Raw genomic sequence first — 70,445 nt, 5'->3', positions numbered from 1 at the left:
AATCATTGTACTGTTGATATTTGTTTGGCTCTGTTGACTAATGAGTTTGCCGACCACTGGTCTAGACCATGTTGAGGTCCTCAGTTTCCTCTTTCGTAAACTGGGGAAAATAGGAAAGTTCGGTGTGGCCAAAACAAATTCCAGTTACAACTTACTCTTTTCTCAGCTACCAGCTAGATGGGTTACGGCTAATGTTACGGCCCGGTGGGCGCACGATGATAGGACTTGGCTTCCTCTTGAGTCCCGGAGACAAGGGTGTGGAACCCGTAGCTTCTGTGTGGTTACCCCTGGGCGCGATGGTTTACCTGCTTCAGGAGAGGACCTGCACATTCCACGAAGATGCTTTGCATTAATCTTGCACGCCCCCCCCCCCCCTTTTTTTTAGTATCCAGCGAGCAGCACTGGTGGTCCTGGAAAATTACTATAAAGATTTCACCATCTATAACCCCAACCTCCTAACAGCCTCCAAATTCCGAGCAGCCAAGCACATGGCGGGCCTGAAAGTCTACAACGTGGATGGTACGTGCCTGGAACAGTGACCAGAGGGTGTCGGGGGGGCAGTTGGGGCAACTTCATGGCCCATCTGGTTCTACCTCCTCTCTGTGTTTGCCTTTGTGGTCCATTCTCATTTCAGAACAACCTTCTCTCTCCTCTCTCTCTCTCCTCTCTCTCCCAAACATATTTTCAGAGGACTGTTGGTTTATGGTCTACATCTGTGGAAAGTTCATTCATTTTGGGATTTTTATGATTGAAAACAATGGTGATGTGTGTGTTTCCTGTGTCCTGCTGGGAACATCTTCCATTAAATAAAGCTATTAGGAAAGGGCTCCTTTCTAAATGTGGATAAAGTACCCAAAGCAAAGACTCAGCCACCCAAACCCGTGAAGACTGTGTAACTGTCAGTAGTTCAGGCATCTGGCGAGACACTTAGGGGCATTCCTCAGCCCCGGCCAGAAGCTTGGAGTTGAGTTGGTGGCGGGAGGCCAGAGGCCAGGCTGGGACGCCAGAGCTCCTTCGGGCTATCAGATGCTTCCATGCAAGAAACAGGACACGGTGTCATGTCTTGCTGGGCCGCTCGGGTCAGGGCGAGAGCTTTGCACACCCTCCAAGAGGATCATGTCGTTCGCAAGTCAAGTGATTTATAGATGGTGTCCGCTTCGGTGGTGATGTAACTTCCTCCGCCTTCTTAAATTGTGCTTCATTATTATGTTTGGCTAATGCGATGTGCACGCTCTCATGGATCGCCAAGGATTGGTCCAGTTCGCCTGGGACCTGAAAACAGCGAAACTGCCCACCAGCAAAACCAAGTCATTGGCCACGTAGGTGAAACCCGAGAAAGCGTGAGGTCTGCCTTGTCTTTCTGACAAGTCGAGGCGGGCGGTGGTCAGAGGAGCGAGGCCAGGACCTCTGAGTCCGGAGGAACACGTGGGCCGTGTCGCAAGTCCTCAGGCATCACGGCTTCTCTGTGAAAGCTGTGCTGCCGCGAGATTCCAGCGGGGCGTGTTCCTGTGTGTGGCCGGTGGCCCTTGTCCCTGGACTTCACTTTCTCTCTGTCCTGTCCTCCCATCCCTCTCACCCTCCCTCGTTGTCCTGTTGATGAACTGTGATGTCACGGCCGCCCTCGCGGCCAAGCCGGGCCGTTCCGTACCAGATGGTAAGTAACATCTTCACACTCGGTGTTATTGTTGGCCATCGCCTTAATTGCCGTGCATTTTCCATCTCCTTCCGAGTTCCTTTTCCCTTCTCCCCGAGCAGATTGGGCCTCAGGGAGGTTTCCTTCCCTTCGTGAGCATGGTGAAGAGAAGCGGGGGGACGGTCCCCCTTGTGGGGAGTCATTGTGGGGATCTGTGTCCGTGCTTCACAGGGGAGGGGTGGGCGGTCCCGACAGACTGTGGTACTCGCCAGATGCCTGAACTACTGACAGTTACACAGTCTTCACGGGTTCGGGTGGCTGAGTCTGCAGACGGTTCCATTTCGCAGTCCCGTGGCATTAAAACTGCGTTTCCTCCTCCTTCTTTTCCCCAAAGGCCCCAGTAACAACGCCACCGGCCAGTCCCGGGCCATGATCGCCGCCGCCGCTCGGCGCAGGGATTCGAGCCACAACGAGCTGTATTACGAGGAGGCAGAACACGAGCGGCGGGTGAAGAAGCGGAGAGCGAGGTATAGGGTCCCCCTGAATGAGTTTCACTCCGTGAACGTGACCTGCGTGAGCCTCGGGGGTGATCTTGCCGTGGTGTTTCTCAAAGTTCTCATGCAAAAGCATCACGGGGAACTCATAGCACAGGCCTCCGGGCCCCACCCACGTAGGTCACTTACTGCTCAGCAGCTCTGGGGGTGGGCCCAAGAACTGGCATTTCTTACCAGTTCCCAGCCGATGCTGAGCTGCTGGCCCACGGCCCACACTTCGGGTGGCCCCAGCCTGTACCCCAGGCCCCAGCTGGTTCTCTAGACCTGATCCTATGAACTGAGAGGGACAGAGGTGGTCCCACTGTGTGTGCTGGGCCTCTTCCTTCCTTCCCTGGAACTGCTACATGGCAGTGGTATCAACGGGGATCAGCCCGGCTCTTTGTAAGCGGCTCCGCTCCACCAGCCCCGCTCAGAGGCGGAGGGGCCTTAGCATGCGTTTCCCTCCGCTGTCCAGATAGAGCGAGTCTCCCAAGCAAGGCAGTGGTGGGACTGAGAACAGAGGTCACCTCCAGGTCCCAGGCTCCGTCCTCCTCACCCACCACAGCCCCAGTTCCTCCCTCCTTCCCTCCCTCCCACCTCCTATCCCTCCCTCCCTTCTTCCCCTACCTACTATCTAGAGTGACAGCTAAGGGCCTGGGGGGAGCTGGGCACGGCAGGTGGGCAGGAGTCCTTCCAGGTCCCGAGGACAGCTCTCCAGCCCCGCCCTGATGCCGGTTCCGTGGTCCCCAGGCTGGTGGTGGCGGTGGAGGAGGCCTTCATCCACATCCAGCGGCTCCAGGCCGAGGAGCAGCAGAAGGCCCCGGGGGAGGTGATGGACCCCAGGGAGGCGGCCCAGGCCATCTTCCCGTCCATGGCCCGGGCCCTGCAGAAGTACCTGCGCACCACGCGGCAGCAGCACTACCACAGCATGGAGAGCATCCTGCAGCACCTGGCCTTCTGCATCACCCACAGCATGACCCCAAAGGTGCGCCCCGCTCACACACTCCGGTGTGACCAGCCCCCGGGCCCCCACTCGGGTGTGACCAGCCCCCGGGCCCCCACTCGGGTGTGACCAGGAGGGACCAAGTCAAAGGCTCCTTCGAAGCGCCAGCTCATGAGGATGAGTGATGCCACCTGCTCTCTGGTCTTTGGGTGCAGCTGGTTTCTAGGTGTGCCTCTGAAGGCCTCTAGAGCAGACGTCCTCAAACTAGGGCCCGCGGGCCACATGCGGCCCGCCGAGGACATTTATCCGGCCCGCCGGGTGCCGCTGCCTGTCCTGCTTAGCAGCCGACTCGGCCCGGGCCCTCAGTGCACATAGGAATTTGTTCATAGTTTTTTTTTTAAACTATAGTCCGGCCCTGCAGCGGTCTGAGGGACAGTGAACTGGCCCCTGTTTAAAAAGTCTGAGGACCCCTGCCCTAGAGTCAAGCAGAGGAAAGACTTTCACGCAGAGACCGCACAGGTGGTAGTGAGGGGTCCTCGGTGGGTTCGGGAGCCAAGAACCCATTCTCACCCGGCTCCTCCACCATCGGCTGCAACACCTTGAGCCAACCGCTTACCGGCTCCGTGCCTCAGTTTCCTATTCTGCAAACTGAGGGTAACACCGATATCCCCTTCTTTGGCTTGTTGTGAGAAATAAAGGAGTCCATTCGTGTGGCGAGCTCAGAACAGTGCCTGTTGTATGGTGAGAGCTCAGTGAATGGCTGTTATTGTGAGAGGCAGAAATGATGCCAGCCCTTTGTTCGGCGTCTCGGATGTTGTGGAGTTCGTTTTACTGAATGGTCTTTGAGATCATGATGTGAGCACACTTTTCGGAAACGGTCGCGTAGCTCATAGAGGGAGGGGGCCAGGGAGAGAACATGGAGTAAGAGTTTGGCAAACGACCTCTCTCCCTTCAGAAGTGGCTCAAGTCCCGGTCCCACCACTCATTGGTTTGTGACTTCGCATACGTTACTCTACACTTGTTTCCTCTTTTATAAACTGGGGACGGTAACAGTATCCACCCGGTAGAACTGTTGTGTGAGAATTATATTAAACATGCCAGCATGACACGGAGTACGTGATCCTGGCATAGAGCACCCATGGGACGCCTGGGAGCTGTTGGTGTCGGCGTGAGGACCTGTGTTCCCACATTGTCCTGCACATACATGAACTACTGCTGGTTACATGCTCACTAACCAGTGACAGCCCTCAGGAGAGCAGAAATGTCCAGGGAAAGGACCATAAGGTTGCAGATTTTTTGAAACGCCTAGAAAAAGTAGCACAGTCACACGGACCCATGAATATACCTGCAGGTGATTTTTGCAAAGGAATCTGTACTAACTCCAAACAAAATAACTTAAACGTAGCACAGCACTTATAGATTGTGGCACCTCCGACCCCTGTTGGACGTGGGAGACTCTTTGTTTAGAATATTAGGTTCCAGACGGGGGAATGCAAAGCAGTGTGCACGGCGTGTCTGCGCGTGCACGGCGTGTCTGCGCGTGCACGGCGTGTCTGCGCGTGCACGGCGTGTCTGCGCGTGCACACTGAGGCTGGGCCCCAGCGGAAGCAGGCCTTTCCCTTCCTGCAGGATTTTGTAGTTTCCCACTGGCTTTCTCTTTCATTTCAAAAATGTCTACTTTTCTGAATTAATAATAATAGTCTTTGTATAAAAGTCCAAACATTAAAGAATAGAATAACGTACAAAGTGGGGTTTCATTCCCCTAGTGCCGTGGTCGGCAAACCGCGGCTCGCGAGCCACATGCGGCTTGCCAACCACTGGCTTAACTGATTGCCTTTGGTACACTCTCAGATGGAGCTCTTTTGTGAGTCTAAGCCGGGGCTTGGCCCTTTCTACTCCCCGGTATGATCGGAACGTGGCCACGCCCCCTTATTACATATCTTCCGTGGCTGCTTTCTCTCCACGAGGCTGAGCTGAGTGGCCGTGACAGAGTGGGGCTTGCAAAGCCGAACATATTTACATTCCGAGAAGTTTGCCAGCCCCTGATCGTACAGTGGTGACGTGACTGTCTGCTTTGCGTGTGTTTCTGTGCATGCGTGCTGGTGTTCCTGAAGGATGCATTTCTCACGGAGGAGCCGCTGGGTCACAGGCCATCCTTCCGAGGGGGGAGGCAGTGTTACCCTCACCTCTGGGACCCTCGGATCGGAGGGCACTGCTTTTTCTCCTGCACACTCGGCAGCGTCGGGGTCACCGTTCTTTTTACTCACTGCCACCTAAAAGAAGGGAAAATATTTCTTATTATTTGAATTGATATTTTTAAAAATTCTTAATGTGACAAGACATCTTTCATAGGTGAATGTTCTGTTTATTCTCTAAGTTATCTTACCAACTTTCTTTCTCTGATTGTTGAATTGCTTCTTTTTCATGTGGTTCATAAGAGCTCTTGTCGTATTAGAAGTGTGTCTGTACCACAGGCTCAGCTCTGCTTAGAACATGTGCTCGCAGAGGGGAGATCGGGACCTGAGGCAGCAGCGAGGGGTGGTGCTGGGGACCCCTTACAGCGTCCTTGCCGGTGTCCAGACCAGAGTGATACAGCCCAGCATTTTTCATCTGTCTCACCGGCTCATTTTTTCTCGCAGCCGAGCCAGGGTATTGATGGATGTGGTACACGTGCTGTTGAGCTTCGGGTGTGTGCTGGGTGCAATGGAAAGCCACATTTAGAAGCCAGTGCCTGCCCCCCAGGAGAGAGAAGGCCCGTGTGGGACCCAGACCCCAAGTCAGCAATTAATTGTCCTAAAGGGAAGCCACACGGGCGTCCAGCAGTGATCCCCGGCGTTCAGGGCGTGCTTAGAGGTCCAGGTGTGCTTGGAGAAGACTTCAAGGGCCCGGGGGGAGTTAAAGACGACATTCAGCAGAAGGAGTGATACCGTGAACGTGGGGGGACCCCAGAGAATCCAAGGAGCTGGCACCAAGAGGTGTAAGGGAGGTGAGGCCTGGCGAGCCCTCCGACTTGCTGTGCGCGCCCACCCCACCCAATTCAACATAAAATAACCATCGCTGGCGTTGATTGGCGATTGATGGTAGTCACCTCCTGCCATGAGGGGGTTAGTTGCCCACTTCATCCTCACAGTTAGGTGCTGTCATCCCCACTTTGAGGTTAGGTGGCCGCCCCAGTCCACAGCCAGCCGGTGGGAGAACACGCGTCTGCACGCGGGTCTATCCCTGCAGGTGTGCAGCTCGTGTTCTGGAGTGTTCTCTGTGCCCGGCCCTCCTGAGCTCTCAGTGTGGGAGGAGGCAGACCTGCAGGCGGGGGCCTGTGCGGTGGGCTTGTGCCCGGACGACGGTGCCCCGGCCAGGGCTGCCCTCGGACCGGGGTGGCTCTCCCTAACGGCCTTCCTCCTCTGTTCCAGGCCTTTCTAGAGCGTTACCTCAGCGCGGGCCCCACGCTGCAGTACGACAAGGAGCGCTGGCTGTCCACGCAGTGGAGACTGGTCAGTGACGAGGCCGTGACGAACGGGCTGCGGGATGGACTCGTCTTCGTCCTGAAATGCTTGGACTTCGGCCTCGTGGTCACTGTGAAGAAGATCCCCTTCATCGTGCTCTCGGAGGAGTTCGTAGACCCCAAATCGCACAAATTTGTCCTCCGCTTGCAGTCGGAGACGTCGGTGTAAAAGTTCCACGTTTGTGGCTTTATTCAAAGCAGAGAATACGGAGGGCGATCTGTGTGCACGGAGGGCCACCGTGTGTGTGTTGCGTTCATTGCCGAGACTGGCCAGCGCTGGACCAGCAGCCTGACCTGCACTTTATTGGGAAGGAAGACGAGGTGTCGCCCTGGAAATCAGAGCGGGGGACACCTGACTGGCGGATGGGACTTCTCAAAGGCCGTCCCCTGGCGTTCCTGTGGCAGCTGTAACCAAAGCGGAGCGGGCGGTTCTGGGAGCCTCGCCTTACAGCTTCGTCCCCGCCTTCTCCGGCACCACACCCTCCCACAGCTCCCAGGGGACGCATCTTTATCCTGGTTCTGGAAGCCAGACGTGCGTGCGTGTGTGTGTGTGTGTGTGTGTGTGTGTGTGTGTGTAAAGGTCCAGTTCCACTGCCCCGGAGCCAGGGCTGTTCCTTGTTGCCTTCGGTTCCGCAGAGAGAGATCACAGCAGAAAACGTGCACTAATGGTTTCATTGGATCTTTCTTTTCCCAAAGAGAAAACCTGGCCCCTCTGTTTCTGATCCTGTTTCCCTACCGGCCAGGGCAGGTAGCCTTTGCTCACTCCGTGATGGGCACCTGTCTTCACCCATCCCCCCTCCCCCTCGGCAGGTGTGCACACACACACACACACACCACACACCACCCCGCCTGGCTGGCAGGCTCCTCCCGGGAAGCCCAACCTTCAGAGTTGCCAGGGACCCGGCCCTGCCCGTGTGCCTCAGGTGCTCCCATGGCTTGTTTGCGTAGGGAAGCGTGGGTTGCCCCCCAGGTAGGTTGCAGGGAGGGCAAGCCAGCTGGAATGTCCCTTAGGGCTGCAGCGGGAACCCCTCACCTGCTGCCACTCCTCCCCTTCTCCCCACCCACCGGGGAGGACTGACACTGATGGACTGGCAGCTTCAGCTTGGAGCCTCTAATGTCCCGGGGAGTGCCTGCCCGGGAGACCAGGCTGTGCCACCGCGGTGACAGCTGCTGCCGCCACCCAGCCCCTGGTTTCTGACCACCGACACTGTGCATCCCACACCCACCCTCCGCCACTCAGTCCCGGGAAGGTCTGCTCGGCCCCTGGTGTTGATGTGGCTTGTAGAGTTTGGTCAAGAGAGAAGGAATGGTGCCCTGGCCAGTGTGGTTCAGTTGGTTGAGCGTCACCCCATGCACCAAGAGGTCTCTGGTTTCATTCCTCATCAGGGCACCAAAGAAAGAGAGAGAGAGAGCGAGAGAAAGGGCCGCAGAGTGTAGGAAAAGGGGAGTGGGGGGCCAGTCTTAGGGTCCGTGATCAGCTTCTTAAATGCAGCTGGTTCCAGGGGCTTTCCCAGGCCTGGGCTGGGGTGGAGAGCCTTCCCAGCAGAGGCCTCTGCAGGGAGTTCGGGGGGGAGCCACACCGGGTTCTCCGTGCCTCCCTCAGCCTTCCTGTATCCACAGCACACCTTCACCAAGTGCTCCCTCTTGCTTTTCCCGGGTACTAGGGTCCCGTCCCCTCGCTTCCGTGTGTTCCCACGCGCCCCCCCCCCACCCCCCCCCCCCCGGTTTATACGTCCACAGGTGGCACAGGATTCGTGTGTTGTTCTTTAAATCAGAATCAGCTTTGGATATCTGTACCTGAAAAAGGAAACAGTGTTCTTGAATGAACAGCCTTCAGGTCAAAAGGAAGACCTGTTGGGAAAGAAGGAAGGGAAGCCCGTTGGCCTGGCATGGGGCCAAGGTGCACTGTGTAACTACACGGTTCTGCTGATGGAACACACCCCCCGTAACCATGGTGCTTCCGTTCCTCTTAGTGTTTGCCTGTAGGTCCCTCCAAGCTGGACATTCCTTAGGATGATGTCTTTCTCAGGAATATGTTTCGGGAGATGGTGAATGTCTATGACTTTGGCTGCGTGAAGGTGATAACGTCCCAGACTCCATGCGTCCGAGGCTGCTCCGTCGGGAGCACAGCAGTGGACACGCCCTAGGTGTCCTGCACGTGGTTCTCAGTGACGCTGCTCGCCAGCATCCCCGGGGCCCAGGCTTCCAGCCCTGTCTGCGGTTGCCAGCCCAGAAGGGGTCACGTCGGATTGGCTGCTTCGGCGCCTGCACCCCCAGCAGGTGAAGAAAGGTTAATATATTTCCTCTCTACCCGTTTCTCTCTCCCTCAGCCTTGTCAGACCTTCTGAAATTACTGTTTCTGATTTAAGTTGAATACTGATTTTTTTTTTTACACTGACTTTGTACGAATCCTTTTTTGAAAGAATACTAAAATAAAATGCAGGGTCTCTGGACACAGACTTGCCACATTCAAACCCTTAATAGCGGGGACAGTGCCCGTGGTGTTAACACGCTGAAGGTTTCAGAGAGCCGCGTGCGTCCTCCCTGGAGCACAGTGCGTCTTTATGTCAGTTCCTGGAACAGTCGGCTGTTCTTATAAGGGGGGGTGTCCTGTGCCCTGGGGCTGGTCGCCTATCGAAACATCCACTTTAGAGGAGACAGATTTCATTTGCCTTAACTGTTTATAGACTTTTCTATAACTTTCAACCGAAGTTATTAAAATGTGGACGTTAAATGCTAAAGAGCAGGAGGTAATGAGCACATGCCCGAGATCGCTGTCTCCCTGGCCGTGTTTCAACCATAGACAACTTTTGTCCTTACGTGTGTCCTTTCAAAGGTAATGGCCATTTTTAATCGCCCGTGACCTGAATGTTGAAGTCTGCATGCTCGGAGGCGGGAGGGATGTTAAGGTGTGGTCGTTCATCCATCCTTTGCGTTAGCGGTTAAGTCGAAACACGGAATGCTTCCGCTCAGGTCCATCAAGCAAGCCCTAGAGCAAGTGCTTGGCCAGCTTTCTGCCCGGCGATTACCATCTCCCTTTCTCCCACTGTCCTCTTCAAAGCTGCGGACAGGACAGGTTCCATCCAGCAGGGAGTAAGAGGTAGATGGCCCCTGTGGGTGTGTGCGCACGTGTCTGTTGTGTGTATGTATGTGTGTGTGCATGCCTGTGTGTGTGTGCATGCCTGTGTATGTGTGTGTATGTGTGTATCGTGTGTGGCTTGTTGCCTGAGCTTGGGCCTCCTTTTGCATCGGGAGAACGTGGCTGTGCTGCCAAGTGTAGGAGAGGGATGAGGTGCTCGTCGAGGACTCTCAGCCTTGCATCGGCTTCCCCTCTGAGTTCCCGTGTTTACATGTGGAGATAGCTCAGCGGGGAGCCATGTGCCTGTCGGGTTGGCAGAATGTGATCACCCTGCCCCTCCCCATTCCTGCCCCTGGGGGAGAGTGTCCCAGCCGCTCAGGGAGACCAGCCCCTGGGGGAGAGTGTCCCAGCCGCTCAGGGAGACCAGCCCCTGGGGGAGAGTGTCCCAGCCACTCAGGGAGACCAGCCCCTGGGGGACAGTGTCCCAGCCACTCAGGGAGACCAGCCCCTGGGGGACAGTGTCCCAGCCGCTCAGGGAGACCAGCCCCTGGGGGAGAGTGTCCCAGCCGCTCAGGGAGACCAGCCCCTGGGGGACAGTGTCCCAGCCGCTCAGGGAGACCAGCCCCTGGGGGAGAGTGTCCCAGCCGCTCAGGGAGACCAGCCCCTGGGGGAGAGTGTCCCAGCCGCTCAGGGAGACCAGCCCCTGGGGGACAGTGTCCCAGCCGCTCAGGGAGACCAGCCCCTGGGGGACAGTGTCCCAGCCGCTCAGGGAGACCAGCCCCTGGGGGAGAGTGTCCCAGCCGCTCAGGGAGACCAGCCCCTGGGGGAGAGTGTCCCAGCCGCTCAGGGAGACCAGCTCCTGGGGGAGAGTGTCCCAGCCGCTCAGGGAGACCAGCCCCTGGGGGAGAGTGTCCCAGCCGCTCAGGGAGACCAGCAAATCAGGCCTTCGGTTGACTCTTCCCCCCGGGCCCTGCTGTGTCAGCCTCCCTCAGCAGCGACGTGTGTCCTGTGCGGCTGGGTGTTTCCATGCACATGAGCCTTTCTCAGCGTGTGTGTTAGCAGGTAGATGGCATGTTTGCATGTTAAGCACCTGCACATCTGTGTTGTCTGTGGCGGATGGGTGTGTCTCTTCTTAGGTAACTTGTTTGTGTGTTTACATGGATGAGCGTGTGAGGTGCATGTGCTTCTACACAGGCCGTATGTTCAAGAGATTTCCTAATTGCACCCATGGTTGGGAGATTGCTCCATAGCCAGGGACCCCGCCCTCCCTCCTGTACCCCTTTCCCTCGGTCACACCAGCTCCTCCCAGGTGAACGGCGTTGGCACCGAGCTGTCTCCTGCAGGGCCCGCCCACCTGCAGGCCAGTCCCTGGGACCTTGTTCAGGCCCGTCTGACCTGACAGCAGGAAGGAAGGTCCAGTTCTGTGGTAATTACCTTCCACCTCCACGACCCTGGAGGCCTCACTGTATGCTTCTCAATACAGCTGAAAAGCTGAGCGTCATCCAAAAAATGAGCTGGAACCCTGAGGGCAGCACAGAATGTTGGCACAATGTTTACATAGCCCTGCCGCAGAGACCCTGCAACCGTAATGTGATGGGGTATTTCTGGGTAGCGTTTCTGCTTCCTGCATCTTGTTACAAAAAATAAATCACTACTGTGACCGTACTGCCATGTAACCTTGCGGTCATGTTCCAGCCCATGTAAATGCGAGTTGCTCTTGAGCCCAGAGCACAGCCCTTGCCCGGGATTCTGTGCTAGTGAGTGGAGCTATTAGACCCACAGCGAGAACTGTACTCACTGAGCTTGAACCAAGAGGATGCTCAGAACCTCTAAACTTCAGACCACGTCTTGGACAAGACAATACGGTCAAAGAAGGAAAAGAAGGTCCTGACGTGTTTCCCAGGCACGTATGTCAGGGACTGGTCATCCTCACAGCCTCTGAAGGTGGGGTCCCCTCAGCTGTGCAGGTGAGAAAAGGGATGTCGAAGAGGGGGAGACCTGCCACGGTCTCGGGGAGTGAGTGGAAGTTCGCATCCAGTGTGTGGTTCAGTCCCTCGGTCACTGTACCTTGAGGTCTGATGTAACTGAGCTGGCGTTTCGGATGGAGAGGCGGGCCCTACAGACACTTCACCTTGAACCAGAACCTGGGTTTGTCGGAGGTGGAACTGCTTTTGCGCTTTCGCTTTGGGTTTGCCCAGAGATGTGGCCCCGCCGGAAGCAGATGCCATTGGATTTTCAATGGAAAGAACTTGAGAATCCTCCGGCCCCCAGAAAAACCAGGCCTGCCAGGGTTGCCTCTGGGGTAAGACCCCATGCTGGTCGCTGCAGCCACCTTGGGCTTTGGCTGCAGGGAGATGTGCAGAGCCTGGCCTGGCCTCCTGAGCTGAGGCAGCCTCTTCCCCATGCCGTGTCAACATCCTGTCGCCGGCTGGGGGGAGAGGGACCGCCCGCAGGCCTAGCGTTCCCGTGGCTTTAAGTCTGGGCTCCGTTGTGCCTAAACTACCCTCTTCTCCCCTGCTGTTTGCGTTCAGTAAAGGACAGGGAAGGAGGGACAGTGCTCACACCCTCGGCATTGTGCTCGTCAGGAACGGGGACAGGTTTCAAAGGGCAGATAAGACATCTAAAACTACTGAGTACAACTCGATTTCAGGACTGTGAGTCCCTTTGCCAGGCCTTGTCCACCTCTCCTTAGATAACCCCACTTGTTTTGTTTCACCTGTAAAATAAATCTCTATCAGGAGTGTCCCCAACACAACAGATTCCTGACACCCAAAGGGTCACTTCCCTTGGCGCTGAGTCTGCCATGTATACATCTCGGCTCGAAAACATCGGTGTTTTCTTCTTGTCTCAGTGGGATAAAAACACGCTTATCTTAAGCCTCGGGACAAATGTGACAAACCCCCTGGGCTTTTAACCTGAATGTCTTTGGTATTTCTTGTGGCACAGAAGTACTATTTGGATAAAAGAAATAAACAAGAAAATCCAAACTGTTAATAATTCCTTGTCTTTATAATGGACTCACTGTAGGCTTTCATTAACTACCAACCTCCTCTGGACCCCTAAATTATGACCAAATTTGATTTCCAAGCCATCACTTATGAGTACAAATGTGTGGCATGTCCAGCCGGGTGGGTGCGGCTCACTGCGGGGTGCACGTAGCCAGCCTGGCAGATGACCATTTCTCAACACGGATGCCAGGCCAGAGGGGCCGGGGCCGGGTCTCATTCAGAGAAGTTTCTTTGACGATCACTTTTGTGTTGAAAGAACTGTGCGTTTCTAGATTCAGAATCCAGCATCAACCCAAAAAGTTGAGTGACAGAACTGCCTCGCTCTATCTGACGGAGCCTTAACCGTTTGTGCAAGGTTGTGGCCGGGGTCTTTCGTGTTCTCCCGGATTAGCTGGCCCTGCACTTTGTAGCCAGGAGGGCCAGTTTTGCTGACCAGCCTGAACTCCTGAGCATCGCGTGTGTATGGCGAGTCTGGTGTGACTCCCTACACACTCAGGGCGGTGGGCTCTCGGAGGCATTCCGAACGTGTGAAGGAATGGATGGCCAGCAGCCATCTGCGGGAGCAGGCGTGCCTGCATTCACAGGTTACGCTGTGCGACCTCCTCTCCTTGTGGCATCAGTAATGGTGCTAGTGTCTCTGAGGGGCAGAGTGTACCTGGCATCCGGTCATTTTGAATCCCCCGTCCCAGTGAACTCGTGTTACATTTTTTATTCTGGAAAACTTGGAAAATAAGCAGAAATCCCAAGTTGAATTTTGTTTCTCTTCCTCATCTAAAGAGTTTTAGGGGACATTTTCACTCTTGCATGATTTCGATACCGTATTAGAGATAACCTGTCAAGTTTCTGTGAACACTAAGTCAATTAGGGTAGATTGAATGGGAAAGTAGAATCGCCATTGCATTAAAAACAAACAAACAAACACCTGGTTGCAATCATGTTATGGCCAAGAGAATATTCTAAATGAATAGACTGCTGGAAATTAAAATCTTAGGCTCTAAAACCTGGAGATGAAACAGGCCTTTCTGAGTAAATCCATAAATGGGAAAAAGATCTTTGAGTCAAGAGTGAGAAAAGTGTCATATGCTGGATTTGGGGTGGCGGTGGTGGTGGTGAATATTGGATTGTTTTTGTGAGTGGCTTGGTATTTCAGTTTAAATTGGTGATTTATTTTAGATAGGTCTATTTAAAGGGAGCTTGATTATTTGACAAATGGATTTTCACTCAGCTATCTCTTTACCTGTGCAGAGCGCTGACAGCTCACACATTCTTATCTGTTGCATGGACAGGAGTGAGAGAAAGCAATTGGTGTGAACATATTCATTGTATAGATCATTGATAAGCTGTTTTTCTGGGCCGTCAGCCAAGATGTGCACAATTTATATCCTCACGAACAAACTCTACTGGAGAAAAGATGAAAGCTGTGTGCAGACATAAACCAAAGATTCCTTTCTTCCCCATCCATTACCCATGGTGCAGCCGCAGAATGTTGCAGAGTTTTGAGAGTCTCCAGTGAGAAACTGCCAGGTGATGGGCGTGGAGTGCGGGGTATCAGGATGGCATCCGGGAAAGCCAGTGCCAGCGGCAAGGCCGTCAGCAGGGGCGTGGGAACAGCAGTATCTCTGCTTGAAGGGAAACTCAGTGACTCCCCGTTGGTGTGAAAGTGTCATGCAGGCATCTTCTAATTACCCGGGCTGATGTTGACATTGGACAAGCCAAGCTGTATTTGACGTTTGGGTATGTTGTCTGTATTTACATCTGATCTTATTACCGTGGTTCTGAGACTTCATATTTCCGACAAAATGGTGATGCATTTGTGGCAATGACACGGATGCTTTGAACATTTTTCCTGTTCCAGCTTCTTGCTCGTGAAAATGATTGTGCATTCTTGATAACACAGGGAACTATTTTTTCCTAATAGGGTGACCTTGCGGTTCTGATGATCTGACATTCCCCATACTGTTTAAATGGATCATCGCCTCCGAAATAAACGGAGAAGGGGTCTCTTGGTGTCATCAGTGAAAAGGATTATGGGACATGCACTGGAGTCCATCTTCGGACACTTTCTGAGAAAAAGAAATGGGATCCTTTGATTCCTTCATTTTAGGAACTTCGTTTAAATCCTTGATTTAAGTGTAAAAATGGGATTATATTGACACTCTTTTAAAGTGTCTGTGTGACCCAGGAAAATTACACGACACCCCCCGCCCCCTGTGTCCCCCTCAGATTCCTCGTCTGTAAAATGGGGAGAATAACCAGACCCGTCTCCTGAGAGCCTTGTGAAGATGAAGTGAGATAATTCACGTTAAAGCAATAGCATCGCGCTCCAGGCCAAACATCCCATACCAGCTTTGAACGTTTCAGACCCGTGACCAAGCAGCTGCTTCCAGACAGTGCCCGGGTGACCCCCAGAGCCTCTGACACGGGAGCTCAGGGCAGGATTTAAACCGCATGCGCGTTGCTCACGGCCTCCCACTGCGAACAAGGGGATCTCCCCGGGCTGGGGAACAGACCACTTTTATGACGGACCACATTCCTTGGCCGTTTGAAAGATTAGCTTCAAACATGGCTTTGAAAACTTACCTCCCCAAGAGGTTACTTGAGGTAAGCCGGGCCTGGCTGGTTGGCAGCGTAGCCCAGCATGGGGTGCACCTGCCTTGGGTTGTGAGGGGGAGAAATAAGAGTACGAAAGCCCTGCACACATTGTTTTACCCAGCAGTCCTGGGGATTATGCATTGTTACCCAGCAGTCCTAGGGTGTTACAGGTATTCTGATGAATCAGTTACTTGGTCATCAATTCAATAACGTACTATCTACTTGGTGCTGGAGATGCCAAGATAAATTCTTTGCCCACAATTTATGGAAAGGACAAACATGGAAATATGTGTTGCAATTTAAATAAGTGTGCTGAGCATGGCTGGCATGACTTCAGTGGTTGAACATCAACCTCTGAGCCAGGAGGTCACAGTTCGATTCCTGGGTTGTGGGCTCAATCCCCAGTAGGGGGTGTGCAGGAGGCAGCCTATCAATGATTCTCTCTCATCATTGATGTTTCTATCTCTCCCTCCCTTCCTCTCTTAAATCAATTAAAAAAAATACATATAAATAAATAAATAAGTGCCGCGAATCGGGGTACACACAAAATGCCGTGGACATAGAAGGGAAGGGGCCAGGTCACCTAGGCAATTGCATAGATGGTGACATGACTCATCCAAACTGGGGCTCCACTAAGAGGAAGAGGGGAGCCCTAGGGGAGAAGGTAATGGCCTTGGGTTTTGTTACATTATTTGAAGCATCTGTGCAGCATCCAAACCAAGATGTCCAAGAGCAGTTGAATAAATGGGTCAAGGTTAGCGACCCAGACATGGAAGTCATTAGCACATAGGTGGTGGCTGATGGGCATGGATGATCCTACCCTAGAAACATGTTAGAAAGCGTTGAGATACTGGGAAACATTAACATTTAAAGGATGGGCGGAGGAAGGAAGGCCAGGAAGCAAAACTGAAGAAACAGAGAGAGAATGGGAGCAGGATCAGAAAATCAGAGAGATTTCCAAGACAGTCTTAATATTGGGGAGCTTTTGGGTCTTGCTCCCCGGCATTGGCTATCAGTTTGGCTCAAATGAACTCATAAAAATTGTCCAAAAAAAAGGAGATAGTTTTAATATTTTCAAAATATGACTTTAATGACAGTTAGCTAGTATTCCATAAAAGGATTGCCCTATTTTGGAAGAATTTGCAGTGTCTTACACATGTTAAAAGATTGAGAAAATAAATTAGAACATTCTTATTCACACTTAACGCTAAAACTACCGAGCACGATGTAACTTTCAGAGAGTTCTGAAGGCACTTGGGCATGTTTATTTTAGTGCCTCAGGGCATCACCATGAACTCTGTTTACTGTCCTGGTCAACGGTGGGAGTGCTGGTGAAAGGAGAGCTACCTGACCTCTGGATAAACCAACCCTTTCTCCAAATGGGAAGGGGGGTCCAGCCCCGAGCTCAGGCTAGGAAGCCACCTGACCCATCAGAAAAGATAAAAACCTTTCATTCTTTCAGTGTCTCCCCCTCCCATATGTGAGACTTGTCCTTCAGGGAAGTTCAGAGAGCACGTTAACCTCCATCCACACGCACTTGTACAAGGCCTCTCGATAGCCATCCAAAGGCTCGGATCTGCGCTCATAATGGTCTGACCGCCACTTAAAGAATAAACTTAATAGAGCCAGGAGAAGCTGACTCACAAGCCTGTCTCCAAGGCTGAGCCTCCCCCACGAGAGTCTCACCGATGTGCCAGGCACGGGGCTATAGGATCAATTGCGTGTCTTCCCTGTGCTCTGATGATGATACGGCCACTGCGTGTTTGCGAGTTAGCAAGCTGTCCATTCTGTCCCTGTCGGAGCCAAAGGAGACAAGTAAACTTGAGTAGCGGTGTTAGGGGAGGGCTCTCCCTGGACCGCCAGAGTCCAGCGCTGCCATGGCCACGGGTGGCCGGACAGAGAGCAGGGCTTTCCCGTGATGGTCAGGACCATCCCCAGGGGAACAGTTCCCCACTGTCCTTGCTGAGCGGGATGACTGGATTGAGAAAGGCATGTGCACGTGCTGAATGGTACAGCTCCTGATGGGAAGGGGTGGGAAGAGATGCTGGGAAAGGGAGAGGAGCGGCTGGGCATGGCCGGGGCTGCTTGCTGCCACCTGGTGCTGTCCGTGTGGAAGTGGGGAGCTGGGATTCCGTTTTCATCAAAACCAGGTGGAGCCGGAGCTAGTCATCATCATCATCATCATCATCATCGTCACTGTCATCATTCTCCTCCTCATCAGAGTTATCGCTGTCACCATCGTCATCGTCATCATCGTCGTCATCGTCGTCTTCCTTGTCGTCTTTCTCGGTGTTTATCTTTCCAGAAAGCACGTCCTTAATCCAGTCCTCCAGCTCCCCGGCCGTGGGCAGGTCATCGTCATCCGGAATCTCCATCCAGACGCTGTCGGCCTGCGGGCAGGGGCGGGAGGGGGCCGTGAGCGAGGCCGCGGGCCGAGTCGGACCCGAGGGCCCCACGCGGCGGGTATATAGATCCCTATCCAACAACATCTACAGTCCATTCTTAACGATTTTAATTTATTAATGAAATCGGTGCTGCTCATGAGTTGATACTACTAGTAACATGTGGCTCTTCGTCTTTGTTACTGCTTTAACTTTCTTCTGTGTTGGGGCCAGGTGTGCAGCATAGTGGTTCAAGGATCATGTACTTGACAAAGTGGTCCCCTGGGATTTCCAATCCCCACCTGGCACCATACGTGGTTATCACAATATTAGTGACTATTTATTCCCTGTGCTGTACTTTACATTCCTGTGACTGTTTTGTAACTACCAGTTTGTACCTCTTAACTACATATTCTGTTTTATATAAACTAGAGGCCCGGTGCACGAAATTCGTGCAAGGGGCTTGGCCCTCGCATTCGGACAGTGGATCTGCTGTTCAGTCTAATTAGCATATTAGCTCTTTATTATATAGGATTACATTTCTGGTAGTATAGCCAGGAAACTACTACCAACGTTTCCTGCAGGGATCGGACTAGGATGGGGTCAGCAATGCAGCGTGTTTTTGCTTTTCACCTTATATGCTACTCTTGTTTTGAAGTGTTTCAACTTGAGCAAATTGTTGACATTATTATTAATATAAAAACTAGTTTATAAAATACGTAAATTTAGAATTCCCCAGCTGATTGAACCCTGCCGACAGGGCGAGGGGAATGGCTAACGGGCCCCCTTCACATGCGTCGGGACCAGTTAGGTGTGGCTCTGGTGGACCCTCTGTGGCCATCCCTTTCCATCCATTATCCATCTGCCTGGTGTGTCTGTCCCCTGTGTGTTGTTATGTGGAGCTGCATCAGATGTCTGGACTGAGGTCTGCCATTCCTCAGGCTCGGCCAGTCCTCCTCACTAGCCTCGGCCACCCTCAGGCCAGTGGGGCCTGGATGGTGAGGAGAAGCCCCGCCATCTTCATGGCTTCCTCCCAATTCCTGTGACCCGGTCTCCTGTCTGCAACCTGGTGCCAGGGGGCGGGCCACCATCCACCATGCGATGGCAGCTCCAAGTGCACGGTCCGTTATGCGAAGAGACCTTGTTTGGGGGCATTGGAAGAAATGGGGGGCTTATTCCCAAATAGGCTGTGACCCAGGTCAGGCTGGCCCCATAAGCAAGGTCATGTGCCATGGGAGGGAACCAGGAACCATAGGTTGGGACTGGTTCCGAGACGAGGCGTGGGCCACACTCAGCTTGGGCGGGGCCCGGGGTCCTGCTCCTTTTATGAGGGACTGGACTCCCTGCGTGACCTCACGGTCAAGGCTGCTCAGCAGAACACAGGGCCGGCCACGGGGGCCTGGGCAAGCTTCCACGGGGCATACTCACATCTGTCACGTTCACCACCCCAATCTGCGGCTTGAATAGGTCGATCTTGAAAGTCTTTTCCCAATAGGCAATGAGCTGTGGCAACAGAAGGTAAAATTAGACAGCGGGGACAGGGCATTCCCTGCTGAAATCACTTTGTGGTGCACCCACCTGCCATCCCATCATAGTAACTAGGTCACCGCTGGGTGAAGGGCTCCCAACAGCTGCGGGCACTTAGGAAATTGAAGACTTGCCCAGCCCTCAGCCCTTTACATCAGCACGGGAAGAAAGGATGTCATAAACCATGAAACGTGTAATATGGACGCGTGTGCAGCTGTAGGGGGGAGCGTTGCAGAGGTGGTCCAAAGTCAATCCCCAAATTGCTTGGGGCTCTTTATAGCTTATGTGGTGGGAGAGATTTCCCTCCGCCTCTATCAACGCCCCATTTAAAAACCCCTTACGCTGCGCCACTCTGCCCGTGAGGTCGTTGAGAAAGCAGTGACGCGCCGTCCGTTGGCATACAAGTAAGAAGAGTGCCTCTTCATTCAGCCAGGCTTGGGTCTCTGTGGGCTAATCTCCGACAGGGGCGGGACTAAAGGATGGGGGGCCATGGACTACCAATAAAAACGGAGGCGTTCTGTGGTGGGAAAGGCTCCCAGGTGAATACATAGCCTGATGGGCCCTGGAAGTCAGAATAGTCTGAGATTTTTCCTTTGCAAAAAGCAAGGCAAACATATAGAGCAGGTCAGAGCTGCAGACCACCCGCAAGCTTGCATAACCAGAGAGTCCCGATAAATTAGAAACACATTCACGCCGTGGCCAGTTACAGCACACAGCGCCTCACAAGACCGTGATTTTGTTAGGACTGCCCGAAACAATGGCACTGACCTCAGGTGTCACGGAAGTCTCTGCCTTGGATGCACTCATCCTGCCTGTGGGCTTGGGGTGCAATCACTAAAACCCCTCGGTTTTGTCTGTTTAGCCATAGCACGACCGGTCCTGACCTATGCACCGAATGCTAACTCCTGGAAGAAGCTAGACTTGTCATTTATAACCTATGAAACGTGTCCTGATGACCAGCAGTTAGCTCAGTCTCTGAGGTCTGTTGACTGACCGACGAAGCTTTGGCATCACGTAGACCTGGGCTGGAACATCACACCAACCAGTCACTGTTTGGACCTCTCCAGCTGCCGTTCCTTCCCTCTGTGACCCGGGGGTGATAAGCTGCATTCATCATCATCACCACGGGGCTTGTGTATCGTCCAAATTCTGCTTATTCTCTTTAAACCAAGCACAACCAAGGCTTGCTGCTCATTGATCGCTGGCACCAGCGAGAGTTCGGACTTTAAGGCTCTGATGCATGCTAGTCCCGGGCTGGGCACTAGGCCAGGACCTGGGAGAACCCGACGGAGACCGGGTCCCTGCCCTGGGGGTTGCTCCTTCTCCCCGTGCAGCTCTGGGCTCTATGCAAAGAGTTCACGTCTGGTTCTCATCACTTAGTAACTCGGGTCACCTCGAAACGACAGTCCCCACCCAGGAAAACGAGAGAGGTTACAGCAGTGGGTGGTGATGGGCTGCAGGCAGCTATGGGGCTGCTGGCAGAAGCATTTCAGCAGCTCAGCTGAGATTTCTGGTCTCCGGGGAGTGAGAACAAATATATCTAACCACGTCAGGGTCAGCACCAGGCCCCAAGGTCCATGTTGCCCCCGTGGCCAAGGTCTCCCCCGCTGGATGGGACGGCCACTGCGTTTATGCAAGTGCCCCTCCTGTTTCACATCCTCCTTCACGTGAGAGGCCCTCACACCACACCCAGGCATGACACGGTGACGGCGACCACGGCCGGGGCCCGGGTCTGAGCCACTCACCAGAGGGAAGTCGTCCGGGTCGATCCAGATGATGCTCAGGTCCGGGTTGTCGGTGTTGTCCCGGGCCACCTGTTTCAGGGTCTCCAGGAACTCGTAGCCATCTGCAGCCAGATCAAGAAGGTGAGTAACCCCCGTGCCTACATGGCGCTCAGCACGGACGGCAGAGGCTGCGGTTTTTCCATGAGGGTTTCTTAAGCCATTGGCTGTGTACCCTCAAATTATAGGATTATTCTATAAAATGAGTCAGAGGAGAACTCTGCCACAAAGCAGCTTACTCAAAGGAAACAATAAAGTTTTTGAGGAAAGAAATGAAAAGTTCACAGGGAAGTGGCTGGCTTGTAACTCAAAACCGAGCTCTGATCCGATCGCTAACCTGCAGGTGAAGATTAACCCGCCCGGCCTGGTCGTCACTCAGCCCTCTGGGCGGCTCCGGAAACCAGCAACTTGCCATCCCTCAGTTTCCCCAGGATCTGTGCTCTGGGACCAGGACATGAAGCCTGGACCCTTGGTTTTCTGCGGCCTGGAATTCCTAAAACCTTCCGATGAAGGGAGCTCATGACTTAGAGCTGGTTTCATAGTTTTGAGAAGTCAATGGGGTGCCCCTCCCTCCCTATTTCCGTGTGGGCTGTGCCTTCCCCTTAGTCAGTCCGCAGCATTCATTGCCCCCGGGGGAGGGATGATTCATAGGAAAAGCAGACCCTGTCTTGTGAGTTTCAAGAACACAGATTTCTTTCTCTCTCTTTCTCTCTCTTTCTCTCTCTTTCTCTCTCTTTCTTTCTCTCTTCCTTTCTTTCCCTTTTTTCTTTCTTTCTTTCTTTTTGCTTTAAAAGCTTAAATCTTGTAGGATTGCACACAACAAAACTTATACCATAAACAAGCATTTTGGAAGAATGTTTAGTAAGAGAAAGCCTCGGCAACCCCACCCCACTCCCAACTGGAAACAGAGTTTAGACTCTGGAAAGTCCCTGGGAATAAGCCTGTGTGTGTGTGTGTGTGCATGCGTGTGCGCGCGCACGTGTGTGTACATGTCCGTACACACAAACGAGGCCCATGTGAGCCTTGCTGTCCGCATACAGAAGTGCCACAATTTCAGGGAATCCTAGAATATTGGGCACCCATGCTCTGATCTGGAATAAAACTCGGGGAAAGGGGGAGACCCAGAATCAATCTCTGGGAGAACTCTGACCCCACCCCTCCACCCCCCACCCCTCCGTCCCTCTCCCCACCCCTCCACCCCTGCAGGAGCACCAGGGCAGGAAAGTCAGGGCCCACCCTCTTCTCTGTGGTTCAGAGGATCATGGGCGAAGCTGAGAGGGAAGACAGATCCAGCCGCTGGACGGAGGAGCCGCTGGTGACCTTGGGACAAAGCTGGAGGCCAGACCGAATAACAGATGCCACTGTGAGCGGCAACGATGACGATGACTTCGCCTGTCCATGCCTGGGAGCCAGCGGGACACTGGCCCCGGGGCTTGGTGGGCGGGGTGGGGGAGCCCTCACTGACAGACCCAGGTTCCGCCATCCAGGGATAAAATGTAGATTTAGGTCTAGACCAGTGGTCAGCAAACTCATTAGTCAACAGAGCCAAATATCAACAGTACAATGATTGAAATTTCTTGTGAGAGCCAAATTTTTTAAACTTAAACTTCTTCTAACGCCACTTCTTCCAAATAGACTCGCCCAGGCCGTGGTATTTTATGGAAGAGCCACACTCAAGGGGCCAAAGAGCCGCATGTGGCTCGCGAGCTGCAGTTTGCCGACCACGGGTCTAGACTATGAGGTTACGTTTCTCGCATGGCTGACTCTGGCCTGAAATGTGGACCTTCTGTACAGCCACTCACCAGCTGCTTAGGAATTCAGAATGGCAACCGCCTTTCTTTGTAAAGGTTTCTTCTTTGGTGGGGGCCCCCAGCCAGTCAGGCCCCTCTCTCTGGCCTCTGTTTAACAAGCCTCTCCCTTCTCCCGTCACCCCGGTCTTTGTTTGGCTACTTGGGGCCTCTGGGTAAAGGTTTTTCTCAACACTTCCTCGTTTTCTCATGCATTCCAGGCAGCATGCACTCTGTTCTTAGCAGCTCTGCCTTGCGTGGGTGTAGTCACTTCCAATGTTGTTAGTTCATAAGATTGAGACGGCCCCTCCGGCCTCCTCACCTGGAAAGCAGACTCCTGTCAGCAGAGAGGAGGGTTTCTATGACCACAGGCCTCCCCCCCACCACCCCCCAGCAGAGAGGAGGGCAGCCTGGGGTGAGACCACAGGGCCATGTGCTGGAGTGTTCATTATCCACCACTCGGGGGTTGGGGTGGAGGTGGGATGGGGGTTCTTCCTCCTGCAGCCCGCAGTGTGGCTGAGAGGGTCAAGCTCCCACAGGGGCCCTGGCTGCCGCCATCCGGGCACCACGGATCCTTCTCTTCCGGGCACGTTGCTGTGTCACAGGCCGGGGAACTTGGTGCCCCCCGGGTTCCCTGTGGATTCATGGAGTAGACTACACAGACCACAAGGGGGAATTCCTCCCAAACACCTCGGGTGCCTGCTTTCAGCAGCGGAGAAAGGAGGGTAATATAGGAAGCCACGTTGCCAATAGTCTGGGAGAGGAGAACCAATTTTAAGAGAGATCTTGACAAATCAGAAATGCACAGAGAGGATGACATTCAATGACACAGACCCAAATCCAAGGGGAAAGTACCCCTGAGGTGCAAAAGACCAACTCCCGTAAAGGGGAGGGAGGGGCTGTGGAGGCACACGTGTTGTGGCGGATAAGGTCACGAGCAGAACTGAGGCTGAACACATGCAGGACGGCGCTGTCGTTTTCTGATGGGAAAAACCCAAAATGGTGGGATTACTTTTTTCTTTTTAATGCTACATACAAGAACCTTTCCTATTCTGCATTCTAGAGCAGGTTTGGAGATTTCAAAAAAGATCAAAGGGATAAAAATTGGTTTCTGCAAGCCCAGCCAGCATGGCCCTGTGGTTGAGTGTCGACCAGGAGGTCACGGTTTGATTCCTGATAAAGACACAAGCCCAGGTTGCTGGCTCGATCCCATGCCTCCATGCCTCGAGTGAGGCATGCAGGAGGCAGCCGATCCATGATTCTCTCTCATCATTGACGTTTCTATCTCTCTCTTCTTTTCCCTTACTCTCTGAAATCAATAAAAATATAATTTTTAAAAAATTGGTTTCTGCAAGAAAAATCAAGTGGATTGGAGTTGTTACACAAACAGGAGAAGTCAAAATTGGGGCTTACTGCCTATGTTTAAGAATGCCAAAGCTTTGGGGATTTTCAGAGGTACAAGGAAAGCTCAAAAAACATGCACAGAGTTTATTAATAAAGGAAGTTGACGTTAGAGGCAGAGAAGTTATATTCAGAACCAAGGGCAGCCTTCTGTCTTTCAGGACGATGAGTTCTATATGGGCACAATCCCTCTGCCCCCCAGAAATGTTCCAGGACAGACAGGGGCGGGGGGGGGGGGGGTGAGAGACCAGCCTGAGGCTGAAACACGGACGCTTGGGGCAAATGACCTTGGTCAGAAGACTGGTTCTGCCATTTAGAGTGTGACTTAGGGCAAGTTATTTCATGTCTTTGTCCCTCATCTGTATAATGGGGGTGATGGTAATAACGGTACCGATGTCACAGGATGGTTGTGACTTAGATGAGTTAGTATCTGTGAGGCCCTGAGACAGTACCTGGCGCACAGTAAGCTTTTGCCACTTTTGTTTGTTTGTTAATCTTCACCTGAGGATACCTTTTCCATTGATTTTTAGAAAGAGTGGAAGGGAAGGGGAGAAACAGAAACATCGATGTGAGAGAAACACATCGAGGGATTGGTTGCCTCCCGCACGCACCCGGAACAGGCTGGGGATGGAGCCTGTAACCGAGGTACGAGCCGTTGGCCGGAATCTATTCATTGAGCCAAACCGGCCAGGGCTGGCCATTATTTTCAAATGCTCTGAGTTCTTCCAGCTGAATGCAAGGAGCCTGGCCATCCGCCTGTTCATTCAATGTTTACATGCAGGGCACAGGGCTGGCTTAGAGGCGGCCTAGATCCGTACAGCGGAGAAGTCCCACGCACAGGAAGTTACGTCACGACGCAGGACGCGTGGGTGGTCCCTTCCGGCCCCTGCTCCTGACTCGGTGACTGGGGCGGCGGGGCGGCAGTTGCGCCTGAGCGAGCCTCGCTCAGGTGGGTCAGGGCGGGCTAATTCCATTTACCGAACGCTTTCTGGGTACCGAGTGCTTTTGCATTTAATGTTTGCACTGAGTCTGGTGGAGGGTAGGAGGATTTTATTGTCTCCATCTTGAAGAGGATGGAGTCGAGACAACAGGGAAGGTACGTGACCTGCCCAGTGTCACGGGCCAGCACGTGGCGGAGCAGGTGTTGGGTCTGCACAGCTGCAGCCGTTTCCGCAGCCCGCGTTCCCGCCTTCCCGCCGGGGCCTGGGCGCTCCTGCCTCGGGTTGGTGCTGGAGGTGCCCGGGAGTGAGAGCGGTGTGAGGGTCAAAGGGCTCGGCCCCAGGAGACAGCCAGGGGTGCGCATGAGGCCATGGGGGCGCTGCTTCCGCCGAGGCCGTGGGACTGTGCCTCCCCCTCTGACCTGTGGCCGAGCCCCGGCCTCCCACAGCCGCAGCCACGTCCCTGCGTGAGCCCGGAGCCTCGGAGACGGAGCTAAATAAAGAAGAGGGCCCGGCGCTGTGAGAACCATGCCGGCTTCCCTGCCCCACGGCGCGGACCCTGCGCTCCCATGACCCGGCTGAGGGCTCCTGCCCAGCCAGGTTTCCCACGGCGGGCGCGAGGCCTCTGGGAGCCCCGTCTCTGTGGGAAGGAACCCGGTGACCACGCGCTTCTCCTTCCCAGGTGGCCGGGGCTGGTGGGAAAGAGCCGACCCCGGGCCCCGGGGACCGGTTCCAGGCTGGTCACAGCCAGGTCAGCAGCCAGGGCTCCGTCAGTCAGAGACACGTGTGTGTGAGACCCAGGGAGCCACCAAGAAATCCAGGCAGGCCTGTGTGTCCGCTGCGCCTCGCCCCATGCGATCGTGAGTGTGCCATGGACCTCTGCGTCTTTCTACTGTTGCTGGAGGGGGTGGCGAAGGACCTCGAGAGCAAGGAGGCTGGCTGTCCCCTGGATGACATCAGGGTGGTCACTCCGAGGGGTGGCGAGTCTGCAGCAGGGCCTTGCGGTGCAGGGCGTGGCTGGGGAGCCAGACAGCCCTCAGCTGAACGCGGCTCCGCGGTTTCCCTGCCATCAGCCTCTCTGGCCTCAGGTTCCTCTGGCGTAAAATGGGGGAGGGGGGGGTGGGGACTAGCACCTCCCGCGCACGAGGTTGTCCTGTCACATAAGCACACAGAAGTGACCACCATCCTCGTCTTCTTCATAATCGTGCAGAGGTCACGGAGTGGCTTCAGGGACCAAGTGGGATCCTCTCCATAAAGCCCCCGGCCCCTTCCTCCGGACTGCCAGCTCTCTAAGGAGCTGGGGGTTGTTTAGGTCCCCGAAGGTGTGACCTTTCCGTGGAGAGCAGGCAGTGCTTTGGTTGGGGCGATAGGCCACATGTCCCTTTTTAGAAAGAGCTAAGGTAGAGGAGGACCCGCTGTCCCGGCAGGAATACAGTTCCTAGTTCACAGCCCGGCCTCTCCACCCAGGGTCACGCCTCAGTGACCTGCGGGCAATGACGGACTAGCCAGAGGCAGAGACTTTCATGGAAAAGCCTTTCCCTTTCTCAGCCCCAAGCGGACAGAGCCTCCCTCGGGGAAAAAAAAAAGATGCTTTGAGCTCCTCCGCCCCCACCCAGCGCATTTCTCCCAGCTTCCCAGGAACAAGCCCTGGCTTGGGAAAAGCCGGTTTCGGGCCCAGGGATATTTGTGCAGGGAGGAGGTGGAGAGTTTCAGGAGCTTGATTCATGGCAGCAATCTCGGTCAAACAGGTTCCTGCCGCTTCTCCGAGGCTCTTTGTTCCATTGTTCCCGAGAGCCAGACTGGCCTCCCCACAGCCTGGAAGGGGTGGGGGGTGGGAGGAGGGCCCTGGAGTCTGGCCAGCAGGCTGCGGCCCATAGATGGCATCTCTGTGCACAGCACCAGGGATCCGATTCTGTTTCATTGAAGCTTGTCCACCTCGGGCACGTGGCCTCCTTTGCTGGTGTCTCCTCCGGGGGCGGAGGGGTGGCCAGAAGCTGTGGAAAGAAGCTGGAACCACACTGGCTTTTTTTTTTTTTTTTTTTTTTTTTTTTTTTACAAGGGCTAGATATTTTCGAAGAGTTTTTCCAACTCTGCAAGTCAGTGATGGGGAAACTGGGACATGGTGGACATTCAAACATTCTAATAAAGCTCTGGGCGGGGGGAGGACGCTGTCAGCTAATTTGGAGCATAGATTTGGTTGTGATACAATGGAATGTTATGTAGCCCTGAAAAGGAACAAAGTATGGATACACACCACATAAAGGAGGGACCTTGAAACATTACAATAAGTGAAAGATGCCAGATCCCCTCTCCCCTCACCCCGCAACGGGCCACATATTACATGATTCCATGTAAATGTGCAGACCAGTCGAATCCATAGCGATGGAAATTAGAATAGTGGCTGCCAGGGGCTGGGGGAGAGGCAAGGGGTGACTGCTGAATGTATGGAATGTCTTTCTGAGGTGATGAAATGTTCTGGAATTAGACAGGGGTGCTGGTGGCACAACTTTGTGTGTGTACTAAAGCCACTGGCTTGCACACCTTAAAAAGGTGAACAGTATGGCATATGGATTGTATCGCAACTTTTAAAATTATATGTTAAAGACAAGTCAGGGTTTTGTCTGTAGGAGACTGTGGCGGTTGGTCAGTCATCTGCCTGACAGTATTTACTGAGCACCTACTGTGTGTCAAGGCACTTGCGAGGCCATCTCTTCCTCCTTCAGGAAGTCCCACTAACTCTCAATGCCCTCTTGGGCAGTTTCTCTTCTCCGAGGCTGTTTCTCATCTGTCCCTATGAACGTACAAGAGGCCTCGGACCCTGGCGAGCACCACAGAGCTCCTCATCCCCTGGAGCAATGGCTCCCAAACCCAGTGGAGCCTCAGGACGTGCCTCAGAGCTCCGTGACACCGCAGGTCCCTGAGGCTCCGTTCCCGTCAGCCGAGTGGTTCTCTGCCCCGTCAGGTTTTGGAACCCCTAACCAGGCCTCAGAGCCCAAGGCCTGGCTGCTTCGCCCTCAGAAATGAAGCCCTGCCTTCTCCGGTTGCATTCTGGATCATTCCACATCTCTCAAAACACACCTCAGAATCTGCACGTACACTCTCCCTGCCGGGACCCTCTGTCTCACAGACATTGCCCAGGGACTAGCCTTTTACCACCTGCCCATTGCTTTTCCTGCACTTCACTCCCACTGACATGACAGAGTGAAGCCAGGACAAAGCTGTCCAAGGTCCAAAATAAAACAAAGTTACTCATCCATTTATAAGCTCATTTTACACTTTGGAAATCGGCTGCTTCTTTGGTCCAGTTCTCGTTATTTGGGGCAATATTTTCCATTAAGTTTCTTAAGCGCAGGCCATATTTGACAGACCAAATGGTATAGTTATTGTTATTTATATAGGCTAGGTACATCAGCTTTAAATGTGAACAGAAGTTTACACAGACACGCAAACACACGCACATGCACACACACGTGCGTGCACACACACGTGCATACATGCGCCCCCCCACACACACTTGCCTGTAGAGCGAGGCTGTGTTTGTGTTTACCGGGCTCAGCCCCAGTTTGGGCAGCTAAGCAGAATGAGGCTCTGATCCCACACTTCTGAGCTGTGTGCGTGATTGAAATGGGTCTGTGCCTCGCAGGCAACCACCAGGGGGTGCCCCGTGTCTTTCGGTTGCATTGTAGGCGGGAAGTGAGGGGAAGAGAAAAGGTGAGGGCTGACCAAGGTGAGAAGCCAGTTCTTGCTTACGGGGTCAAAAAGCGGACGGAAGGGGGGAGGGGTCCTACCTGGGTCACTCCTCTCTGCAAAGGCCACTATGTGGATCCCATTCAAGTCATCTTCCTGCGGGAGAAAGGAATCAAAGGTTACACTCCCAGGTGAGAGAGGCGGGGAGTCAGGGACAGACAGGCAGAATTGAAATGGAGGCGGGGGAGGGAGCTGAGGGGGGTGGACGCAGAGGCACAGGGTGGCAGAGCAGCATGCATCTTAAGGAAGGGAATACTGATGAACAACTGGAAGGAAGGTGTGGCATTTAATAAACGGGCTTTTGAGACAGGAAAGCACCAACTACACAGAAGACATTAGCACCGAATGGGCCTCACTCCCGTGGTCTGGTGGGTCCAGGAGAGCAGCAGGAAGAGGCAGAAGGAGGAAGAACGTGAGTCTTAACTCATCAGCCCTCTGAACGGAGCTCAGTGAATGTTAGTCTGAGTTTCAAGAAGTCACCACCAGCAAGTAGAGCAGTAATAGACCCGATATAGAAGCTTCTGGATACTGCTGGTGGGTCCTGCAGCTGTCCCCAAACGGGCAGCAGACGGAGATCTTGAGGCAAATTTGGATGTGGGTCTGTTCTGTTCACACTGTGTCCTGCTTCTCTGAGACCCCGCTTACTGAAGAACCTGTGTGGTCAGGAGGGGGCGCTTTGCTGCCTGCCACTCCTAGGGCGTTTCCTGAGGCTCCTTTTGGCTCTGGAACCAGAGCTTGCCTGAGCTGTCCAGGCATCTAACTCGGTCTAAGTGTGGGAGGCCACAGGAGGGGCTGGAGATGGGGCTGGGCAAGCGTGAGGGTGTGATGGTGAAAAGTGAGAATATTTCAAATCTGTGGGACAAGCAGGTGGCATTCCACGTTTCTATGTCCTGAACAGAAAGGACACATGCCTCGTGTCTCGTTTGTATCGATCATTCCTGCAGAAGAACCAGCAAGAGCTTGGAGGCGCCTCCTTTATAGGAAATGTGATCCCCGTGAGGCTTGGAGGGGAAGATGCTCGAGCAAGAGGCCCGGGGACAGATCTGAGTGGACACTGACTATCACTGTCACAGGGAGAAGGCGTCATGGGGCACCCGAGTGTCATATCAGAACCGTCCTCGGGGAAACAATACTCCAGGCTTCTCAGCCCTCCCCGATCCCCGTTTCCATGTCAATGGATTGTAATGCTGGTGCAATCCTATCTAAATGCTAATTTTTTTCCTTTGTGTTGGAAATGGACAAAACCTCAAAAAATTCTGAGCAAGATTAAATGGAAAATATTATTAGAAACAAGAGAGTCAGGCACTGCCTTGGTCAGGTTCTCCAGGGAATTGAATTGGATAGATCTGTGGTGTGTGTGTGTGTGTGTGTGTGTGCGCGCGCGCACGCGTGCATGCAGGTTTATTACACAAATCTGACAGCAGCCGGAAGGGGAGTCTGAGGTTTCATGTTTGCTATTATCACCAGGCAGGATGCCCTGATCGGTTCTCAGTAGGCTGCCCTCTCCCTGCTTCTGCCATCCATGGGGAGGCGGCTGTGTTAACTCCGAGAAGCGGGCTCCATTTCTGCCTGCCCTTCTGGAACGTGTTTGGAAATTGGTTTCAGAATTAAGAATCCATATCTGTTTGCTAAGAGATTGCTCATGACATGGCCGCCACCTCTCAGGCCTCAGGTGGTCCCCGGGTGGAGATTCTAACCAGGGAAAGAGCCTCGGTCTTTGCAAAGAAGCAGGCGTGTGCTCTGTGCCAGGTGTTTTCAGTAATAAGCTCCCAGAGCAGACCCACCGGCAAGCCTGAAGGTCAGGGTTCCTCAGTGCGTGTCCCACACGCACAGGCGAGGAAAGCTGCAGGACCTGCCAGCCAGGGGCTTTCTCTGTACCCCACAACCTTGGCCTCCCAGATCACCCCTTTGGTCTTTAGATCACACTGTCTTGGAAACGATCTTTTTACTTGAATGGCAAGCTCTCTGAGGGAAGAGATTACACCTTGAAGTATCAAGGATGATTAAAATGATGATATGATTATCTGCCATTGTGTCAGTGCTTTTTAGTGCATTACTTTTAAATCTTAGATGCAAGTCTTATTCCTGTTTAATGCTTAAGGAATTGAACCAACTTCCCTAAAGCCACAGAGCCTATACATGACTACCTGGGGTTCAGGCCAGCTCTGCCTGGTCCCGAAGCCCATGCTCTTTTTCCCTCACTGATGTAGGCCAGGAAAAGCCACATGGCATACAAATTATTTGGAGCCAAAGCATGTGAATTCCTGAACCCTTACTTGCCTAAAAGCAGAGTCCTCTTAAAAGGACTCAATTGTCATAAATCCTTTCCTGAGTGCAACTCTGATCTTCATAAACAGACAATCCTGTCTCCCATTTGTTCTCCTGAGCATCCATTTATCTTTCCCAAGAGTCTTTGTTCTCCCCAAAGGGCCTCCTGTCCCCCCATCCCCTATTTAGACGGTATATAAGCCCCTCCTTGAATTGCATTTTTTTGTGAACTTCCATGCAGAAATAGGTAATTAGATCTGTTTGGGGTTTTTTCCTCATACTAATCTGTCCTTTGTCACTTTAATTTGCAGGCCTCCAGTACGGAACCTAAGAGGGTGGAGGAACAAGTTTCTGCTCCTTGATGTCACCAACGGTACAGAATGAGCTCAGGAATCTGCTGTCCTCTCTACAGGGTTTGCAGAAGATGCTGCATACTCAGGTCAGTGGCTCTTACTTAAGTTGAAAAAGTCTGAGAAGGGGCCTTTATATAACGTGACCCAACTCCAGATCCCCCAAAACTGGAGCTTTGGAGTTACTTAGGTGAATAACTTACTCTGGACTCCCCAGCACTTTGTATGACCTCTGTCACAGCAGGGAGCATCCTGGTCTGGGGTCAAGTGATTCGAGACTGTTTCATCGACTCAGGCCTGAACTCCTAAGGCCCGGACTGCAATGTTCATTTATAGTCTCTGTGCTTAGCACAAGGTAATGGGTTCTTATTAATGCCTATTGGATTTTTAAAAAGAGTGTGGTGATAAAAATCTTTCATACTGCTTGAAGAAAATTAGCAAATATTAGAGATTCCAAGAAGAAAGTAACATCAGTTACCCACCAACCAGGTAGATTACCACTGTTCAGGTTTGGCTGTTTCCTTCCAGCCTCTGTTGAATGTTTGTTCTCATGTTGAATAAAGAGATGCAAAGAAGGAAAATGCAGTTAAAAGTAGCAGACTGCCTGGTGCAAAGGGGTGTCTCAGGGGCTCATCTTGAGGTTTCTGACTCCCTCTTGGAATTACTTAGTTATTGCAACACAGGGAGGATTCTTCTAGAAGGAATTGGTGACTCCCATCCCTAACCCTAACCCTAACCCTTGCACTACTTTTTATAAGGCTGAAGTTATATTAAGTAAAAAGTAAAAATATTTTTAAAGGAATATTATTTTTAAAGCACTGTTACTGTATTTAAATCTAATAACAAAACATTTAAAAGGTTAAATTTTTGAAAGTTTGGAATGTTAGGGAAATATGTTTCTATGTGCTGTATTGTTGTCAAGCAGTCCATGCCTTTACACTGGGTTATTTCCCTTCAGCGTCTTATGAAATGTTTGTTCTATGTTCACATGTCCAAATGAGTGACACGCTGTTAAAACAGAGAGTGTCAAGTTACTCCATGGCTCTCTTCACACATCACTTTCAACTCTGAGTTAAAGATTAAGTACATAAATAAATCATACGTGTTCCCACATTAGTCCCTTTCCCCTCCCGCCCACACCCCCACTGCCAAAATGGTGCCTTGTGGGGCTATGGCCCATTCTAGGGAGGTATAATGGAGAGAACGTGAGATTTGGCTCTAGATGATTTAAATTTAAGTCCCAAGATCTAGTGCTTATTAGTTATGTATTCGTGAGTAATTAACCTAATCCATATGATCAGTTTCCCCACATAAATTGGGGCTAAAATAATACTTGTTCTTCAGCACTTTCTAGAACCACTCAAAGATCTGAGTGAAAGGATACCTGAAATGCTTTGGAAAATGCTCCACAGACTTTGGTTGTTATCGTTTATGAATTTTGTATAAATCTGAGGTGGGTGGGAGGTTGTATCTCCATGACCTTCTTTCTGATGCTGTTTGACCCGCTTGACGCATTGTCTGTGACTTAGACCTGGGGGATACTCTGACTCAGTGCTTTCCAGTGCCCTGAGTTGATAGTTACAAAAACAGCTACCCTTCCTTTATTGAGCACCTCTCATGTTCTGGGCTCTTCACACTGTCCATCCTTACGAAAGCCCTAAGTTCAGGTGCAGGAACTAAAGCTCAGAAAGATCACATGACTTGACGTAGGATGCAAAGCTACGAGATGTCCAATTCTAGACTTGAACCCAAGTCTCTGACTCCATAGCTCCTCCTCGGTGTCCCCCAGGCCTCTGGCTAGTGCACAGAGGCCAGTGGTCCCAGGGGGAGTGGACTCAGAGACAGAGTGACGTTGCCCAGTGGCAGCACCAGAGAGGCATAAACTAGGACCTAGAAAACTGGGTTCTCTGAGCACGATGTTGTCCACATTTCAAATACTCTACCATCTAGATATCCGCTCCAGCCAAGTAAAACTTGGTTTGAGTTTTGGAACTCAAAGGGATATACCTGTCTCTACAAGGCAGAAGGAGTTTGCCACTATCTTACCCATGTTTCAAACATATCTTCTGGGCGCAGGCGGCGTAGGGTGGGTCTGGAAATAAAAAAGATGAGCTTCCTTGAGCAGGTATTCTCAAGACACCACAGCTAACCCCATACCCTGCCCTGTCACAGAGAGCTGGGCCTAACGCTCTCAGCCTTTCACAGACCCATTTGGCCCAGGGATTGTAAGTCTATTACAAATAATGCCAGGGGCGCAGGGTAGGCATTCCCAGGGCAAGAAGTCATCTCCCTCCTCCCAGACAGGCGCCACCCCTGAGAGCCCAGAGAAGGCCCAGAATGAGGCCACCTGGGAGGGAAAAGAGGAAGTCTTGATTTTGTTTTATCTTCAGGGTCATCCATCCAAAGCCCCTTCAGGATGTTTGGAAGAGCAGGTGGGATCTATATTTTGCTCATGGTTTCATTTCTTTCCGAATGTTGGCTAATAGTGCTAGAATGTGGCTATTTGCTTTTCCAAGTACTGCCTCCCTGTAGGGACCAGGACTGGCTGGTTGATGGAATCGTAGTGCTCCAGGTCCAATGAGCATGCGTGAGCACATGTCCAGTGTTGTGGGGAGGGGTGATGGTGAGCCCACCACCATGTTCCATGTTCGGTACTGTCCCTCCCTCGGGAGCAGGGCTCAGCAAACTGCAGCTGGAGGGCCAAATCCAGCCAGTGCCTCCTATTTTATAAATAAACGTTTTGGGACACAGCCACACCCCATTGTTTAGACATTGGCTGCGGCTGCTTTCCCACACAAACAGCAGAGCTGAGTGTTGCAACAGAGACCATCTGGCTGCAGAGCTGAACTATTTACCCCCCGGCCTTTTACAGGAAAGGGTCGCCAGTCCACGCTTGAGCTACTCTAAGTGGTGTCAAATATTCCTCTCCCAGCAATTCTGCATACAGAATGTTCATCTTGGCTAACTTATGTAACTACTCGGAGCCCAATTCCTTGATCTGTAAATTGAGATAATAATAATTACCCCATTATGTTGACTATAGGGTTTGGCAAATGTAGGTCAAATAAACAATATAATAACTAATAAATAATAATACAAGAATAAACTTTGGCATGATCACAACTGTAAACCTACCTTTTCCCACCCTGCCCACCCCTGTATTAGATAAAATAGCTCTCATAGCACCTACCACGGTACTTGGCATAGAGGAGGCTGTCCCTACATCACTATTGCTGTTATTGAAGAATTTTATTTATATCTGACTCTGACTTTGAGGGGATTTGCTGACTGAGAGGAAGTGGTCTAAACCTGTTTGCAAGTGTAGACAGACCCATATTCAGAAACTGTAGCAACACCTCTGCCACTGATGGATGAACAACAAAGCCATTCTACTGAGTTCATTCTTCTGAGGGGGCTGACTCCAGGTAGTTGCTCTTAGGGGTGCGAAATGCCAGGACTGAGAGGCTCCTCTCCATTTCCCAGGCCCCAGGACCCCCACCCCCTGCATGCCACCTGGGGTACCTCTGGTGCTCCTTTATAAACTCCACGAGCTCTTCTTCTGTGTAAGGTTTGTCAGGGATGGCAATGGGCTCATCCATAAATGGCTCGTAGAAGTCAACCTCATTCATCTTCAAGGACAATTTCTTTGCAACCTGTAACAGTTAGAAATATGACAGTAGTTTCCTTGAATGCTAGTCTAGAGTGGCAGTGGTGGTCCACCTATAAGGCGTGCGTGTTCTCTGGCAAAGACTTGAGAGGGTATGTACAATTTTAACATAGATGTTGTAGTGATAGGAACCCCTCACCTAAGACCTGGCTGGACCAATCCAAGAAGGACAGATAGGGAGGAGAAAACCTTTCTGGCCAATGAGATCCAAGCAGGGGCAGGAAGCAGACGGAATGAAAAGTGGGATATCTAATTCTACATTCACCATCACTCTACTGTACTTGCCAGGCTGGAGGAGGACACAAAGGTCAGCAGAGATGCTCAGTGTCCTTGCATGTATGGATTGAATTGAATCAGTTTGGATAGAACTGACAATTGATGGGAACCATTTAAAGCATATACTCAAAATCAGAGGCCCACCCATTAATCCTCGATCAGCTCATAAACCTACTGTTACTCAGATTGAAGCATGGCCCTACAGTTGTCTCTTGGTATAGGGCTTGTGTGATGGTTTCTCAGGCTCTGGGAACTGCCCCTTGGTTACCAATCAGAAGGTGAACAGCCACCCTGGTGTGTCCAGAGTGGAGGGGTGGCCTGGATTTAGACTCTCGGTGCTAAAACTGGATAGTACCCTAGTACCCAACAAGCTAGCTGGAGCTGTTCTCCCCTATCCCAGGGAGAGCGCTCAGAGCCAGACGTAGCCTGGAAGGCATCTCCTCTCTGATTAAGTGGCCCCGCCGCCTTGTCAGGCAGAATGGCTGTTGTGTTCGCCTGCAGACCTGCCGGACTCAGGCCTCTTCTTGTGAAATGACTTGAGAGGCCTGGAATGTGCCACGCTTGGAGAAAACCAAATGCCATTCTTTTCCAGGTCAGAGCTGTGGGCCAAGAGCACAGAGATGAACAGTGGTTCCCTTGAAACTAAAGAGGAACTGCCGCGAGCTGCTGCCCGGCTGCGATAACCCACAGTCCAGGGGCCAGGCCGCCAGGACCATGTGGGAGGAGGGGAGCTGGTGTCACGTAAGCTGTTACACAAGGAGGTCCATTCTGAGGAAACATGGGTCTCCCTGTGGTTTTTGTCCTCCACTGCTATTAATTCCAGGTCACGATAGTCCGAAGGACATTTCTTACAGTGCTTAACAAGGAAGCTGGCATTGGACTCAGAGCAAAAGGAAACAGGCCACGTTAAGAGCCAGAGTCAGTCAAAGGAGATTTTGCGGTCATGTTCATTTTGTTTTAAGGGACATGGAGGTATCGGTTGTTGTTTTTCTCTTCTTATTCTTTTCCTTTTCCACGGGACAGAGGGTGCTATGGATGGATGATGGGCAAGGAGCAAGGGAGCAGGGCACGTAGCAACTCTACACCCAGTGTCTGCATTTAAACACAGTTCTTTGCAGAGCTGGGCTTGACAATGGCATTCAGTTGTGGTTCTCTGAGTTCACTTACTACTTACTTTAAGAACCAGGAAGAAAAAGGTAATAATAGTAACCACATAGAGGCTTGCCATGTGCCAGGCACTGTTGCAACGCATTTTAGGTTGATTCCTTTATGAATCCTCCCTTAGATTGTATCAGGTGAAAGCTAGTATTATACTTATTTTACAAACGATGAGCCCGAGGTGCAGTCTGAGTATGCAGTTTGTCAGGATTATCTACCCGAGGGGATAGAGCCAGAATTCGAACCCCATTTGCCAGTACGCTGACCCTCTCTAGAAAATCACCTTCTCCTTGACCCTGTGAAGAAAGCTGTCTGGCCCCACAGTTATTCCACTGGTGCCGCACGTGTGTAGTGAGATGTTTCCTGTTGCTCTTGGACATGCTCTCATCAATTCATCCCATCGCAGGCGGCTGGAATGCAGTTCCCAAAGGCGAGAAGGGGCTCATCGGAAGCTCTGGTGCACCCACGTGTGTGAGTGTGCATGTGTGTGTGTGTGTGTGTGTGTTGGGGGAGAGGGTCTCTGGTTCTTGGTTGCCAGTGTCCAGGTCTGCAGTGTGGAGACCATGGATGTGAGGTTGGATTGTGATGTGCTTGAGTTTAATTCTGGGGATCGCTGAGCATAATTTTCGCCTGTTTACTACATGCCCACCAGCACGCACCGTGGGGGGGGTGCGGGGGGCTTTGTCTTGTATCTCAGAGAATCCCTTTTTTTATTCTTTTATTTGTATTTTGGGTGGTAAGGACTGAAGGAGATTTGACTGGTTGAGGCATTGATTCATTCATTGATTCAATAAATATTTAATGGGGCTGACTGTCTCCGAGGCACTGTTCTGGGACCAGACCTGGTTCATGGGCAGGAACAACAATACAAGAATGGATTTTACTCCTGAATGCTTAGGAGGTCCATATAATGAGTTCTCTTATGCCTTTTAAAAACTAGTTGGAATAGATTTTGCCAAAGATAAGAAAACTACAAAGCAGAATGGCCATTTTTTGACATTGGCAAGTGTATGGATTTTGGTACAGATGATTTTCTACACGTTATCAAGCCATTTATTGTTGCAAATGAAACCAGTTTAATGAATTTAGGCCTTTACAATGTCTATCTTCTCCATCAACTTTGTTTAGATAACCTCTGCTTCTTTTGGTCCCCATATGGTTAAAAAAATGATTCTGCTTCTCACTGTTCACTCCAAGAAAGGAACAGGTACCTGGGAGGTCATGGGGGGGTAGGAATAATTAGAACTACATATTTTAGGCTATAAGGTGCAGTAGAGTGGATGCCATCCTTAGCCCTCTGACCCTCTCTTGCCCCCTTGTGGGGTTGATTTAGGATCAGGATCTGTAGATTGTTTCTGGTCCCTAGACAATGTGCCAGGTAAAATGTACTGGGAGCTTTTTAAAAATGCATATTCCTGGGTCCTGTCAAAATCCTTAAAAATAAAAATTCAGATTTCCAGGGCTGGCACCCAGAAACCCATAGTTTTAAAAGCGTATTGAGGGACAATATGGACAGTGTTTGGAAACTACTAACTCCCAAGTCTACATCAGCAGCCCTGACATCTCACCCTCTTTACATTTCTCCAACTCATAGACAGCAGTCCCCCCCTTACCCGCAGTTTCAGTTACCTGCAGTCAACCATGGTCCGAAAATACTGAAAGGAAAATTCCAACAATAAACAATTCATAAGTTTAAATTGTGTGCTATCCTGAGTGACATGATGGGTGCAGCCATGCCTGCTGGACCCCACCATCATCAGTGGGCACTGTCACCCACACCCCTAATTGCTGGGTGCAAGTTCTTAAGTCCCAAATGGCGTTGAGTCCTCTCAGTGACAGCTCTTCCCTCTGGTTCCACATGGAGATAGGGAGCACTTAGCTTTCTCTTTTTAAATGTTATGAAATCCCGCCAGGCTACGTGAGCAGTGGTACTTATGACTCAGTGTCTTCTAGAGCTTTTAGTAAAGAGCCTTCTGAGTTTTTAATTATAGCCTGACCTCACCTTCTTCATGGGCCTCAGACATGAAGCCATGTGGTTGGGCTGGGAGGCACATCTGCAAACCAATCCCACCCTAAACTCTACCTTGAACCACCCTTCCAAGGACTGAGGCTCTGTTGCTTGGCCAGGCTTGTCTGCTTGACTCTCTTCCCTCGGATGGGTTCTTACCCAGGAGTCATAGTCACTGCTGATCAGTCCTAACCAGATGCCAGTGATGGACTCAGTTTAAGCTTCTCTGTACCTCCCCTTCTCCACTAATATCCTCTCCCCACCTCTACCCTCCTGGGCCTAAACGACTGCCTTTATTAACAACTGTCCTGCCTGGCTGGCGTGGCTCAGTGATTGAACATCAACCTATGAACCAGGAAGTCATGGTTGGATTCTCAGTCAGGGCACATGCCCAGGTTGTGGGTTCGATCCCCAGTGTGGGGCGTGCAGGAGGCAGCCGATCAATGATTCTCTCTCATCATTGAAGTTTCTATCTCTCTATTCCTCTTCCTTCCTCTCTGAAATCAATAAAAATATATTTAACAACAACAACAACAAAAAAAACAGTCTTCACTGCTAGCTGACATTCACTGAAGGCTTACGTGTACCAGATGCGTGTGTATATGTGCTGTGCCTTTCTCTGGAGTAGAGTAGTACTGAGCACTGATGCTGAAGTCAGGCTGACCTGAGGTTACATCCAGCTTCACTACTCATTATGAGACATGAACAAATCTCTTAATCTCTCAGTGCCTCAGTTTCATCCTCTGTAGACTGAGAAAACTAATCCCTCTCTTACCGGGTGTTGAGAAGATGAAATGAGAAAACCTATATAAGCTCTTAGCACAAAGCCTGGCACATAAAAAGCACTTAATGAATGATAATTATTATTCTTTGTGGTATCCTTGCTCAATATCTCTCTCCACTGTAATCCAACCAATTAGGGTATATTTTCTTCAAGCTTAGATGATGTAATTTAGACTATGAACCTCTCTTCTGGATTATAGGCTTGTAAACTGGGGCCATAGTCATAGAAGTGGGTCAATATATGTATGAATTGAGTGCAATCTCTTTTTTATCATACTTTTCCCCTGCTTCAGCATCTACAGACTTCCTTGTTTTTCACAGAATACTTTGAATGTTCTTAGTGTGTGTGCATTGGAGGTGTTATACGTGTGTGTGTGTGTGAGTGTGTTATGTAGTGCATATATTGTCTGTGTATGTGTATTATATGTGTGTTGGGTATGTTTTAAGTATGTTATGAGTGTGGGTTGTATGTGCTATACATGTGTGAGTTGTGTATGTTATGTGGATGTGCGAGTGTGCACCTTGAGTCCTGAGGTTAGGAACAGAGTCTTCTAGTTAATGGTATGGGACAGAGGAAAGGGCATGGACTTTGAGCACAGATTGTCCTAAATTGGGATCTTAGCACTACCATTAATTCACTGGAGACCTTGGATGTTACTTAACCTTTCTAAATGTTTTCTCATCTGGAAGTTGTGTAAAGGACTAGAGATTGTACTAGTGCAATATATCCAATTGAGCCCAACATGCAGAGAGCACTGGATTAGTAGCCTTTTTAGTGGTACCCGGAGTCAGGGTAGAGCACTCCAGCCAGAGTAGACCCCAAATAAAGTACCCATTGGTTTGAGGTCCCTCTGTCTCTGCTGCTCTTTGGCTTAAAGAGGCACTTTCCACACCCACGAAACAACAAGCGTTTGAATTATAGACAAGTACATCCGTGGCATCTCCTGAAGATGTGGGTAACTTTCGGAAGCACTGGGGCTTCCGAGGTCAATGCCCCTCCCCACCCAGAAGAGGGAAGGCAAGCAGCCCCAGGGAGGGAGAAGATGCTCTAGAAAAAGGAAGCAATGATTAGTGCCCCGCACACTCCGGGCTCACTCTATCCATTCTTAGTGCTGACAGTGATATGAGGAGTTGGTTCATCACTTTTCATTGGATGTTTTCAGAAATACCCTGACATCTCCTGAGTGAAACATCTTTGTATTGATATCTCATGCAGTAGCGACGTGCTGCTACATTTCTAATTCTGGAGAAAGCGCTCATGAGTGGAGGGTGCTTAACGTTTCAGAAGAAGAGAAAAAGGGGTGGAAAGTCCAACCGCTAATACTTCGTGCCTACGAAAGCGTTCAAATTGAGGTGTCATAGGTCCTTACCCCTTTGTCGAAGGTCGCGAAAAACTTGATGTAAGGCTGGAAGTGCTCAGCTGCCTCTTCAAAAGCCTTGTAATCTAAGAGGAAAAAGTAGGTGGGAGAGACATTTGCAAGACACACACTGCAGACATTTCTGTTATTTGTACTTCCCTCCTGTACTAATGCTACCAGGTCCTCTCTCATAGCTAAGCCCACTCCCTCTCTCCAAGGCTGAGACACCAGAAAAAGGCTTCACTCTGGGCTCATGCTGCCACAGCACTTTAAGAAAAGGTACTCAGGTTGTTAGTCTTGCTGGTTTAAATAATGGAGAGCGTGGGAAGCCAATTAGTCCTAATTGGATAATTATTGAGTAGATATTATTTAGATAGATAATTATGTTGTACCATTTAAACCCACAGTTTCCCCAAGGAGTTGGAACTGATTGGCATTCAATCACCCAAAAGAACTCTTTGCCACACTGTTGTATGTTTTACAAAACTGGTAGATGCAAAGGAGAAAACCCAGAGAGAACAAGGGAAAGAAAAGGGGTTGTCAAACCCCTAACCCAAAGGCAAAGTTCTTTCGCTCACAGTCACTGCTACTTATTCATGTGCCCCCTAGAGAGTTGCAGCCTGTGTGTGAAGGAACACAGTGTGCGGAGAAATGCACCTCAATTACAATGACAGCCCGGAAGTATTTTAAACTCTTAGCAGGAGCACTCTTTTTGATAAATCCTAGTATTTCTTTCCCTCTTTTTAAGTTTTCCTTTTTTAATTCTGATCCCTTGAAAGGATCACTTAAAATTAATCAAGACCATGCTTGACTCTGGTCCCAAACTTGAGTACAAACTGGGGAAGAGAGGCATGAGGCCACATGGGTGTGGTCATGTTGTGTCTTACCACACCCAGACAGTTACTAGGTAAAAGCATCTGGTTCAAGCCTTAGACGTGAGGGTGATGATAATGGTAATAGCGGTGGTGCTGGTGGTGTTTCTACAAAAATTCCATAATCCTGAGAGCCAATACTCCAACAAGGTTACCTTTTTCCATTTCCTGGAATTCATACCCCTTCATCATCAGAGGCACAAGCTTTTGCTAGAATTCTAAGAGCATGCAGAATTTTCTAACATTCAATCAAAAACATTTCAAGGATAATGCTGGCTCAGGGGACACCAAAATGAGGAAGATATGGACAACGATCAAAGGCTCACAGCCCAGGGTGGGTCATGGACCCGTGAAGAATCACAGTGTGGTGTAATAGTTGCTAGAATAGAGGTACGCACAATAAGCACAGATGAGAGAGGGGTTGAAAGTATACAACAAACCTCTACATACTGGTCCACATTCACAGAAACTCATCCTCATAAAAGTGATTGGATTGTCACAAAATATGTCATATAGGCCGATAGTTGGGGTGGAGGATTGAGTGGAGGGGATGAAGATGGGTGGGAGATTTGGAGAATGAATAGAGGGAAGTGGGAGAGTATAGAAAGGGAAATGGTTAAAGCCATAGCTATGTCACTTATGTCTATTTACAGAAGGAGTGGGCTCCTTAAGAATTCTCTGTTCCCCGCTTCCCTGTCCTCCTTGTCGTTAATGAACCTCTCCACCTTCCTGAACTCCTTCCCTGATGGAAAGCATGGCCTAGACCTTTGTCAAGAGAACTCCCTTCTTCTCTTGGGGAGCCAGTCTATATCCCTAAGATGGAAAGGGTGGGGCAAGGCAAATCCCAGGTTGTTGTTTCAAGTTAGGGTTGAACCCATAGCCTCTTGCAAACAGTAGTTGTCTTCAGGAAATCCGGTCTAGTCTTCTACTGTGATCTCCCCTGAGTAGTAAGTATCTATATAGAAATGTGAACATTGAAATGAATTCACCCAAAGAACCAGGACAAAACTCCCTACTTAGCCACCTTCCCCCAACACACTCTTAAGGAGGGTGAATAGAGACGTTTACGTAGCAAATTAGGAGACAGTTCAGCTAGGCCATGGGGGAGAGAAAATTGGTGGGTGGTTGAGATGACTAAGGATGCCAGTTGGCAGATGGGGTAGAGACACAGCTTCACAAATAATTTCAAAATATTTTGGAGTTTCCAGAAATAGCCAGAAGCATCTGTTATTTGTACTTCCCTCCTGTACTAATGCTACCAGGTCCTCTCTCATAGCTAAGCCCACTCCCCCTCTCCAAGGCTGAGACACCACAAAAAGGCTTCACTCTGGGCTCATGCTGCCAAAGCACTTTAAGAAAAGGTACTCAGGTTGTTAGTCTTGCTGGTTCCTCCCCTTCCTGATTCCTCCTGACTTCAACCCCTGTAGGGTTGTGCTGATGCTGTGATATGTTCCTGTGCCCACCCAAACCCCAGCCGCAAAACTTTCAAAGGGAATACACCCAAGGGTGTGGTGTGCTACTGCAGGCTGCCTTGGTGGTCAGCTGGGTTGGCCAGCAATTTTCCACATTGTGCTGCAGCTGCTAGGCCAAGCCCTACCCCAGTTTTCCTCTAATGCTGTCCAAGCGACTGAGAAGCTCTCCAACTGGTGACCCTGGAAGCTGCCAGTGTCAGGAAGATAGCCCACTATTTGCCCCCTTTTAAGGGAGAATCCAACTGGTGGGTGAGCCAGTGGGAACGTGGAGGAAGGGCTTTCTCATCTGTAAAACATTCACCCCCTTCAAGGCCGGAGAACATGGCTCAGCCTCAGCCTTCTTTCAGCTCCCCTGCCTGTTTTGTATAATCATTACAGGTGTCCCTTTGCAGAGGGTGCAAGGAAGATTCTCCCTCCTGCCCAGCATGGGACATGCCCATCGTCTTTTTTATGGATAACATGACATACCTTGCTGGAAATGTAGCCTTTAGACCAAAAGGCTGGAGTTGACAGACAACTTACATTCTGAGTCTTCGCTCTTGAAAAAACCAATGAGTTTGATCTGGTCCTCAATGCGTTCAAAGGCTTGGACTTCCAATTTGCTGCCGATGACCTCCACTGGATCTTCAATTAGCTGAAATGCCACACACACATACACATTTTCGGTTCCTTCCGCAGGAATCGGGTACATATGCAGAGGGCTTTGGAGGGAAGTTATGGACTTTGGTTGATGCTTCAGCATCCATCCCACTCTCCCCCAATGAGTACAGCAACAGCGCCTTTTGAGGACTTGACCTTAACTCAATGGGGTAGGCTGGTTGGTGTGGGCAGTTCTATCTCTTTTGTCATTTATTTGTTCAGAAATGGTATGAGACCCAGATCTGGTGAATGACTCTCGAGGGAAGCTTTTCTGAAAGCTTTAGGAAAGTTCTGCTTTCTCTTAAAGGCAACAACGAGAAGCCAGATTTTCCCTTCCCTCTTATTGAATATTAATGAGGAAATGTGATGTATCCGCTCCTGCTGTTGGCTAATCTTAGAATCAACTTGGGAACAGGCAGCTTAGGGACAAAGCCAACACAGAGAAAACAGCGTTATCCATGATTTACAGAGAAAAATGGAGTGAGAGTCCTGTTTTGATCAAGTCTAAAATCTGCCCTCACTCTGGATTTCTGTTTGTGTGGGTGACCACGTAGCCTGTTGTTTACGGTAGCTAGAGTCTGGCGTCTATTGTGAGCTTCTAAAAGCCTTGGTTTTGCTGGTAGGGCGGGGCAGTGCCATGTTGGCCGAGCTGTTCAGTTGCTGCCCTCAACTTTTTTAGGGCTTGCAGTTATGGGTCAATGACAGGGCTAACAAGAACCTACGGGCACTTTTTCATAGGAGGTGACCTTCAACTCACTTTGATTCTGTCTCTGAGTTTTTGAGGCTGCGGAGAAAGGTGAGAGACCACTGTGGATGAGCTGGTAGATAAGAATCGTCAGTATGGATGTGCTTTTTCTGTACAGGAATCTGTGTTCAAAAGCAGCTTGAACTGGACTTCACAGTTGCTATTGAGAGTATGAGTTTGTCCATGGATAAAATATTTGTATAGTGTTTGAGCATATGGATTTGACTGTGCATATGGATCTGAGGGTAGTGGACCTCCCTGGCTGAGAAGAAGGATGATATTGGGGCTCATTAGTCCTGCCCCTTTTTATTCTGCTCAGAGGGTAACTCGGCTGATGGTTCCTCCTCTCCCTACTGGTCTTCAGGTGACTAGCCACCACTTCCTCACAATTCCCAACTCCTGTTCAGAAGCACTGGAACAAGCCAAGGGGTTTCCAGGGGGTGTTAGTATACGACTGCTAAGAGAAATAACATGTTACTACCACACAGTTCTGATCTGTGACCCTGTGATCGCAAGGAAACAGTTTCTCAGGTGACCTAAGGGCCCGCTTCCTGGAATACATAAATAGCACTGGGATGTACGCTGTCCTTGACTTTTTGTGAAGCCTGGGAAATCTGTCTTAGATCAAGTCCATATGGAACCCAAACAACTCCATGCAGGGCACTGTGCATAAATGCTCACGTCCAAGAGAAACTCCACCAGGACATCAGCTGCAAACTCGCCATCAAACTCAATTGTGCGATCGCCCTTAAGAATGTACAGGCTTCCTTCTTCATGAAAACCTGGAAGAAAGAAAGAGTTCCCAGGACAAGATCATCCTGATGCAGGAGAATCCATCCTGTTGGCCGGGTCAGGATGAGTGGAGCCTGCCTTACTCCTAGGATGGTTCCCTTGAAACCACACCTCTGAGCTGCTCCCTAGTGGAATTTTAGATCAGATTTCTGGGCTCCCCACAAACAGCTTGCTTTTCTAGAGGAGCTGAATTCTGAACATTCTCTCTTCCATGTTCGTTGAGAATGCTGCTAGGGCCGGGTCTGCGTCTTCTCTCTAACCTGCATTGCTCTTGGAAATTTAAATCAAATTTAAATAAAATAGTCAAGAACCAACAAACCACCTGGATTTCACCTTAAAAAGAAAAATCTATTCTCCACACCATCACTGCTTCAATTTTCCAAAACTCCTGTAACCCCATTCTTCTTACCACAAAGTTGTAATGCCCTCTTCCCACCTGACTCCTTAGCCTGCCATTCAGGTCCTTCTACAACATCATGCCAACCCCACCCTTCACATTCTCCCTTGGATAGACCAGTGCTCCTTTGAGAACTGCTCTCTTACTCCCTGTAACTCCCTTTGCTTCTTGCCCACAAGCTGATATAAAAGGGTTTATATAGGAAAGGTCACAGAGCATGATTCTCTACGCGTATGTTCTCCTATTCTTCAAGTCTAGGGTGACCCCCTCCCCTCCTCCATCTTGGTCAGCTACTTCAGGTCTCAGCTTAGGACCCATTTTCCCCAGGAAGGCCACTCTGGGGTCTCCTGCCATGACTGGTCTTCTCTGGGCTCCATGCACATGTACTCACGGTAGCAGTAAGTTCTCTAAGGGTAGGGCCATTGTTATCTTCGTATCTCAGGGTGTCACTCAGAGCCTGGACACACTGGGCACCCCATAAATGTTTGTGGCCAGACGAACAGCTTGCTTTTCTAGAGGAGCTGAGTTCTGCACATTCTCTCATCCCAGTTAGCTGAGAATGCTGCCAGGCAGGGTCTGCGTTGTCTTCCCGCCCTCCATTGCTCTTGGCACAATGCCATGACCTGAACAAACACTTGCTGCAAGACTGCATTTCCCCCCAGGAAGGCTAACGAGCTGAGGCTGGCATTTAGTCCAATCCTTAATTCCTTAGATTCATTGTTTTCAAACTCTCTGTTGCTGCAGAACGCTTTCTCCAAATGAACTCTTCTGTGAACCTCTAGGGAAAGGGAGGCTGGCCCCCTCCTACTGTAGCCCAGGACACGTCTGAAGATCCTTGGGCACAGCATGGAGCACCATTTCCAAACCTAAAGGAGCAATGCGTCACGCATCCTTGAACCTGGCAATGGCTGATCCTAAGGGTACCGCAGGAATAGCAGCCAGTGTCCTGCTGTTGGATTTTGCTCCGAGTGAAATCAGTTAAGAGGCTGTTGCACTGGTTCAGGCACAGCCCCATGGAGACTCAACTCGGGCAAGTGGAAGTGAGAATGGAGATGAAGGAGAAGGTTCACAAACACCACTGTCCTGGAAACTCCGAGGATCAGGCAATCGAGAAGGAACCTGCTCCGGTAATTCCTCCAGGCTGAGCTTGGGGAAAGGCCCATTGAGACTTTCCAAGCCCCGTCACATCCTGACTGGAAGGGTGTTCACTGGGCCATATGAATGCTTTCCCAGCTTATCTTCCCTAAGTTTGTAGATCACTGGAACACTAGTGTTTTCCTTGAACTAAATTTACTGGAAATCCAACTTCTCTTTAAAACAATGGGATCGAGCAACTAAGTTAGATGCCCCTGACCGGGAATCGAATCCTCGACCCTTCATTCTGCAGGCTGATGCTCTAACCACTGGGCGAAACTGGCCAGGGCTACCTAGAGGTATTGCTAGAACCACCACTAATCTCCCCCCCCCCACCCCCATGCTTACTATTCCACATCCAGTTAATCTTTCTTCAAAGGTCCTGTTTTATAAACTCCTGCTATGGCCACTGTTCACTAGTCATGCGGAAAAAAGCGAAATGGGCAGTTCATGTGTGGGATGTTTGAAAACCAGGGAAGCTGTTTGTGTTCTTTCTCCTTAGGATTAGCACTGTAAGGATCTTAAAGTTCGCTTGCACTTTATGCAGGACATATTGACCCAGAGATTACAGCCCGCACTCGGTAGTCACGCATACCTCATCTAAATCCTCCCTCTCATCCTTGGTGATAATGCCTAGCTGGGGTTTAGCCTTTAATTTGGAAACCACTGGGACATCAGAGTCACTACCACTAAGTTTGTATGTGTTGGCTGTTTTAGCCAAGAGGTAAGGAAATAATGGATGATGGAAGGAGAGACCACCATGGCAGTGAGATAGAGAAGCTGGCCTTTTAATTATAGGATCTAAAAATTAAGGCTTAAATATTTAGCGTCAATTTTTCCAGAAAGACGCCTTCTTCATTAGATGATTAATTTAAAACCAAGTTAAGCTGGTATTTACTTTTCTGAAACTCTTCTACAACCAAGACTAGGGTATGCAAGATCATAACAATGAACATAAATATAAAGCCTAGTTATCATGCAAGAATAAATGGAACTATACTTTTTTTGCAAGACACTTTGTTTCTTCCTGATATATCTAACAAAAATCACACTTACCCAGTTTCTTGGCAAGCTTGGCTTCTTTCTTGGCATCAACCATCACAAAGCCTATATCTTTATGTTCCAGGACTTGGGCCACAAGCTGAAGGGAAAGACAAGGAGAATACGTGAGCCCAAGGCAGAAAGATGTAGACTATGTCACAGGATATTTTGAGATGTTCAGGGGGCTTTCCTTCATACTCCTGTTTTTACTGTGACCAACTGGGGCATCCATGAAAGGGTTCTATGCTTATCCCCACAGAAAGATGGGTACCCATCCAGAAGTGGTATGGCATAAAGTTTTCCACACTTGGCCCTGGGGGCCCCCTACCTTAGGCATAGAGGAGAAATACAAATATTACTGAGAATATAAGAAATAAACTCTGAAAATTCAACACAGAATTTAACTCTGATGTCTCCTAGGAATACATCACCACGTTTTGTTGGTTTTTAGGTGGATGCAAATGTGTGCCTCTCCTAGTCATGTCACTCATGGTCTCCTAATTCCCTTATTGATTATATGTGACTTTGGAAGACATACAAGTGAAAGGGGAAGGTGCTATCTCAGACAAACTAAGTTCTGCTCCCCTGGCTTCCTGTTTGAGCATAGCCCCTCACCGTCCTAGGCGTGAATGTACAGACAGAAGCGGCACTCACAGATGGGACAAGACCACACTAGCCAAGACCTGCTCACCTCTTCTTTGGCACACTTACGCACAATCCCCGCAGTGCCCCGTCACTCTTGCCTCCCACTGTGATTAGGCCCGAAGCCTGCCCACTTGAGCTCTGTCATCACTTCCCTCAGCCCTTAGCGAGCACCTCTCATGAGCCTAAGCCAAGGGTGACCCAGGGCTGACTGGCTGCAACCCAAGAAAGAGCAGTGAGACTGAGGGTGGTGGGGGTCGGGGGTGGGAGAATGGCTGTGCTGAAAACCCTTCTGGGCTGACTCCTGGCCCAATCCCTCCCCCCAGGACCAGGAACCCCTGCTGACTGGGGAGCAGGCCAGACATTGTCTGTGTCTCCCACTTGGCTGGATGGCACCCTCCGACTTTGCTCTGGCCCTGATCTCCAGCTCAGATGTTCCTTTCTGCACTCGGCTACAGCCCAGTCCCAGTGCTCACTCACATTGCTGCCAGCCTTGGCCGCCCTCGGCTGCAAAGCCCAGCTCCAGGGTCATATTTCACCCCAGCCTCCTTTCTGTGAATTCCAGTAGCTCATCGCAGAGACATGGCGCCGACACTTATTTCACAGTCGTGAGAGTTGTGTACGTCTCTTCTGTACTGTGCATCTTCCTCCCTAAGAGAAGGACCCATTTTGTGCCTCTTTTGTGTCTCATGTAGTCCTTAGAGACATCAGACTGTGTGTGAAAAGATGGACTAGCCCAAATACTTCACAAATTCTAGGACATTTGAGCCAAAGAGAAAAAGGCCATTGTCGCCAATGACAGTGATGGAGTTACAAATAGGAGGAGAAAGGAGAGAATCACTGTCTCCTAAATTCCAGAAAACTGGAATACTGCTGACTTACAGTCTTTCCTCCACTGGTTTTGTTTGTTTGATTGGTTACTTCTCAGATGGTCTCCCCTATTGTCCACCCTAGAGACCTATTGTCCACACTACAGAACAGGGTTGTCTCTTACTGGTTGGTACATGTAGCTCCTGGACTTTGGCACACACTCATTCTTTCCGGAAGCATTAGGATTTACTTTGGCCATTGCTGATTCTTTTTGTTTGTTTTTTAAAATCTTCACCTGATGATATGTTTTTATTGACTTTTAGAGAGAGGAAGGGAGAGAAACATCAATGTGAGAGAGAAACATGGATCATTTGCTTCCTGTACACACCCTGACCGGGGGTTGAACCCTCAACCTAGGTATGTGCCCTGACTGGGAATTGAACCCGTAACCTTTTGGTGTACATGATGATGCTCCAACCAACTGGGCAGCCATTGCTGATTCTTTCGAGTACAAAAATAATTTTATGGAACAAAGTTCTATTAAACAATATGTATAAGTCTGTAATAAAGCAGTCATTTGTAATATACTCTCTCTCTCCCACTCTCTCTCTCTCTCTCTCCATAGACTTTAGTTTCTAGTCTTTTAGCACCTACCTAATTTTTCATTAGCTTCCTCCCTAATGAAATCACAAGGTCCTTGGTGCTGAAATATCTCACCCACTTTTGTTTAGCACAGACTTTGATCATAGTAGGTCCTCAGTAGCAGTTACTGTTCTCTTTTCATTTCACTACATCATGCTTTGGTATTTTTGAATCGGTCCAAGGTCCAGAACCCTATCCAGCTGTCATGGTATTAAGAAGAAAATCTAACACTGATTAAGCACTTATTGCATGCCAAGAACTGTGTCAGCATGTTACATGCTTTACCTCATTGCATCTTCACAACAGCCTCACGATAGATATTGTTATTGTCCATATTTTACAGCCATCCCAGCCCTTGCGACTAAGTCAGAAATCCAGGTGTCTGATTCCAAGCCCTGTGTTCTTAACCACTGGGATTTACTATTCTTGGTCCCTTATTCACTTGAAGATGAAGTCTAGTTCGATGCCAATCATTGCAGGCTGACTTCCTTGAGCAGAGGGCTTCTTTGGGGACACTGAAGGGAGTAGTATGTTCCAGGCACATGAGAAAGAGTGTGAGGGGCTCTGAATATTAGGATTAGCCATTCTGACTTGGGAGATGTTTGAATTGAAGAGCAGTGCGGCTAGTTTGGGTTTGAGGAGGGTGATCTGAGGTTATAGATCCGACAGATAGAAAGGAGAGTGGAAAGGAAAGGCGACCAATTGGGAGGCTGATGCCATAGTTAAGTGGGAGGTGACTGATCTCAGACAGAGGCAGTGGCAGTGGATGGAGAAGGTGTAACTTGTGAGGTGAGATTACAAATGAAGAGTCAGGCGGACCTGGTAACTCTTCCGTGGCTTTGGAGAGAGAAGGGAGGGAAACCAAAGGAGAGGAGGAGGCAAGATGATTCCAGGGTTTCCAGCCAGGGGACCGAGTGGAGGACAAAGCAGTGACGTCAGGAGGGCATGCCAGAGCCAGGGGCAAGGAGCGCCTGGATTCAGATGCAATGAGTTCTTGGCGATGGAAGTCCAGCCAAGAGCTGGAGGTGCCAACCTGGAGCTCAGGGAGAGGCCCCGAGTGGAGCTCCAGAGGTGGGAGGTGGGGGGCATCTTCAGGGACTGGCCACCTCGTAGGAGGCAAGAGCAGGAGGAGGCAGAGTAGACTCTAGGAGAAGTAGGAGGAGGACAAGGAACACTGTGTCATGACTCCAAAGTCACGGGAAGAGAGAGCCTTGAGGAGTGGGTGGTCGGATCGAATGCTGCAGGGAGCCCCAGGGTTGGGGGGGACCCCCGTGAAGTCTCTCCTTTCAGGACTGGTAAGCCACCGATGACCTTTTAGAGAGGAGCAGGGACAGAAGCGAGAGGGAGTTGAGTGGGTGGCAAGGACATGCTAGAGCAGGTGTGGATCACTTGTTCAAGAAGTTTGCCCATGAAAGGAGGGGGACGTTAATACAGAAGCACCAGGGGACACGCTCCCTGGGCTGTGTGACTGGGCCCTGGGCCTCAGAGGACAGCGCCTGCAACATGCCAGGCTGGAAAAAAACCTGAGGATGGAGGAGCCTGGGGGAAGATGCCTCAGATCTTTGCTGAAAGTGAATGTCCCCAAAGCCACTCATTAAAAATACCCTGGCTGCCATCCTGCGTGGTCCCTGGAAGCTAAGAGCCCAGTGGCTGTTCTCACCCACTGTCCCTGATACCATCTGGCGACAAGTCAAGAGATTCAACAACTGTGTGTCCTGCCCTGAAACCGGAGAGCTGATGCTTACCTCCTGGTAATCTCCTGTCACTTTCCACCGCCCTCAAATGAGGCCTGATCTATGTATAGCTGGGGGCTGGCACGTGATGTGCCCACAGGAGGCAGGGGAGGGGATGGCACAGCTACATCCTGAGATTCAGGTGAACACTGGGGCCTCTGGGGCCGGATCGGTAGCCTCTGAAAAAGCCTTGGGGGCGAGGGAGGCTGCCCATTGTTCTATTTGGCATGTTACAGGTGCCATCCTCTGAGGCTCAGGGCCCAGGGCCAATGCCAAAGTGAAGACCCAAGGGCCAATGCTGTGTGTTCTTTCCACTGCCCCACGTTGAGAAACACCATAACAACAACAAGGATATTGGGTGTTTACTACCTGCTGGATGCTGCTCCCACACCTAATATAAACTACCTTATTGAACCTTCCCCAGACCCACATGAAGTAAGTTTGCAGATGAGGAAATGGAGGCACAGAGAGGCTAACCAACTTGCCCAGGACCACACAGCATTGAAGTGACATAGCTGGGATTCCAACCCCGACATTCTGGTTCCAAAGCCCACGCTCTCATCCATTATATCAGCTCCCTGCACCTGGGTCTCACAGGGACCTGGGCCCACGTCTGCTACTCATCAGCTGTGAGACTGAGCCACTCACAGCTCCCTGATTTCCATTTTCTAATCTAAAAAATACGATGGAATTCTTACAGGATAAACATGGGTGCAAGTGCTTCGTGTGTTCCCTAGAAACTCATCACAAGTAACCCCACGACCCCAAGCTTTGGTTCTGGAACCTGGAGGGAAGGCCACCCCAGAGTTTCTGGCTCACAGGTCCAGGTGGGACCCACGAAGCTGCATTTCTGACAAGGTCCCAGGTGGCGCCGATGCTGGTCCCGGGCCCACACACGGAGAACCCTGCTCTACAACCGTCTCCAACACACAATCACGGTCTCACTTTGTAGCATTTAGCAACGTCCACGCTGACTGAATGAGCGGGCTATTTCTGGAGGCCAGGATTTTTTCTTTTCATACTAAAAATGCCATCCCAATGGATTCCCCCCCCAAACACTTCTACATATTTCTCATCTTGTTCAATGTGAATTATGTGTCTTCAGGCTCTTTCCTCCACATTTCGTCCCAACGGATTTAAAAAAAATGGATTTGACTGACGTCGGGCTAGGGCTAGGCCGTGCCCTTTCCCAGTTTTGCTCAGCAGAGTTCTGTGCCCGAGCGCCTGTGAAAATGCAGTCTGGCTGCCCAAACCCCATGCTCCCTCAGAGGAGTCCCACCAGGCAGGCACTGCCGCCAGGGCCAGATCACCCCTTTCGTAACTAAACCTTCCTTGGGTTGATACTCCTCATAAAAAAAAAAATAAGAAATAAACTTTAAACATGGTGGAGACAGGGCTGTGCTGCAGGAGAGACTTCCTAAATGTGAAACAGTGGCTGGCCCTGGCCGGTTGCTCAGTGGTGAGAGCATTGGCCCACAGACCGAAGGGTCTCGGGTTCGGTTCCTGGTCACGGGCATGTACCTCGGTTACAGGTTCAATCCCCAGCCCCACTCGGGGGAGAGTGGGAGGCAACCAATCGATGTGTCTCTCTCACACCGATGTTTCTCTCTCTCTCCCCTTGCACTCTATCTAAAAATCAGTGGGAAAATAGCCTCACTCCTCAGGTGAGGACGGAAACAAGAACAGTGCTGGAAGCCGAGGGCTCCGGTGGTCTCCCTAGGGCACACGGAAGAGCATTGCTGCTTGGCGACTTTCTGAGACGCCTGCTAGCGTTTATTCTGACAACATCTGCCAGTGACGGCAACCACTGTAGACTCCAAGCGGAGGGCCGGTGGGCACGGACACGGCGGTTCGATAGAGCCCTTTGCTGAGCACCAACGCGTGCTGGTCATCTGACTCGTCCCCTCCCTTCTCTCCTCAGAACCTGTGACGGGGGTAGTGGTTTCTATTCGACACAGGAAGCGCTCGCCCTGAGAAGTTGTCACGGCCCGTGGTCAGATGTCCAGTTCGAGGCCTTGACCGTGCAAGGACTCAGACCCAGGTGCCCTCGCGTGAAAGCCGGTGGTTTTGACCTGCCAGGGGAGGCTGCGGCTGCCCTCGTCCCTTCTCCTCTGAGTCCCGGGATGCTGCATTTCCTCATAAATGACTCGGGGGCACTCTGGCTCCAGAGCCCACGCTCTGCTCCATTACATCCAGCTCCCTACACCTGGGCCTCGCGGGGACCTGGGCCCCAGTCCTGGCTCTGCTGCTCATCGGCTGTGGGGCTCTGAGCAGTCACATCCGCTGGGTGTCCTGAACCAGGGTGGCTGTGTGTCCCTCTAAGATGGAGGCAGGTGAGCGTGTGTGTGTGTGTGTGTCGGGGGGGTGGGGTACCTGTTGGCCCCCCTCCCTGCCCACACAGGGGATGGTGAGGAGAGGCCTGCCTGGTGTGGGCACTGGGCAGCGGGTGGTGGGTGCTGCTGGGACAGGCCGCTCTCCTGGTGGCTGTCCAAACAGAAACGGCTCGGGGTAAAACCACATCCAGTTTATAGACAGGGAGCCTCCGCGGCTCTGTCCTAGGGGTCGGTACTCACGGGCAGAGGCCGGCTTTCTTGGTGGAACAAGTTGTTTAGGTGCGAAGACCGAGCTGTGTACTATACAGACGCCCTCCACAACGCCCCGTGGCGCTCACTGGGAGGGCAGGGCTGCTGCTGGCGACAGGTCTGGTGACTCACACAGATTCTGTTCTTTTCATTTTACTGCTTGACACTGTAGGGGTGCTTATAATAGTTTCACAGTGGTGACTTCCATGGCATCTCATGGAAGATTTACAACTTGGTGATGGTGGCCAGAGGGGGGGGGCGTTGGGGACTAGGTGCGAAAGGTGAGGGATAGAGAAGCGCAGATCGGTGGGCACAGAGTGGTCCCTGGACGCGAAGCACAGCACAGGGAGGCTAGTCAATAACATTGTAATAACTATGGATGGTGCCAGGCGGGCACTGGGAAGATCGGGGGAACACTTTGTAAAGTATGTGATTTTCTAACCCAGTGGTTGGCAACTGTGGCTTGCGAGCCACATGCGGCTCTTCGGCCCCTTGAGTGTGGCTCTTCCACAAAATACCATGTGCGGGCACGCACATATAGTGCGATTGAAACTTCGTGGCTCATGCACAGAAGTCGGTTTTCGGCTCTCAAAAGAAATTTCAGTCGTTGTACTGTTGATATTTGGCCCTGTTGACTAATGAGTTTGCCAACCACTGATCTAACCATTATGCCACACACCTGAAACTAATACAAATAATATTGAATGTAAACTATAATTGAAAAATAAACTTAAAAATGTATAACTTTAAGAGGAGGTCTCCCTCAAGGATACAATGACCAGGCTTCCTAAATTTGGGCTTGAGTATTGAGGGCTTTTTGGGTCTAAAACGGGGGTGGGGAATGTCCAGTCCACAGGCCGTATAAGGCCTGTGCAATCATTAGGTCTGGCCCTGCCAAGGCATTTAGGGGTGAGCTAATTAAATGTTTGACCAAATATAGCAGACTAATTTTTAAGTTGATCATTTTGTATGGCCCACAAACGAGGTTATAAATATTCAGCTGGTGCTTGGCAAAAAAAGGTTCCCCATCCCTGGTCTAAAGCCTCCTGCATCAGCAGTGTGTTGGCCATGTGGTAAAATCCGTCTCCCTGTTAATCCTGCATGCAGAAGGAGGAATTGCCCTGTGATCAATACAATCCATGCTCTGGCAATAGCACTTCTTGTCTCTTTGCCATCTCACCCAGGCACCGGCGTTATCACTGAGGCCTGCCCAGCAAGCTGGTCACATGGTCGAGGCACTTGGGCTCTAAGAGGGCAATGTGAGACTGAGCATGCGCACACCTGAGAGAGCGCCGGCTCCGTGTGAGGACTCGCCCCAAAGCCCAGCCTGGCCTCACGGGTCTTTCCGGGCACGGCCGGTGCGCGTGTGGAGAGGGCCGCCTTTGGGCACGAACGGCTGGAAGGAAAGCCGAACCCTGCGTGCGCTGCTCTTCTCTGCCCAGTGTTCCCACGTCGTCCCATCTGCAGATTCACTTGACTCCGGCCCCTTCATTGCCTCCCTCTCTTGGGGGTTAGAAATAAAGCCTCTGGGACACTTGCCAGAGCTAAATGGGGCTGAGGGCAGGGCCAGCCTTACCGTGCGTGAGGTTTCTGCCCAGGCTGTGCCTATATTGGACTGAGTCCCATGGTTAAAAATGCAGTTTTAACCATGTGTCAGTGGGATTAGGCAAGGAGGACCAACAGGTCCTTGAATCTGACAGACTTAATCTAATTTTTTTACTATGTTCAGTTCTTTTTGAAAAATTAACCTAATTTAAAACGAAATAAAGGAGCTCAGCTGGCATGGCTCAGTGGTTGAGCATCGACCTATGGACCAGGAGGTCACAGTTCGATTCCTAGTCAGGGCACATGCCCAGGTTGTGGGCGTGCAGGAGGCAGCCAATCAATGATTCTCTCTCTCCACTCTGCAGTGGGACAGCCAAGCACCGTGGGACAAACAGAGAGAGGTAGAGCGGAGAAAGGGGGTGCTCGGGGACCTCCCACCCTAGCTGAGTCCTGTCGAAATCAACAGGAGCTGTGGGTCACCCTGGCGTGCAGGTACCTAGATGGCATGGCTATTTCTGTGCCATGACCCCAGCTTGTCTGCCAGTGCAAGGGACCTAGTTCACCCCAAACAAATGAACCAGTTTTTACTGTCCACAATGTGGAAAGCATTGCTCTTTCGTCATCTGTTCATTGGCTCTTTCGTTCATTTATTAATGCAAAAATGACTAAGAGTGCCCAGATCAGTGGATACTTGATGAATTAATATTTCTAGTCAGGGATTCACAATACTTCGTTTCATGTTCTAAAACACTCACGAACCCACCTGAGAAGATCCTCCATAGTTTCTCCTAATCCAATAAATGTATACAGTAGTCCCCCCTTATCCGCGGGGCAAATGTTCCAAGATGCCCAATGGATGCCTAAAACCGAGAATAGTAGCAAACCTTATACATACTATGTTTTTTCCTTATTAAGTAGGCACAATTAGATATTAATAACAGTAAGTAATGCTAAAATAGAACAATCATAACAACATACTGTGATACGGTATGGAATGGCCTTGGGGCCATTACTGAGTAAAATAAGGGTGACGTGAATACAAGCCCTGTGATACCATCTGATCACGGAGCTCACTACTAAGTGACTAACGAGCAGGTTGCATGTACAGTGTGGAGATGCTGGACAGAGGGATGATTCACACCCTGGGCGGAATGGAGCAGCATGGTGCGAGATTTCATCCCGCTACTCAGTATGGTGAGTAATTTAGAATTCATACATTGTTTATTTCTGGAATTTTCCATTTAATATTTTTGGACCCGGATGAGCTTGGTTAACTGAACCTTGGGAAACGGGTAAGAGGGACCACTGCGTTTGTCACAGGTTGGCCTATAGTTACTTCCACAAAGCGCACACACACAGGTAACAGCATCAGCTGTGAGTGCCAGAGGCCCTGAAACGGTCTACGTCTCCTTCCTCCTTCCTTCTTCAGGTGTGTGAGTGGCCATGAACTTGTTTCTATGTAAGCGTGACGCTCACTAGGAAAAAGCTTTTGTCCTTTCCTTTCTTCTGTATCAGGCTGGTTTCCTAGAAGTGGAGTGGTGTAGAAGAGAGGCAATGATGAGAGAAAATCATTGATCGGCTGCCTCCTGCACGCCCCCTCCTGGGGATTGAGCCCGCAACCCTGGGCACGTGCCCTGATGGGGAATCAAACTGTTTATAGGTCGATGCTCAACCACTGAGCCACACCGGCCAGGCAAATCCTCAGCTTTTTAAACCGGGGGGTGGCAGCTCATCATGGGAGAAGGAAATCAGTTTCATTGGTTGGGATCATTTATAAGTGAAATAGAATAGAATCTATATATATAAAAGCCCATTGACCGAAAGGCGGAATGACTAGAACGACCAGTCAACCAGTCGCCATGATGCACACTGACCACCAGGGGACAGACGCTCAATGCAGGAGCTGCCCCCCTGATGGTCAGTGCACTCCCACAGTGGGACCATTGCTTGGCTGACCAGGATGAGCGGCGCTCCCACAGCAGACCGATCCCTGCAGGCCACACCCCCACCAGTGCATGAATCCGTGCACTGGGCCTCTAGTATATTATAATGGAAGACAAGATTATTTTTAAAACTCCAAGTAGTCCCCAAACAGTAATGATAAAGACTGTCCTTTGAACTTTTTGTTTCATTTGTGTATGTATATGTCAGTGTGAGTCATGATTAAAAAACAACAACATCAAACACCACCTTCTGAAACTCCTTGGAGGAGAGGAGCAGGCTCCCGGTTGCTGTCTGCTGGCTGAGCCCTGCCTGGGGACCACGCTGGGAACTGCTCCTCCTTGCACCGACAGCATGGCCTGGAGCTGGCAGACAGCATTCCTGTTCTCAGACACTGCCAGAGGTCCTCCAGCATCACAGTCCCTCTCGGGACGAAGTGCTGGAGAGGTGGCGTGTGCCACCGCGGCTTCCCAGTCAGATTTTCCTTCATGCATGTTTGGGGGCCGGGGGATTAAGAGGACAAAATAGCCTGGCAAGTGTGGCTCAGTGGTTGACCATTGACCTATGAACCAGGAGGTCACCGTTCAATTTCTGTCAGGGCACATGCCCAGAGTTAGGGCTCAATCCCCAGTAGGGGGCAGGCAGGAGGCCACTGATGAATGATTCTCTCTCATCATTGATGTTTCTACCTCTCCCTCTCACTTCCTCTCTGAAATCAATAAAATATATATATTTTTTTAAAAGATAAAATAGTTGTTTTGACCATGAAGAATAGTTAGAGGCTCACGTCTACCCTCTGATCCCACCCACGGATTTTCTGGAGGCATTTTTTGGTCCTGAGCTCTGAGAAACAGTCTACACCTGACAGGTATCTCAATAAAGGCCGCCCCCGCCCTGCCTTCTGGAGGGATGCCCAGCCTCCTCTGAGGTTTGGGCATTTGCATCAAGAGTACCTCCAGGTTGTGTGCTGCTCAGCCCTGCTGGTGAGCAGCTGGCATCATCAGACCCGGGCTCCGGGCTGAGCCTCACACCTGTCTCATGTCTCCAGCAGCAGTACCGTGTAGGGACAAGACTGCTTCACCTGCACTAGTTGAGTGACCTTGGGCAACTTGGCCTCTCCGTGCCTCAGTTTCCCCATATGTGAAATGGGGATAGTAATGGCACCTACGTCATAGAAATATTGTAAGGACCAAAGCAGCTCACATGTACAAAGTGCTTACAGCAGCCCTTGTACACAGTAAGCATTCAACAAATGTTCATTTTCATCTAATGATCTCATAAGCATGTATAATTACTATCCTATAAATGTGATGTAATATACACCCAGATCTCCTGACTCCACAGTCTGTATTCTCCTCCCTCTAATGACATCCACTCCAGCTTGGGGTGCCTCTGGGGCTCCGACTTGCTGTGTGAACCTCCCCCTTGTCCGTCTCTGCCAGGTGCTCTTGGGTCAGAGGCAAGTCCCTTCTCGGGATTTTGTATTGGTCTTCTAGGGAGATGTACTCTTGGGGGAGTGTGTGTGTGTGTTTTAGTTTGACATGCACTCAGAAACGGGGGTCACTGCTTGCACTGGCATTTTTTAATTTTTTGAATTCTAGGCTAACAGAACAATGAGGAGCATATAAATAGATTCATTATGCTTTTGCTTAAACTTTTCATAAAAATACCTCTCAGTAATTGAGTAGAGGAGTTTGAGATGAAGACGATGGAGGATTTTGCGGGCTAACCAGCCCTGGTTTTACCCACCTGCGATGTTCTCGTGTACACACTACCAAGACCTAAGAACTGTCCCTGTTTCTCTTCACTTGCCACCCACAGAGGACACCCAATGTCCGCCTTCAGCCCGCAGCGGGAGCCCGAGGAAAATCTAACGGCAGTGATGGTATTTGAAAAACACTTAGCTGTCTGTCAGCTAGAGCTCTCCTGCTGACCACAAGCCGTGCATGAAGCCTCCGAAATAGGTGCTTGTGTGGCCACCAGGAGACACTTAGGATTCTGAAGTGCTTCTTAAATCAGCAAAGATATTTAGATGTGCTTGGATTTTATTAGTCTTTTTTTTTTTTTTGAGAATTCAAATCCACAAGGGTTTATATGGTAATTCTGTATAAAGTATTTGATAAAGAGGAGCTTACTGATGGTTAATAAATGGCTGTAATTCTCAAATAATCCTTTTCACAGGTTTGCGCCTGGGCTGGGCATGGGGACTGACAAGGGACCTGGGTGACTCCTGGGATTCTGGGCACTCAGGATGCTCCAGGGTGTGAGTGACCTTAGACTGCCCAGGAGAGTTCTAGGGCGCTCTCCCCGCATTCAAGAATGGCCCCCAGTGCCAGGTTTACTAACGGGCCACGTAATGCAGATAAAATAAGAACTGACTTCAGTGTTGGCCCTGAACTCATACCAAGAACTTTCTGAGGAAAAAAAGATCCCGTTACTGAGTCTTCATACACACACATGGTGTAATGTTGACCAAAACCAACCACAGGGAAGGAGCATCATGGCTTTCCCCAGTGACCCACCAAGAGACACAAGGTCAAGGCCTGCCCTGTCTCCGGGATCTCAGGGAGGGTGCAAAGAGTGGGCCATGAGCACACCCAGTGGGCCATGAGCACATCCAGTGGGCCATCAGCACCCCGAGTAGGCTATCAGCATACCCAGTGGGCCATCAGCACCCTGAGTAGGCTATCAGCATACCCAGTGGGCCATCAGCACCTCGAGTGGGCCATCAGCACACCCAGTGGGCCATCAGCACCTCGAGTGGGCCATCAGCACCCCAAGTGGGCCATCAGCACCCCGGGTGGGCCATCAGCACACCCAGTGGGCCAGCAGCACCCCGAGTGGGCCATCAGCACCCTGAGTGGGCCATCAGTACCCTGAATGGGCCATCAGCACCCCAAGTGGGCCAGCAGTACCCCGAGTGGGCCATCAGCACCCCGAGTGGGCCAGCAGCACCCCGAGTGGGCCATCAGCACCCCGAGTGGGCCATCAGCACCCTGAGTGGGCCATCAGCACACCCAGTAGGCTATCAGCACACCCAGTGGGCCATCAGCACACCCAGTGGGCCATCAGCACACCCAGTGGGTCATCAGCGTGCCAAGTGAAAATCGCCACCAATCCCGGAATCCCATGTCAGCCAGGCCTTTTAACAATAGTTTTGACATTTCGAAAAACAGTGGCTGGGGCTAATGCCCTTGAAAAATCGAGAGAACCACCATGGGACAGACACATCCCATGGTCCCCATTTTTTGGCATCTGGCTCCACGCTTGTTCACTCATCCCAACTTTGCAACAAGAGTATCTCCCATTCACCTGAGACTGGGATGCAGGGAGATTTCAGGACAGGGACCTGCCCGCTCCTGCCTCCCAGCCCTGCCAAGCAGCCCTAGCTCCCGGGACAGCATCAGCATGCCTCTGCTCACCTCCAGCACGATCTCTTTCAGCTGGAACTGCTTCTGAGCGACCTTGTCCGAAGACACGGGCTCGTGGTAGTAGAGGCACAGCAGGTCGTACCTCTTCAGGACTTGCTTGAGGTTCTTCTCTGTGAGACTCACCACACGGTCCTTGCCGTCGTACGTGGGGAAGTTCAGCCCCTCCTCTGCCCGGCAGGAGGACAGCAGGCAGACCCCCACCACAAACAGGTGAGTCCGCTTCATCGGGGAGAAGTGGGGTGTCCTGCCCAGAAATGCTGAGTGCAGGACAAAAGAGGTAAAATTCTTAGGGGCTTGTTGAGAGAGGCAGGGGCAGTGAGGCTGGCCTGTCCCTCCTGCCCTTGCTGGGCCCTGGAACTGAGTCTTCAACCTCCTCGGGTCCGGCTACTGCAGTTGTGAGCTCAGAAAGGAGGGAGCTGAGGCTCTTTTCTCTCTCTCACACACACATACACGCACGCATGCGCGCGCGCGCACACACACACACACACACACACACACACACGTGAACTAAGCCAGGCTGGGCGGCCAAGCCCAGATACCACGCATAGCTCTGCTCAGCCCCGACCCATCAGGAACTCCATTTTTAGGATGCACTTGTCTCAGGCTAAAAATAAATCATGCAATGAATAAAAAAGTTCTTCGTGCCACTGTGAGGGATTCGCTGATATGATCTGTCAGAAGGTAGAGAGGGAGGAGGCAGGAGGGAAAGCCGAGGAATTGAGGCCAGGAAGGTCAAAGATGAGATGTGAACTTGGAGGGAGGGAGAGAAGATGAGAGGCCAGAGGTGAACTTGGAGGGAGGGCGAGAGGATGAGAGGCCAGAGGTGAACTTGGAGGGAGGGAGAGAAGATAAGAGGTGAGAGGTGAACTTGGAGGGAGGGCGAGAGGATGAGAGGCAAGAGAGAGGGGACTGTGGCACCAGGGAGCAAGTGGAGACGTTAGGACGTGCGCAGTGCCTCAGCCATCACCGAATCCTCCTGTTATCCGGGGAGGTAACCAGCCTGTTCCTCCCTGGGGCAGTGCGCCCGTCCCCTGTCTGCTCACTGCTGATGTGGGAACGAGAGGGAGCCCCGAAGTGGACTTCACCTCCTGCTGTCCTGTCTCCTGTCCTCTTCTTAGAAACCCAGCCCTGGCTGGCTATTTGCCATGCCCACATGGCTCCACCAGCTCCTGGGCCAAGGGTACAGGGACACCCTTTCCCGCCAGCCCTCCACATTGAAGGGCTCTGGGGTCGCCGGCCTGTCCAGGACCACCGTTCCCTCCTACCACCCTGCCCACTGCCGAACCCTGCCGACTCCACACAACCGTCCCATTTTAAATTAAATACAAGTTCAGCAGCCTTCCTCAGAAACCTGAGGTTTTCGGCTATCGTCCCTGTCCTATTTTTTTTTCACGTGAACCCCTAATGTATCACTTTTACCCCCTTGCCTCTTTATTAGACACAGAGTGACAGGTGTGAGTTCGAATCCCCACTCTGCCTTTTAACAGCTGAATGAGCTTCGGGGGGTCACTCTCCCTCCCTGGGTCTCAGCTGCCCCCCATGTCAAATGCGGATACTTGTAACTGTATTGTTAGGTCTGGAACATATAGATGGAAAAGCATGATACAGAGCCGGTGCCCAAACATGGTAGCTGCTATACCTACTTCATTCTCTCTGGAGATGCTGGGTCATAGGTTATTATAATAATGTCGTTCGTTTCTAGTAGTAATGGCTTGTGAACGCTTTCCATTTCATTTTCTCCTTGGTTCCAGCAGGCGATCAGGGCAGACATGATCAGGGCTCATTTCTCGGGGGAGCTGAGAGTCAGAGAAATTAGCAGCTCATCTGTGATTGTTTCTAGCTGCCACCCAGAGCACTCAGCTCCGCCGGGGAGCCCGGTGCTCCTGGTGGCTCGAACCTGACGCAGGACAACTCCCCTGCAGACACCCATCTTCTCAGTGGCCCTTGACCATGTCTTCTGGTCACACAATAGTCTGGCCATGTCTTTCCACTTTATTTATTTAATATATATATTTATTTATGTTAGAGAGGAAGGGAGAGGGAGAGAGAGAGAGAAACATCAATGAGGAGAGAGAATCATTGATCGGCTGCCTCCTGCATACCCCACACTGGGGATCAAGCTGTGATCCAGTCATGTGCCCTGACCGGGAATTGAACCGTGACCTCCTGGTTCATAGGTCGACACTCAACCACTGAGCCACACCAGCCGGGCATGTCTTTCCACTTTAGAGGGGTCTCTGGCTCTTAGGACTCCAGCCCAGTTTTTGTCTTCCTTCAGTAAGAGACCAGCTTTGGACGCAGCGAGGACCTTGTGGCTCACAGGGTTTGCAGGGGATGGAAGGAAAAGAGAAGTTCAGGGGCCTGAGACGGAGCCTCTATGTGGCCAGAGGGCCTCCTGCTGAGAGTCCAGTTGACAAGGAGGCGTCATTTTTCGTGTCCAGGAAGCCGGGACCTTGGAGATCTCACCATTAAAACCCCTCACAGCACCCAGCTCCTTCCCATGGTGAATAGTCTGTGCTGTTAAAGATGGAGCCAAGGACAGCCACTCTAAGGCATGGTTGGCTCCCAGGTCACTGCCAAGCATGAGCGATCTCTGCTTTCTTTAGAAATTATAGGGGGAAAGATTTCCGACTGAAACAACCTTATGTCTTGTCTTTTTTGAGGTCAGCTTCCCAAAGTGTTCCCAGTTGTCTCAATCTTGTTGGCTTATCTTTATTTAGAATTTGCTCTACTTTTCTTATATGTTTTTTATATGTTACTGAAAAAAAAAACACAACAACTCTGGGAGCTATTTAAAGTCAGAGACTTTGAATTTCCTGCTGACTTGCAAGAGATGAAAAGTACCAGGGCAATGGGATAATTTTTTTTTTTAAATTGATTTTAGAGAGAGAAAGGGGAGAGGGAGAGAGAGAGAAACATTGATGTATGTGAGAGGAACTTGGATCGGTTGCTTCCTGCACGCCTCCCATCGGGGATCAAGCCCACAACCCGGGCACCTGCCCCCACCAGGAATGGAACCAGTGACCTGTTGGGTCAACGCTCAATCCACTGAGCCACACTGGCCAGGCGCAAAGGGATAATTTTTAAAATGTCAGTTTGGCTCTCAAGTCTGGCTTATGCCCATCTGAGTATTAACAGAAAGACGCCCCAGTATAGAAAGTCCCTGCCCCCAGATCCCAAACTCTGTTTGGGCCTCGCAGCCCAGCCCTGATGGTTGGCACCGCCACCGACATGTGCTGTGACGATCAGGTTTCCCACTGTCCATCCACGTGGACATGAGGACCTAAATTTGCGCCCCACGCTTTCTAATGATGCTTCTTCATGTTCTGCTTTTTATGTACCAGCCTTTTCTCCATCTGCCGTTTAGCTTCCTAATTTTGTTTTCCTTTGCCTTGTTGCTCACCCACTTGCATTTATTTTGTAAACAGCAAGTGCTTCTGACATTTCTGAGTCAACTCTGCACGCAGCAAACCAGCCGCAGCCCAAGGCGACACCTCACTCTCCTAGCTCTGTGGCTGCGCCGGACCGAGCTGTGTGTATCTTGCTGTACCGATAGCAGGTATTTTTTTTGTTTTGTTTTGTTTTGGAACAAGAAGGAATATAACAAAATAAACGAATTCGTGCAAATACATGTCAGTTACTGTCACAGGATATGAGACAGGCCCCTTGCTTTTGCTAACAATTTTCAGTCCATCCCTCTGTGTGTGGGCACCCCTTACGTTTATTTATTCTCAACAGGCAGCCAGGTCATTTTATATACTATTTAATTTGATCTTCACCGTAATCCATTTTATAGATACAGGAGATACATGAGGGTTTGAAGCCATGGTCTTTCATTAAGGTGTTAATTACATAAGTTTGTGTCGAGTGTCTTCCGTGTACCACTCCTCTGGGTACTGGGGGTAGATACACTGTAATCGTGCACGTGCGCGCGCAGCAGGACGTCAGGCTCTGAAGTACAATGGAGAAGGTCCAGGGAGAGCCTGTGACAGTGGGTAGAGGGTGGCCTTTTAGGACGGGAGGTCCAAGAAGCATCTATGAGGAGGGAACAGGGGAACAGAAGGGAGGAGAGGGGCTGAGACAGAAAGGTCGCTGAGAAGGACAGTCCCAGGGAGGAGGGAGGCCTCCCCGCTGGAGACCCGAGCCGAGTCCACCACTAGAGGGAGCTGTACCCACCTCTTCCTCCTCTCAGCATCAGTTTTCTCAGACTTTTTCATCTGTTCATAAAATATATAGGTTCATACCTACAGTGGATGGTCTATAGGGCAAGGAAACTCATCTGAGCGACTCAGTCACAGTTCAGAGTGACAAAGCCATGACCAGGAACTCAGGAGGCCTGGGTTCTGGCTGGTCTGACACAGCCGAGCCTGGCTGTACAGCCTTGGTCAAGGCTCTCCCCTCTTGGCCCTCACGTTTCCAGGTTGTGGGAAAAGGGGTCCTCCCATGGCCATGTTTTGGCTCTGAAATTTTAAAATCTGTTCCGCCCACAGAGGGTTTCCTTTGACCAGGATAGGCCTTGGCACAGCCCATAGGTCTGAGGACTTGGATGAATGTTACCTGTGGAGGGGGGTTTTGATGGGCGTGATTCTTCACAAGTCCAACCTCACATCTATCTTCTCCAAAGTAGACATCCTAGGACAGTGGTCGGCAAACCGCGCCTCGCGAGCCACATGCGGCTCGTGAGCCGTGGTTTGCTGCTCTGTTGACTAATGAGTTTGCCGACCACTGTCCTAGGACATCAATGTGTAAAGGTCCCTTCTTTGGCTAAAATGCTCCCCCAAGTGGACAACGTGGGGTATGACACCTTTCTTTGTTTGATCCTGTTTCCCCCTGCGTCAGGCTAGGCCTCTGCCAGGGAGATATAGCCGGTTCCCCTGGTAGAGAGTGTCCCAGAAATGCTGTGTCTACGGCCCTGCATTCCATGGCCTCAGGCTTCCTCTGCTCAGCTCAGAACAGGCCTGTTTGCAACCCCAAGACCTCCTCTCCTTTTTATTCTGAATATCTGACAGCCCCTGCTCCCCTACACCAGGAGCCAGCTCAACAGAACTAGGCAAAATAAAAAGTCAGTGCCCAATGGAAAAAGAGCCCCACGGCTCTACCAAGAACAATCCCAGCTTTCCACAGATGTCACTTCCTCAGGGAGGCTCTCAGCCTGGCCCAGGGGCTGGCGTTCACGCCCCTCGCACACCATGCTCTTCCTCGGAAACGCTCTTCCGCTGGGCAGCCCTTTCCCCAGTAGGCCAAGGCTGATGAGAGCGGAGACAAGTTCTGCCTGCAGTAGTTCCCATCAACTATTTATTAAATAAACCTGAAGCGCCTGCTTTGCGCTCCCCAGGTCTTATTTTAAGCACTATACAAATTTAACTCATTTATTCTTAGCAACCTTACAAGGCTGGCAATTTTAGCAACCCCATTTAACAGATGGGTAAACTGAGGCAGAGAGAGGTTAACTAACTTGCCTGGGGTGGCTAGGAACCTCGGAGCTGGGATTTGAACCCGCTTGTGTCTGTTTTCTACCACTTGTAACCACCCGCTAGATGCCTCTCGCAGGGGGCTGATGAAGTCACTGAGGCAAGCCAGGAATAGTGGCCGCCCACATTGTGAGACTGCTCATCTCGGGATAGGCCCTGGGTCTTGGCCCTTTAGAATCACCTCCCTGCCTTGTAGTGTGCAGGTGATTTCAGTCTCACTGTGAGCCAATCACTGAGCTCATCCATTCTATACGTCATCTCTACGTGTCATCCTGTTTAAAGCTGGGTATTATTTCTTTCAGGTCACAATGAGGAAACAGGTTTAGCAGAGTCCAGCCATCTGCATGTCACCCGCTGGTAAGTCACGGAGAGGGGTTTGGACCAGGGTCAGTCCGGCTCGTCATGACCCCAGGCTGCTCTGGGCAAGGAGGGGAGGCCTCTGTTTCCTTCAGGGAAAAACAGAAATGTGAAAACTTAGATTACCAGAATTGACAGGATTAGAACCAGGTGTTTCTACAGGAACGTGCAGGAGGAACAGTTGGAAGGAAAACAAGAAAGTGAGGCATTTAGTTCAGAAGGAAATGTACAGAGGGACGGGTAAATGGAAAGTTTAGGCTTCATTTGTCCTGGAATTAGAGAAAAATATAGACTTCTAGGGAAAACAGTGAAAGAACAGTAAAACCTGGACCGAGAGGTTATATCAAATGTCCAAACAGAGGGTGTGGTAGGTAGAACGGTGCTCCCACTCCCCAAAGATGTCCAGTTCAATCCCCAAGCCTGCGAATGTCTGACCTCACGCAGCTAAAGGGACTTTGCAGAGATGATTCAATTAAGGACTAAGGACCTTAAGTTGGGGAGGTTAGCTTCAACGATCCTGATGGGCTCAATGTAATCAGAGGGTCCTTAAAAAGAGAGGCAGGAGGGTCCGAGAGAGCGGAGATGTGACGGTGGAAGCGAGGTTTGAATGGGCCAGGGCCACCAGCCAAGAAGGGGCCGCCTCTGACAGGTGGACAGGGCGAGGAGACACCCCCCCCCCCGAACTTCCAGAAGGAAAGCAGCTCTGCCAGACCATTGGAGACTTTAACCTCCATAACTGCAAGGGGATGGATTCGTATTGTTTTGACCACTGAGTCTGTGATGATTTGTTACAGCAACAACAGTGAACTAATACCGAGGGAAACCAGCGAAAGCTGCCTCCTGAACTGGAGAGAAGCTGCCTGTCCCCCGGAGCCAGCTGTTCTCTCTGTGTGGACACCTGCATCTCCTCCGAGCCCCATCGCCTGCAGTGACTAGGTGAGCGAACAGGTGAGCACAGCACCGGTGGTCCCTCTTTTCCGGCGATGGTTCCTTTGAACCCACCCAAGGAGGAGCTGGGACAGGGGTCTCTGGGCAGTCACTTCACCTGTTTGGGCCTCTAAAATAAGAGAAATTAACTGAATCGGCATTCCTCCATTTTTTTTTTTTAACTTACCTTTACACCGTAATAGACAATCTCTCAATATCTCTCTTTAGGAATTTTTTAAAACTTGTTATTCTTGCATAATGATTTTAAAAAGAATGATTTTTCAAACATTTCTAGATCTATACATTATTGTAGACTCTATTCTAAAGTTTGTTTTTAATATCATTTCTAATAATCCTTACATACAGAAACAAGTAAGTTGTAATTTGTCAATTTGTAAATGATTCATCCTGTTTAGTTTAATGAAAATAATTACTCAAGAGAAAGATTGATTTGTTAACCAATGTTTCACTGGCATACTGGTTTGGGAAACGAATATGCAGGATGGGGCAAAAGTAGGGTTACAGTTCATATGGAAAATAATACATTAACTAATAAATAATAGCACGAGAATAAACTCTGTTTTGTATACTCAAACTGTAAAACAACTTTTGCCCCATCCTATATATAAGAAAATAAAAAAGAAATATTTTCTTTTTGAAATGGAGGTGCAATTGACATAATAAATTGCACATATTTAAAGTGCAAACTTTTATTTTGACATGTGCATACACCCATGAAACAATCAAAGTGAACACTACCCTGCCCAGAGTTCCCTGTATCCTTTGTAATCTCTTCCTCCCCATCCCTGACATCCCTCCCCAGTCACACCCGTCCCTGGGCAACCACTGATCTCTTTTCTGTCACTATGGGTTAATTTTCATTTTCTAGAATTCCCAGTAAATGGAATTGTATTATCTTCTTTTTTTTGGGGGGGGGGTCTAGCTTCTTTCACTCAGTATAATAATTTTTTGAGATTTAATCATGTTGCATATATTAATACCGAGTTCATTCCTTTTGACTGCTGCATGGAATTACATTGTATCAATATACACAATTTGTTTATCCATTTTCACTGGTGGGCAGTTGGGTTGTTTTCACACATAAGCTGTCATGAACGTTACTTTTAGGTCTGTGATTCATGTGAGTTAATCACTTAATATAGTTTGAAGTATGGATGAAATTTTGTTTTGTGTTGTGCTGCATATGGATATCCAACTGGTTTTGCACCATTTCTGGAAAAGACCGTCCTCCTCTGAATGCCTTTGCACCTTTGTCAAAAATTAGTTATCATATGTGTGTAAGCCTGCGTCAGTTCCCTCTAGTCTGATCTTTCGGATGTTCTTTTGCCCAGTCTCCTGTAGTTCTTACAATATGTGCGCACCAGTATTCTGCTCCATGTGGGGCACCCTCTGAGGTCTCCCAGGGTGTCTCTCAGTGGTTCTCTGTCTGATGCTGTGCCCTGTGAACCGTAGTCGCCTTGGCCTCCCTGGACCCTCAGCTCCTCCTCAACGCAAAGGCTGCTCTGTGCTCACCCCTCCCTGTGCCACGCCCAGGAGCTCTGCAGGCAGCTTGAGGGGCAGCTGTGGAAACCCAGCCATTTGTTTCCTGTCTCTCAGGGATCACGCTCTTTCGTTGCCTGGTGTGCAGTGTCTTAGAAACTGCTGTTTCAGATGTTTCTTTGGATGTTTTGGTTGTTTCAGATGAGAGAGTAAAATCAGTCCATGCTCGATTTTGCCTCCAAGCAGAAGTGTTGGAAAATTGAAATTTAGATATGGATTATACAAGCAAAAGTGAACAAATTCTACTTCGATAATATGATGTTGGTCATTCCTATAGGTTGCACTTATCTCAACAAATTAAGTTTATATAATTTTTTAGTTTATCTATAATAATAAAAGCATAATATGCTAATTAGACTGGACGAAGCTGGGGCTGCGAGGGAAGCCCGGGTCCCAGGTGCCAGAGGGAAGCTGGTGCCGGCAGACGGGGGAAGGAAGGCCTACTCTTGCACGAATTTCATGCATCGGGCCTCTAGTTTCTAAATAATTAGGAAGCTGAAGGTACAGCCGTAAGATTATGGTAGTACACCAATAACACAATCCAACGCCAGCCAGCTCAGCATGTGCTGCTGGAGGTGGGAGGGCTGCAGGGTGGGGATGATTCGTCTGCTCAACAGCCAGGGTCTTCTCTGTTTTCATCTCTCTGCTCTGCCTTCTCTTGTCTTAAGCCCTCATCATGTTGTTGGTCGTGCCTGGCTGTTGGTAGATGATGGCAAACAACTCCTGGACTCCATGCTCTGTCTTCTACCTCCAGGAGGAAAACGTGTATGTTTTCGCCCATAGAACACCAGCAACTATCTTCTCCCATCCTTAAGGTAAAACGAGATCATTAGGTGCCCACCTCTGAAGTCTGGAGGGGTCAGCTTCCCCCAAAGCCCTGGGCCACCAGGAAGGGGTAGGATACCCAAATGACACTCAGGTCATTGGCAAGGTCAGAGGAATGTGGGGAAGCAGGCACAGTGTCCACCTTGGTGGGCAGCAGGCTATTTGTA

General features: G+C 50.6%; 2 protein-coding genes across 3 annotated transcripts in view; one reads left to right on the top strand and one right to left on the bottom strand.

Annotated features, from left to right (window-relative positions):
• Positions 1-9,061, top strand: part of VANGL1 (VANGL planar cell polarity protein 1) — a 43,969-nt gene extending 34,908 nt beyond the window's left edge. Inside the window, exons 5-8 of the mRNA XM_080649497.1 lie at positions 386-519; positions 2,028-2,160; positions 2,917-3,151; positions 6,520-9,061. Coding sequence (XP_080505623.1) covers positions 386-519; positions 2,028-2,160; positions 2,917-3,151; positions 6,520-6,780 — 763 coding nt within the window. The 3' untranslated portion in view covers positions 6,781-9,061. The remainder of the gene's footprint in view (positions 1-385; positions 520-2,027; positions 2,161-2,916; positions 3,152-6,519) is intronic.
• Positions 9,062-16,343: 7,282 nt separating this feature from the next.
• On the bottom strand, positions 16,344-61,550 carry CASQ2 (calsequestrin 2). 2 transcript variants are annotated; one of them, XM_080648267.1, is made up of 12 exons: positions 61,130-61,550; positions 47,828-47,912; positions 45,130-45,230; positions 43,587-43,698; positions 40,733-40,806; positions 34,993-35,123; positions 33,517-33,562; positions 28,894-28,948; positions 20,944-21,044; positions 19,100-19,174; positions 17,640-17,680; positions 16,358-17,413 (listed from the first exon to the last, which is right to left on the bottom strand). In XM_080648267.1, the coding sequence occupies exons 1-12, from the start codon at positions 61,361-61,363 to the stop codon at positions 17,125-17,127; spliced, it is 1,344 nt and encodes a 447-aa protein (XP_080504393.1). In that variant the 5' UTR covers positions 61,364-61,550; the 3' UTR covers positions 16,358-17,124. The 2 variants fall into 2 exon arrangements, with proteins under 2 accessions (XP_080504394.1, XP_080504393.1); XM_080648268.1 differs by having other exon boundaries at positions 16,344-17,680.
• Positions 61,551-70,445: the final 8,895 nt, after the last annotated feature.

The sequence above is a fragment of the Plecotus auritus genome, assembly GCF_963455305.1.
Source record: "Plecotus auritus genome assembly, chromosome: 12".
In the NCBI taxonomy this organism is placed as follows: Eukaryota; Metazoa; Chordata; class Mammalia; order Chiroptera; family Vespertilionidae; genus Plecotus; species Plecotus auritus.
This window is presented reverse-complemented; position numbering and strand designations above follow the sequence as displayed.

Excerpts from the sequence above, each read along its gene's own strand:
- CASQ2 (XM_080648267.1), bottom strand. The coding sequence starts at position 61,363 with ATGAAGCGGACTCACCTGTTTGTGGTGGGGGTCTGCCTGCTGTCCTCC. Across the intron at positions 19,175-20,943 it reads ACCCGGACGACTTCCCTCTG|CTCATTGCCTATTGGGAAAA; the intron begins GTGAGTGGCTCA and ends CTGTTGCCACAG. Across the intron at positions 17,414-17,639 it reads ATTCCGGATGACGATGACCT|CTCCCCACTTCCACACGGAC; the intron begins GCCCACGGCCGG and ends ACGGAATCCCAG.